Source organism: Oncorhynchus masou, chromosome 10 (genome assembly GCF_036934945.1).
Source record: "Oncorhynchus masou masou isolate Uvic2021 chromosome 10, UVic_Omas_1.1, whole genome shotgun sequence".
NCBI classification, from domain to species: domain Eukaryota; kingdom Metazoa; phylum Chordata; class Actinopteri; order Salmoniformes; family Salmonidae; genus Oncorhynchus; species Oncorhynchus masou.
Genome location: NC_088221.1, coordinates 22,811,099 through 22,878,598, shown reverse-complemented (window position 1 = coordinate 22,878,598; position 67,500 = coordinate 22,811,099). Strand labels below are relative to the sequence as shown.

Below are 67,500 nucleotides of genomic sequence, written 5' to 3'. Positions count from 1 at the left end.
GGGGTCGAGACCCAGGGTCTCGAGCTTGATGACGAGCTTGGAGGGTACTATGGTGTTAAATGCCGAGCTGTAGTCGATGAACAGCTTTCTCACATAGGTATTGCTCTTGTCCAGATGGGTTAGGGCAGTGTGCAGTGTGGTTGAGATTGCATCGTCTGTGGACCTATTTGGGCGGTAAGCAAATTGGAGTGGGTCTAGGGTGTCAGGTAGGGTGGAGGTGATATGGTCCTTGACTAGTCTCTCAAAGCATTTCATGATGACGGAAGTGAGTGCTACGGGGCGGTAGTCCTTTAGCTCAGTTACCTTAGCTTTCTTCGGAACAGGAACAATGGTGGCCCTCTTGAAGCATGTGGGAACAGCAGACTGAGATAGGGATTGATTGAATATGTCCGTAAACACACCAGCAAGCTGGTCTGCGCATGCTCTGAGGGCGCGGCTGGGGATGCCGTCTGGGCCTGCAGCCTTGCGAGGGTTAACACGTTTAAATGTTTTACTCACCTCGGCTGCAGTGAAGGAGAGTCTGCATATTTTGGTTGCAGGCCGTGTCAGTGGCACTGTATTGTCCTCAAAGCGGGCAGAAAAGTTATTTAGTCTGCCTGGGAGCAAGACATCCTGGTCCGTGACGGGGCTGGTTTTCTTTTTGTAATCCGTGATTGACTGTAGACCCTGCCACATACCTCTTGTGTCTGAGCCGTTGAATTGAGATTCTACTTTGTCTCTATACTGACGATTAGCTTGTTTGATTGCTTGCGGAGGGAATAGCTACACTGTTTGTATTCGGTCATGTTTTCCGGTCACCTTGCCCTGATTAAAAGCAGTGGTTCGCGCTTTCAGTTTCACGCGAATGCTGCCATCAATCCACGGTTTCTGGTTTGGGAATGTTTTAATCGTTGCTATGGGAACGACATCTTCAACGCACCTTCTAATGAACTCGCACACCGAATCAGCGTATTCGTCAATGTTGTTGTCTGACGCAATACAAAACATATCCCAGTCCACGTGATGGAAGCAGTCTTGGAGTGTGGAATCAGATTGGTCGGACCAGCGTTGGACAGACCTCAGCGTGGGAGCTTCTTGTTTTAGTTTCTGTCTGTAGGCAGGGATCAACAAAATGGAGTCGTGGTCAGCTTTTCCGAAAGGAGGGTGGGGCAGGGCCTTATATGTTTCGCGGAAGTTAGAATAGCAATGATCCAAGGTTTTGTCAGCCCTGGTTGCGCAATCGATATGCTGATACAATTTAGGGAGTCTTGTTTTCAGATTAGCCTTGTTAAAATCCCCAGCTACAATGATTGCAGCCTCAGGATGTATGGATTCCAGTTTGCAAAGAGTCAAATAAAGTTTGTTCAGAGCCATCGATGTGTCTGCTTGAGGGGGAATATGTACGGCTGTGATTATAATCGAAGAGAATTCCCGTGGTAGATAATGCGGTCAACATTTGATTGTGAGGAATTCTAAATCAGGTGAACAGAAGGACTTGAGTTCCTGTATGTTTTTGTGAACACACCACGTCTCGTTAGCCATAAGGCTTACGCACCCGTCCTTCTTCTTACCAGAAAGATGTTTGTTTCTGTCGGCGCGATGCGTGGAGAAACCAGCTGGCTGCACTGACTCCGATAGCGTCTCTCCAGTGAGCCATGTTTCCGTGAAGCAAAGAACGTTACAGTCTCTGATGTCCCCCTCTGGAATGCTACCCTTGCTCGGATTTCATCAACCTTGTTGTCAAGAGACTGGACATTGGCGAGAAGTATACTAGGGAGTGGTGCACGATGTGCCCGTCTTCGGAGTCTGACCAGAAGACCGCTTCGTTTCCCTCTTTTACGAAGTCGTTTTTTTGGGTCGCCAGCTGGGATCCATTCCGTTGTCCTGGGTGAAAGGCAAAACACAGGATCCGCTTTGCGAAAGTCATATTCTTGGTCGTACTGATGGTGAGTTGACGCTGCTCTTATATTCAGTAGTTCTTCTCGACTGTATGTAATGAAACCTAAGATGGCCTGGGGTACTAATGTAAGAAATAACACGTAAAAAATCAAAAGACTGCATAGTTTCCGAGGAATGCGAAGCAGGGCGGCCATCTCTGTCGGCGCCGGAAGTCACTACTACTACAGTGAAATCAACAACATCAACAGAATCAACAACTACTACTAAAGTGACATCAACAACTACTACTACTGTGACATCAACATCAACAACTACCACTAAAGTAATGTCAACAAATACTACAGTGACATCAACATCAACTACTACTACTACAATGACATCAACAACAACTACTACTACTACAGTAACATCAACAACATCTACTACTATAGTGACATCAACATCAACAACTACTACTACAGTGACATCAACATCAACTACTACTAGTACAGTGACATCAACAACTACTACTACAGTGACATCAACAACTGCTACTACAGTGACATCAACATCAACAACTACTACTACAGTGACATCAAAATCAACAACTACTACTACGGTGACATCAACATCAAAAACTACTTCAGTGACATCAACAAATATCAACAACTAACACTACTGTGACATCAACAACAACTACTACTACCACTACAGTGACATCAACAAAATCAACAACTACCACTACAGTGACATCAACAACATAAACAATTACTACAGTGACATCAACAACATCAACCACTGCTACTACAGTGACATCAACAACTACTACAGTGACATCAACTACTACTACAGTGACATAAACATCAACAACAACTACTACAGTGACATAAACATCAACAACTACTACAGTGACATAAACATCAACAACTACTACTACTACTACAGTGACATAAACATCAACAATTACTACTATTACTACAGTGACATAAACATCAACAACTACTACTACTACTACAGTGACATAAACATCAACAACTAGTACTACTACTACAGTGACATAAACATCAACAACAACTACTACTACTACATTTACATAAACATCACTAATTATTACTATTACTACAGTGACATAAACATCAACAACTACTACTACTACTACAGTGACATAAACATCAACAACTAGTACTACTACTACAGTGACATAAACATCAACAATTACTACTATTACTACAGTGACATAAACATCAACAACTACTACTACTACTACAGTGACATAAAACAACTACTACTACTACTACTACTACAGTGACATAAACATCAACAATTACTACTATTACTACAGTGACATAAACATCAACAACTACTACTACTACTACAGTGACATAAACATCAACAACTACTACTACTACTACAGTGACATAAACATCAACAACTAGTACTACTACTACAGTGACATAAACATCAACAACTACTACTACTACTACAGTGACATAAACATCAACAATTACTACTATTACTACAGTGACATAAACATCAACAACTACTACTACTACTACAGTGACATAAACATCAACAACTAGTACTACTACGACAGTGACATCAACTACTACTACAGTGACATCAACAATCAACAACATAAACAACTACTACAGTGACATCAACAACATCAACCACTGCTACTACAGTAACATCAACAACATCTACTACTATAGTGGCATCAACATCAACAACTACTACTACAGTGACATCAACATCAACTACTACTAGTACAGTGACATCAACAACTACTACTAAAGTGACATCAACAACTACTACTACTGTGACATCAACATCAACAACTACCACTAAAGTAATGTCAACAAATACTACAGTGACATCAACATCAACTACTACTACTACAATGACATCAACAACTACTACTACAGTAACATCAACAACAACTACTACTACTACAGTAACATCAACAACATCTACTACTATAGTGACATCAACATCAACAACTACTACTACAGTGACATCAACATCAACTACTACTAGTACAGTGACATCAACAACTACTACTACAGTGACATCAACAACTGCTACTACAGTGACATCAACATCAACAACTACTACTACAGTGACATCAAAATCAACAACTACTACTACGGTGACATCAACATCAAAAACTACTTCAGTGACATCAACAAATATCAACAACTAACACTACTGTGACATCAACAACAACTACTACTACCACTACAGTGACATCAACAAAATCAACAACTACCACTACAGTGACATCAACAACATACACAATTACTACAGTGACATCAACAACATCAACCACTGCTACTACAGTGACATCAACAACTACTACAGTGACATCAACTACTACTACAGTGACATAAACATCAACAACAACTACTACAGTGACATAAACATCAACAACTACTACAGTGACATAAACATCAACAACTACTACTACTACTACAGTGACATAAACATCAACAATTACTACTATTACTACAGTGACATAAACATCAACAACTACTACTACTACTACAGTGACATAAACATCAACAACTAGTACTACTACTACAGTGACATAAACATCAACAACAACTACTACTACTACATTTACATAAACATCACTAATTATTACTATTACTACAGTGACATAAACATCAACAACTACTACTACTACTACAGTGACATAAACATCAACAACTAGTACTACTACTACAGTGACATAAACATCAACAATTACTACTATTACTACAGTGACATAAACATCAACAACTACTACTACTACTACAGTGACATAAACATCAACAACTACTACTACTACTACAGTGACATAAACATCAACAATTACTACTATTACTACAGTGACATAAACATCAACAACTACTACTACTACTACAGTGACATAAACATCAACAACTACTACTACTACTACAGTGACATAAACATCAACAACTAGTACTACTACTACAGTGACATAAACATCAACAACTACTACTACTACTACAGTGACATAAACATCAACAATTACTACTATTACTACAGTGACATAAACATCAACAACTACTACTACTACTACAGTGACATAAACATCAACAACTAGTACTACTACTACAGTGACATAAACATAAACAACTACTACTACTACTACAGTGACATAAACATCAACAACTACTACTACTACTACAGTGACATAAACATAAACAACTAGTACTACTACTACAGTGACATAAACATCAACAACTACTACTACTACTACAGTGACATAAACATCAACAAATAGCACTACTACTACTACTACAGTGACATAAACATCAACAACTACTACTACTACTACAGTGACATAAACATCAACAACTAGTACTGCTACTACAGTGACATAAACATCAACAACTACTACTATTACTACAGTGACATAAACATCCACAACTAGCACTACTACTACAGTGACATAAACATCAAGAACTACTACTACTACTACAGTGACATCAACAACTACTACTACAGTGACATCAACATCAACAATTACTACGACAGTGACATCAACTACTACTACAGTGACATCAACAATCAACAACATAAACAACTACTACAGTGACATCAACAACATCAACCACTGCTACTACAGTAACATCAACAACATCTACTACTATAGTGACATCAAGATCAACAACTACTACTACAGTGACATCAACATCAACTACTACTAGTACAGTGACATCAACAACTACTACTAAAGTGACATCAACAACTACTACTACTGTGACATCAACATCAACAACTACCACTAAAGTAATGTCAACAAATACTACAGTGACATCAACATCAACTACTACTACTACAATGACATCAACAACTACTACTACAGTAACATCAACAACAACTACTACTACTACAGTAACATCAACAACATCTACTACTATAGTGACATCAACATCAACAACTACTACTACAGTGACATCAACATCAACTACTACTAGTACAGTGACATCAACAACTACTACTACAGTGACATCAACAACTGCTACTACAGTGACATCAACATCAACAACTACTACTACAGTGACATCAAAATCAACAACTACTACTACGGTGACATCAACATCAAAAACTACTTCAGTGACATCAACAAATATCAACAACTAACACTACTGTGACATCAACAACAACTACTACTACCACTACAGTGACATCAACAAAATCAACAACTACCACTAAAGTGACATCAACAACATACACAATTACTACAGTGACATCAACAACATCAACCACTGCTACTACAGTGACATCAACAACTACTACAGTGACATCAACTACTACTACAGTGACATAAACATCAACAACAACTACTACAGTGACATAAACATCAACAACTACTACAGTGACATAAACATCAACAACTACTACTACTACTACAGTGACATAAACATCAACAATTACTACTATTACTACAGTGACATAAACATCAACAACTACTACTACTACTACAGTGACATAAACATCAACAACTAGTACTACTACTACAGTGACATAAACATCAACAACAATACTAGTACTACATTTACATAAACATCACTAATTATTACTATTACTACAGTGACATAAACATCAACAACTACTACTACTACTACAGTGACATAAACATCAACAACTAGTACTACTACTACAGTGACATAAACATCAACAATTACTACTATTACTACAGTGACATAAACATCAAAAACTACTACTACTACTACAGTGACATAAACATCAACAACTACTACTACTACTACAGTGACATAAACATCAACAATTACTACTATTACTACAGTGACATAAACATCAACAACTACTACTACTACTACAGTGACATAAACATCAACAACTACTACTACTACTACAGTGACATAAACATCAACAACTAGTACTACTACTACAGTGACATAAACATCAACAACTACTACTACTACTACAGTGACATAAACATCAACAATTACTACTATTACTACAGTGACATAAACATCAACAACTACTACTACTACTACAGTGACATAAACATCAACAACTAGTACTACTACTACAGTGACATAAACATAAACAACTACTACTACTACTACAGTGACATAAACATCAACAACTACTACTACTACTACAGTGACATAAACATAAACAACTAGTACTACTACTACAGTGACATAAACATCAACAACTACTACTACTACTACAGTGACATAAACATCAACAACTAGCACTACTACTACTACTACAGTGACATAAACATCAACAACTACTACTACTACTACTACAGTGACATAAACATCAACAACTAGTCCTACTACTACAGTGACATAAACATCAACAACTACTACTACTACTACAGTGACATAAACATCAACAATTACTACTATTACTACAGTGACATAAACATCAACAACTACTACTACTACTACAGTGACATAAACATCAACAACTACTACTACTACTACAGTGACATAAACATCAACAACTACTACTACTACTACAGTGACATAAACATCAACAACTACTACTACTACTACAGTGACATAAACATCAACAACTACTACTACTACTACAGTGACATAAACATCAACAACTAGTACTACTACTACAGTGACATAAACATCAACAACTACTACTACTACTACAGTGACATAAACATCCACAACTAGCACTACTACTACAGTGACATAAACATCAAGAACTACTACTACTACTACAGTGACATCAACAACTACTACTACAGTGACATCAACATCAACAATTACTACGACAGTGACATCAACTACTACTACAGTGACATCAACAATCAACAACATAAACAACTACTACAGTGACATCAACAACATCAACCACTGCTACTACAGTAACATCAACAACATCTACTACTATAGTGACATCAACATCAACAACTACTACTACAGTGACATCAACATCAACTACTACTAGTACAGTGACATCAACAACTGCTACTACAGTGACATCAACATCAACAACTACTACTACAGTGACATCAAAATCAACAACTACTACTACGGTGACATCAACATCAAAAAATACTTCAGTGACATCAACAAATATCAACAACTAACACTACTGTGACATCAACAACAACTACTACTACCACTACAGTGACATCAACAAAATCAACAACTACCACTACAGTGACATCAACAACATCTACATCTAATACTACAGTGACATCAACAACATAAACAATTACTACAGTGACATCAACAACATCAACCACTGCTACTACAGTGACATCAACAACTACTACAGTGACATCAACTACTACTACAGTGACATAAACATCAACAACAACTACTACAGTGACATAAACATCAACAACTACTACAGTGACATAAACATCAACAACTACTACTACTACTACAGTGACATAAACATCAACAACTACTACTACTACTACAGTGACATAAACATCAACAACTAGTACTACTACTACAGTGACATAAACATCAACAATTACTACTACTACTACAGTGACATAAACATCAACAACAACTACTACTACTACAGTGACATAAACATCAACAATTACTACTATTACTACAGTGACATAAACATCAACAACTACTACTACTACTACAGTGACATAAACATCAACAACTACTACTACTACTACAGTGACATAAACATCAACAATTACTACTATTACTACAGTGACATAAACATCAACAACTACTACTACTACTACAGTGACATAAACATCAACAACTACTACTACTACTACAGTGACATAAACATCAACAACTAGTACTACTACTACAGTGACATAAACAAACATCACTACACAGTGACTACAACAATTACTACTATTACTACAGTGACATAAACATCAACAACTACTACTACTACTACAGTGACATAAACATCAACAACTAGTACTACTACTACAGTGACATAAACATCAACAACTACTACTACTACTACAGTGACATAAACATCAACAACTACTACTACTACTACAGTGACATAAACATCAACAACTACTACTACTACTACAGTGACATAAACATCAACAACTACTACTACTACTACAGTGACATAAACATCAACAACTACTACTACTACTACAGTGACATAAACATCAACAACTACTACTACTACTACTACAGTGACATAAACATCAAAACATCAACAACTACATACTAGTACTACTACTACAGTGACATAAACATCAACAACTACTACTACTACTACAGTGACATAAACATAAACATCAGTGACATAAACATCAACAACTACTACTACTACAGTGACATAAACATCAACAACTACTACTACTACTACAGTGACATAAACATCAACAACTACTACTACTACTACAGTACATAAACATCAACAACTACTACTACTACTACAGTGACATAAACATCAACAACTACTACTACTACTACAGTGACATAAACATCAACAACTAGTACTACTACTACAGTGACATAAACATCAACAACTACTACTACTACTACAGTGACATAAACATCCACAACTAGCACTACTACTACAGTGACATAAACATCAAGAACTACTACTACTACTACAGTGACATCAACAACTACTACTACAGTGACATCAACATCAACAATTACTACGACAGTGACATCAACTACTACTACAGTGACATCAACAATCAACAACATAAACAACTACTACAGTGACATCAACAACATCAACCACTGCTACTACAGTAACATCAACAACATCTACTACTATAGTGACATCAACATCAACAACTACTACTACAGTGACATCAACATCAACTACTACTAGTACAGTGACATCAACAACTGCTACTACAGTGACATCAACATCAACAACTACTACTAAGTGACATCAAAATCAACAACTACTACTACGGTGACATCAACATCAAAAAATACTTCAGTGACATCAACAAATATCAACAACTAAACTACTGTGACATCAACAACAACTACTACTACCACTACAGTGACATCAACAAAATCAACAACTACCACTACAGTGACATCAACAACATCTACATCTAATACTAAAGTGACATCAACAACATAAACAATTACTACAGTGACATCAACAACATCAACCACTGCTACTACAGTGACATCAACAACTACTACAGTGACATCAACTACTACTACAGTGACATAAACATCAACAACAACTACTACAGTGACATAAACATCAACAACTACTACAGTGACATAAACATCAACAACTACTACTACTACTACAGTGACATAAACATCAACAACTACTACTACTACTACAGTGACATAAACATCAACAACTAGTACTACTACTACAGTGACATAAACATCAACAATTACTACTACTACTACAGTGACATAAACATCAACAACAACTACTACTACTACAGTGACATAAACATCAACAATTACTACTATTACTACAGTGACATAAACATCAACAACTACTACTACTACTACAGTGACATAAACATCAACAACTAGTACTACTACTACAGTGACATAAACATCAACAACTACTACTACTACTACAGTGACATAAACATCAACAATTACTACTATTACTACAGTGACATAAACATCAACAACTACTACTACTACTACAGTGACATAAACATCAACAACTAGTACTACTACTACAGTGACATAAACATCAACAACTACTACTACTACTACTACAGTGACATAAACATCAACAAACTACTACTACTACTACAGTGACATAAACATCAACAACTAGTACTACTACTACAGTGACATAAACATCAACAACTACTACTACTACTACAGTGACATAAACATCAACAACTAGCACTACTACTACTACTACAGTGACATAAACATCAACAACTACTACTACTACTACAGTGACATCAGCATCAACAATTACTACTACAGTGACATCAACTACTACTACAGTGACATCAACAACATAAACAACTACTACAGTGACATCAACAACATCAACCACTGCTACTACAGTGACATCAACAACTACTACAGTGACATCAACTACTACTACAGTGACATAAACATCAACAACAACTACTACAGTGACATAAACATCAACAACTACTACAGTGACATAAACATCAACAACTACTACTACTACTACAGTGACATAAACATCAACAATTACTACTATTACTACAGTGACATAAACATCAACAACTACTACTACTACTACAGTGACATAAACATCAACAACTAGTACTACTACTACAGTGACATAAACATCAACAATTACTACTACTACTACAGTGACATAAACATCAACAACTAGTACTGCTACTACAGTGACATAAACATCAACAACTACTACTACTACTACAGTGACATAAACATCCACAACTAGCACTACTACTACAGTGACATAAACATCAAGAACTACTACTACTACTACAGTGACATCAACAACTACTACTACAGTGACATCAACATCAACAATTACTACGACAGTGACATCAACTACTACTACAGTGACATCAACAATCAACAACATAAACAACTACTACAGTGACATCAACAACATCAACCACTGCTACTACAGTAACATCAACAACATCTACTACTATAGTGACATCAAGATCAACAACTACTACTACAGTGACATCAACATCAACTACTACTAGTACAGTGACATCAACAACTACTACTAAAGTGACATCAACAACTACTACTACTGTGACATCAACATCAACAACTACCACTAAAGTAATGTCAACAAATACTACAGTGACATCAACATCAACTACTACTACTACAATGACATCAACAACTACTACTACAGTAACATCAACAACAACTACTACTACTACAGTAACATCAACAACATCTACTACTATAGTGACATCAACATCAACAACTACTACTACAGTGACATCAACATCAACTACTACTAGTACAGTGACATCAACAACTACTACTACAGTGACATCAACAACTGCTACTACAGTGACATCAACATCAACAACTACTACTACAGTGACATCAAAATCAACAACTACTACTACGGTGACATCAACATCAAAAACTACTTCAGTGACATCAACAAATATCAACAACTAACACTACTGTGACATCAACAACAACTACTACTACCACTACAGTGACATCAACAAAATCAACAACTACCACTACAGTGACATCAACAACATACACAATTACTACAGTGACATCAACAACATCAACCACTGCTACTACAGTGACATCAACAACTACTACAGTGACATCAACTACTACTACAGTGACATAAACATCAACAACAACTACTACAGTGACATAAACATCAACAACTACTACAGTGACATAAACATCAACAACTACTACTACTACTACAGTGACATAAACATCAACAATTACTACTATTACTACAGTGACATAAACATCAACAACTACTACTACTACTACAGTGACATAAACATCAACAACTAGTACTACTACTACAGTGACATAAACATCAACAACAACTACTAGTACTACATTTACATAAACATCACTAATTATTACTATTACTACAGTGACATAAACATCAACAACTACTACTACTACTACAGTGACATAAACATCAACAACTAGTACTACTACTACAGTGACATAAACATCAACAATTACTACTATTACTACAGTGACATAAACATCAAAAACTACTACTACTACTACAGTGACATAAACATCAACAACTACTACTACTACTACAGTGACATAAACATCAACAATTACTACTATTACTACAGTGACATAAACATCAACAACTACTACTACTACTACAGTGACATAAACATCAACAACTACTACTACTACTACAGTGACATAAACATCAACAACTAGTACTACTACTACAGTGACATAAACATCAACAACTACTACTACTACTACAGTGACATAAACATCAACAATTACTACTATTACTACAGTGACATAAACATCAACAACTACTACTACTACTACAGTGACATAAACATCAACAACTAGTACTACTACTACAGTGACATAAACATAAACAACTACTACTACTACTACAGTGACATAAACATCAACAACTACTACTACTACTACAGTGACATAAACATAAACAACTAGTACTACTACTACAGTGACATAAACATCAACAACTACTACTACTACTACAGTGACATAAACATCAACAACTAGCACTACTACTACTACTACAGTGACATAAACATCAACAACTACTACTACTACTACTACAGTGACATAAACATCAACAACTAGTACTACTACTACAGTGACATAAACATCAACAACTACTACTACTACTACAGTGACATAAACATCAACAATTACTACTATTACTACAGTGACATAAACATCAACAACTACTACTACTACTACAGTGACATAAACATCAACAACTACTACTACTACTACAGTGACATAAACATCAACAACTACTACTACTACTACAGTGACATAAACATCAACAACTACTACTACTACTACAGTGACATAAACATCAACAACTACTACTACTACTACAGTGACATAAACATCAACAACTAGTACTACTACTACAGTGACATAAACATCAACAACTACTACTACTACTACAGTGACATAAACATCCACAACTAGCACTACTACTACAGTGACATAAACATCAAGAACTACTACTACTACTACAGTGACATCAACAACTACTACTACAGTGACATCAACATCAACAATTACTACGACAGTGACATCAACTACTACTACAGTGACATCAACAATCAACAACATAAACAACTACTACAGTGACATCAACAACATCAACCACTGCTACTACAGTAACATCAACAACATCTACTACTATAGTGACATCAACATCAACAACTACTACTACAGTGACATCAACATCAACTACTACTAGTACAGTGACATCAACAACTGCTACTACAGTGACATCAACATCAACAACTACTACTACAGTGACATCAAAATCAACAACTACTACTACGGTGACATCAACATCAAAAAATACTTCAGTGACATCAACAAATATCAACAACTAACACTACTGTGACATCAACAACAACTACTACTACCACTACAGTGACATCAACAAAATCAACAACTACCACTACAGTGACATCAACAACATCTACATCTAATACTACAGTGACATCAACAACATAAACAATTACTACAGTGACATCAACAACATCAACCACTGCTACTACAGTGACATCAACAACTACTACAGTGACATCAACTACTACTACAGTGACATAAACATCAACAACAACTACTACAGTGACATAAACATCAACAACTACTACAGTGACATAAACATCAACAACTACTACTACTACTACAGTGACATAAACATCAACAACTACTACTACTACTACAGTGACATAAACATCAACAACTAGTACTACTACTACAGTGACATAAACATCAACAATTACTACTACTACTACAGTGACATAAACATCAACAACAACTACTACTACTACAGTGACATAAACATCAACAATTACTACTATTACTACAGTGACATAAACATCAACAACTACTACTACTACTACAGTGACATAAACATCAACAACTACTACTACTACTACAGTGACATAAACATCAACAATTACTACTATTACTACAGTGACATAAACATCAACAACTACTACTACTACTACAGTGACATAAACATCAACAACTACTACTACTACTACAGTGACATAAACATCAACAACTAGTACTACTACTACAGTGACATAAACATAAACAACTACTACTACTACTACAGTGACATAAACATCAACAATTACTACTATTACTACAGTGACATAAACATCAACAACTACTACTACTACTACAGTGACATAAACATCAACAACTAGTACTACTACTACAGTGACATAAACATAAACAACTACTACTACTACTACAGTGACATAAACATCAACAACTACTACTACTACTACAGTGACATAAACATAAACAACTAGTACTACTACTACAGTGACATAAACATCAACAACTACTACTACTACTACAGTGACATAAACATCAACAACTAGCACTACTACTACTACTACAGTGACATAAACATCAACAACTACTACTACTACTACTACAGTGACATAAACATCAACAACTAGTACTACTACTACAGTGACATAAACATCAACAACTACTACTACTACTACAGTGACATAAACATCAACAATTACTACTATTACTACAGTGACATAAACATCAACAACTACTACTACTACTACAGTGACATAAACATCAACAACTACTACTACTACTACAGTGACATAAACATCAACAACTACTACTACTACTACAGTGACATAAACATCAACAACTACTACTACTACTACAGTGACATAAACATCAACAACTACTACTACTACTACAGTGACATAAACATCAACAACTAGTACTACTACTACAGTGACATAAACATCAACAACTACTACTACTACTACAGTGACATAAACATCCACAACTAGCACTACTACTACAGTGACATAAACATCAAGAACTACTACTACTACTACAGTGACATCAACAACTACTACTACAGTGACATCAACATCAACAATTACTACGACAGTGACATCAACTACTACTACAGTGACATCAACAATCAACAACATAAACAACTACTACAGTGACATCAACAACATCAACCACTGCTACTACAGTAACATCAACAACATCTACTACTATAGTGACATCAACATCAACAACTACTACTACAGTGACATCAACATCAACTACTACTAGTACAGTGACATCAACAACTGCTACTACAGTGACATCAACATCAACAACTACTACTACAGTGACATCAAAATCAACAACTACTACTACGGTGACATCAACATCAAAAAATACTTCAGTGACATCAACAAATATCAACAACTAACACTACTGTGACATCAACAACAACTACTACTACCACTACAGTGACATCAACAAAATCAACAACTACCACTACAGTGACATCAACAACATCTACATCTAATACTAAAGTGACATCAACAACATAAACAATTACTACAGTGACATCAACAACATCAACCACTGCTACTACAGTGACATCAACAACTACTACAGTGACATCAACTACTACTACAGTGACATAAACATCAACAACAACTACTACAGTGACATAAACATCAACAACTACTACAGTGACATAAACATCAACAACTACTACTACTACTACAGTGACATAAACATCAACAACTACTACTACTACTACAGTGACATAAACATCAACAACTAGTACTACTACTACAGTGACATAAACATCAACAATTACTACTACTACTACAGTGACATAAACATCAACAACAACTACTACTACTACAGTGACATAAACATCAACAATTACTACTATTACTACAGTGACATAAACATCAACAACTACTACTACTACTACAGTGACATAAACATCAACAACTAGTACTACTACTACAGTGACATAAACATCAACAACTACTACTACTACTACAGTGACATAAACATCAACAATTACTACTATTACTACAGTGACATAAACATCAACAACTACTACTACTACTACAGTGACATAAACATCAACAACTAGTACTACTACTACAGTGACATAAACATCAACAACTACTACTACTACTACTACAGTGACATAAACATCAACAACTACTACTACTACTACTACAGTGACATAAACATCAACAACTAGTACTACTACTACAGTGACATAAACATCAACAACTACTACTACTACTACAGTGACATAAACATCAACAACTAGCACTACTACTACTACTACAGTGACATAAACATCAACAACTACTACTACTACTACAGTGACATCAGCATCAACAATTACTACTACAGTGACATCAACTACTACTACAGTGACATCAACAACATAAACAACTACTACAGTGACATCAACAACATCAACCACTGCTACTACAGTGACATCAACAACTACTACAGTGACATCAACTACTACTACAGTGACATAAACATCAACAACAACTACTACAGTGACATAAACATCAACAACTACTACAGTGACATAAACATCAACAACTACTACTACTACTACAGTGACATAAACATCAACAATTACTACTATTACTACAGTGACATAAACATCAACAACTACTACTACTACTACAGTGACATAAACATCAACAACTAGTACTACTACTACAGTGACATAAACATCAACAATTACTACTACTACTACAGTGACATAAACATCAACAACTAGTACTACTACTACAGTGACATAAACATCAACAACTACTACTACTACTACAGTGACATAAACATCAACAATTACTACTATTACTACAGTGACATAAACATCAACAACTAGTACTACTACTACAGTGACATAAACATCAACAACTAGTACTACTACTACAGTGACATAAACATCAACAACTACTACTACTACTACAGTGACATAAACATCAACAACTAGCACTACTACTACTACTACAGTGACATAAACATCAACAACTACTACTACTACTACAGTGACATCAACAACTACTACTACAGTGACATCAGCATCAACAATTACTACTACAGTGACATCAACTACTACTACAGTGACATCAACAACATAAACAACTACTACAGTGACATCAACAACATCAACCACTGCTACTACAGTGACATCAACAACTACTACAGTGACATCAACTACTACTACAGTGACATAAACATCAACAACAACTACTACAGTGACATAAACATCAACAACTACTACTACTACTACAGTGACATAAACATCAACAATTAGTACTACTACTACAGTGACATAAACATCAACAATTACTACTACTACTACAGTGACATAAACATCAACAACTACTACTACTACTACAGTGACATAAACATCAACAATTACTACTATTACTACAGTGACATAAACATCAACAACTACTACTACTACTACAGTGACATAAACATCAACAACTAGTACTACTACTACAGTGACATAAACATCAACAACTACTACTACTACTACAGTGACATAAACATCAACAATTACTACTATTACTACAGTGACATAAACATCAACAACTACTACTACTACTACAGTGACATAAACATCAACAACTAGTACTACTACTACAGTGACATAAACATCAACAACTACTACTACTACTACTACAGTGACATAAACATCAACAACTACTACTACTACTACTACAGTGACATAAACATCAACAACTAGTACTACTACTACAGTGACATAAACATCAACAACTACTACTACTACTACAGTGACATAAACATCAACAACTAGCACTACTACTACTACTACAGTGACATAAACATCAACAACTATTACTACTACTACAGTGACATCAGCATCAACAATTACTACTACAGTGACATCAACTACTACTACAGTGACATCAACAACATAAACAACTACTACAGTGACATCAACAACATCAACCACTGCTACTACAGTGACATCAACAACTACTACAGTGACATCAACTACTACTACAGTGACATAAACATCAACAACAACTACTACAGTGACATAAACATCAACAACTACTACAGTGACATAAACATCAACAACTACTACTACTACTACAGTGACATAAACATCAACAATTACTACTATTACTACAGTGACATAAACATCAACAACTACTACTACTACTACAGTGACATAAACATCAACAACTAGTACTACTACTACAGTGACATAAACATCAACAATTACTACTACTACTACAGTGACATAAACATCAACAACTAGTACTACTACTACAGTGACATAAACATCAACAACTACTACTACTACTACAGTGACATAAACATCAACAATTACTACTATTACTACAGTGACATAAACATCAACAACTAGTACTACTACTACAGTGACATAAACATCAACAACTAGTACTACTACTACAGTGACATAAACATCAACAACTACTACTACTACTACAGTGACATAAACATCAACAACTAGCACTACTACTACTACTACAGTGACATAAACATCAACAACTACTACTACTACTACAGTGACATCAACAACTACTACTACAGTGACATCAGCATCAACAATTACTACTACAGTGACATCAACTACTACTACAGTGACATCAACAACATAAACAACTACTACAGTGACATCAACAACATCAACCACTGCTACTACAGTGACATCAACAACTACTACTACAGTGACATCAGCATCAACAATTACTACTACAGTGACATCAACTACTACTACAGTGGCATAAACATCAACAACAACTACTACAGTGACATAAACATCAACAACTACTACTACTACTACAGTGACATAAACATCAACAACTACTACTATTACTACTACAGTGACATAAACACCAACAACTAGTACTACTACTACAGTGACATAAACATCAACAACTACTACTACAGTGACATCAACAACTACTACTACAGTGACATCAACATCAACAATTACTACTACAGTGACATCAACTACTCTACAGTGACATCAACTACTACTACAGTGACATCAATAACATCAACAAGGACTACTAGGGTGACATCAACATCTACTACTTCAGTAACATGAACAACAACTACTACTTCAGTGACATCAACATCAACAACTACTACTACAGTGACATCAACAGCTACTACTACAGTGACATCAACATCAACAACTACTACTGCAGTGACATCAACAGCTACTACTACAGTGACATCAACAACTACTACTACAGTGACATCAACATCAACAACTACTACTACAGTGACATCAACATCAACAACTACTACTACAGTGACATCAACATCAAAAACTACTACTACAGTGACATCAACAACATCAACAACTGCTACTACAGTGACATAAACTACTACTGCAGTGACATCAATTACTACTACAGTGACATCAACTACTACTACAGTGACATCAACATCAACAACTACTACTACTGTCATGAATCCCGCTTCCTGAATCTGTGTTTGCCTGTGTTTCTGTCCTGGAGTGTGTTTCCTGTGTCCTGGAACGCACCCTGTCTGGTTGCCGGGCGAATTAGCTTGTAGGGAGATCAATGTTCACCCGCACCTGTATCCCATCTGTAATCTGCACACCTGTCCTGATCATCACCTCTCCCCTTTAAAAGCTCTGACCTGACATCCATTCCCTGCCGGATCGTTAGCCATGAACAGTATGTTGTGCCCACGAACCAGCCTCCAGTTCAAAGAGTTGTTTTGTTTTGTTTTATTTGTTTTGTAAGTCTTGCTTGCTTTTAACTTACCGCCGTTTGTTTTGTCTACAGCCATTCACCCGGAACCCATACCCCATCCCTGTCTGCTCGTCGCCAGTGTGTTGTTATCCATTGGATCTGCCTATCCACTCCCATCAACCCACCTCCGCTGCCCGCTCCTCCACCCGGAACTATCTACCTCCACGTTCTCATTGATTAATAAATACTCACCATCTTTATACTCACCTTGTCCTGGTCTGCTTCTGGGTCCAATTCTGGTTAACCCTGACAGAACGATCCGGCCAGTGATGAACCCAGCGGACCTGGACTCCGTTTGCCATACAATTACCCAGCAGGAAAAGATGTTGGGACAACCCAACACGGCGCTACACAAGATAGTGGGTTCAATACGGAACTTATCGGATAGATTAACGAGTATCCAGGATCAGCTCAGGTTGCCGGCGGATCATCCACCACCTGTTTCACCCATATCACCTGCCGATTCGGGAGCGGGTTCCTTCCGTGAGCTCAAGGTTCCGACACCGGATAAGTACGAGGGAGATCTGGGAGGATGCCGTTCATTTCTTTTACAGTGTGGGTTAGTTTTTGATCTGCAGCCCTACTCTTACGCCACAGATAAGGCTAGGATAGCTTTTGTTATTGAGCTGCTGCGTGGTAGAGCTCTGGAATGGGCTTCAGCTGTTTGGGAACGACGGGACACATGCATGACGTCATACCAGGGTTTCACGGCAGAGATGAGAAAGCTTTTTGACCATCCAGTCCGAGGTAAGGACGCAGCTAAACGTTTGTTCTCTCTTCGCCAAGGAGCTCGCAGTGTGGCAGACTTTGTGATAGAATTCAGGACATTGGCTGTGGAGAGTGGTTGGAATGAGGAATCACTACAAGCGTTTTTTTACCAGGGGTTGTCGGAGCAACTCAAGGACGGGCTGATCTCCTATCCAGAGCCTAGTGACCTAGATAGTTTGGTCACCTTAGCTATTCGGGTAGATAATAGAGTCTGAGAGAGAAGGAGGGAGAAGCAGTGGGGTCCATCTAATCAATCTGAGACTCGGTTACCATTCGGGTCAGGAAGTGGACCAGAACGGGTTGATCATTTTCCCTCACACGGGATTAGTGGAGGAGTCCTGCCGCCAGATCCTGAACCTATGCAAGTGGGGCGGCACGGGTTAACTAAGGACGAGCGCCAACGTAGAGGTGAGACCAACAGCTGCCTCTACTGTGGTAGCTCGGGACATTACATCTCCGTTTGTCCTCAGCGCCCGTTAAACTGCTCGGCTCGTTAAGTTTGGGAGGTTTGTTAGCGAGCCAGTTTCAACCTCTCAAGAGCCCTGTCAGACCTCGTTTTCCTGCTACCCTCATAAATAAGAATCAGAGTTTAGCGATTAACGCTTTCATCGATTCAGGTGCCGATGACAGCTTCATTGATGCCGACTTAGTGGAACAGCTGGGGCTTTCCAAGGAGCAATTACCGGAAGCCATTGAAGCAACCACTCTGAACGGCAGTAGTCTGGCACGGATCACTATGAGGACTGAACCGGTTAAGATGTTGTTGTCGGGGAATCATTCAGAGGTTATTTCTTTTTTCATTTTTCCTTCCCCCCATGTTCCTCTGGTTCTTGGATACCCCTGGCTAAGAGAACACAATCCTTTGTTCGATTGGGTGATTGGTAAGGTAACTAGTTGGAGCATTGATTGCCATGCGAACTGCCTCAGGACTGTCTGATCTCATGCTGTCCCCAGTCGGGTCAGTGAGTCTGCTCCTCCTGATTTGTCCCTGGTTCCTGAAACATATCATGAGTTGGGTGAGGTGTTCAGTAAGCAGAAAGCTCAGTCACTTCCTCCCCACCGACCTTATGATTGTACAATTAAGCTGTTCCCTGGAGCTGCCTTTCCCAAGGGACGGTTATACAGTATTTCTCGACCTGAGCGAGAAGCCCTGGAGACCTACATAAAGGAGTCTCTTGCTGCAGGTCTCATTCGTCCCTCGTCATCACCCCTGGGAGCTGGATTTTTTTTGTGAGTAAGAAGGATGGCTCTCTTCGACCGTGTATTGATTATCGGAGGTTGAATGATATTACAGTCAAGAACAAGTACCCCTTGCCCTTGATGAGCTCCGCTTTTGATTCTTTACAGGGTGCTACTGTGTTTACGAAGCTTGATCTACGCAATGCGTATCATCTGGTTCAGATCAAAGAGGGGGACGAGTGGTTGACTGGATTCAATACACCTATGGGACATTTTGAGTACCAGGTGATGCCGTATTTCCAACGCTCCAGCAGTGTTCCAAAGTTTGGTGAATGACGTGCTGAGGGATATGATCGGTCTGTTTGTGTTCGTTTACCTGGATGACATCCTGATTTTCTCCAAGGAGCTTTCCAGCCACATCCAGCATGTTAAGCAGGTCCTGCAGCGGTTATTGGAGAACCGTCTGTTTGTGAAGGCAGAGAAGTGTGATTTTCACGCCCACACTACATCCTTCCTCGTGTACATCATCTCCAGGGGTGAGATCAAGATGGACCGAGAGAAGGTTCGGGCGGTTCGGGATTGGGCCCGGCCCGGTACGAGATTGCAGCTCCAGAGATTCCTGGGATTTGCGAACTTCTATCAGAGGTTTATCCGTGATTACAGCCGGGTGGCCGCCCCTTTAACTGCTCTGACGTCTTGCACCAGAATTTTCTGTTGGACTCCTGAGGCAGACCGAGCATTTCTGAACTTGAAGAGCCGATTCACCAACGCGCCGATTCTCTCTCAACCTGACACTTCCCGTCAGTTTGTTGTTGAGGTGGACGCGTCTGATGTGGGGGTGGGCGCCATCCTGTCCCAGCGTAGCTCCACTGACGGTAAACTCCATCCCTGCGCCTTCTACTCTTGTCGTCTTTCACCAGCTGAGAGAAACTACGATGTGGGTAACCGGGAGCTTCTCGCTGTGAAGCTTGCCTTGGAGGAGTGGCGTCACTGGTTGGAGGGAGCGGAGCAACCGTTTGTGGTCTGGACTGACCACAAGAATCTGGCTTACGTGCAATCGGCTAAATGTCTCAACTCCGGTCAGGCCAGGTGGGCTTTGTTTTTTGGACGCTTCAATTTTTCCTGACATTCCGACCTGGGTCGAAGAACGGCAAAGCGGACGCCTTGTCCCGGATGTTCTCCAAGACGGATGAGAGTGGGGCCAAGACTGAGACAATTCTTCCCCAGAACCTTGTCGTGGGAGCCGTTACATGGAGGATTGAGGAGGATGTGATGGCGGCCCTTCGGACGCAGCCCGTCCCCGGTAACGGTCCACCCGGTCGGTTGTTCGTGCCTGAGTCGGTCCATTCTGCTGTTCTTCAGTGGTCCCACGCCAGCAAGATAGCTTGTCACCCTGGCGTTGCTCGGACTATGGCGCTACTGCGCAGACGATTTTGGCGGCCTGCCATGGGAGAAGATACCCGGAGGTTTGTTGCCGCATGTCCTGTTTGTGCTCAGAACAAAAGTACCAATCGGCCCAACTCTGGGCTTCTTCACCCCCTACCTATTCCTCGGCGACCTTGGTCGCATCTGGCCCTGGATTTTGTCATGGGATTGCCCCCTTCTGTTGGGAACACGGTCATTCTGACCATTGTGGACAGATTCAGCAAGTTTGCTCATTTTGTCCCCCTCTCCAAGCTTCTATCTGCCACGGAGACGTCCGAGATCCTGGTTAGGGAGGTTTTCAGGGTCCACGGATTGCCCAGTGACATTGTTTCTGACCGTAGTCCTCAGTTTACCTCTGCTGTCTGGAGATCCTTCTGTTTGGCCATTGGAGCTACAGTCAGTCTCACTTCTGGATTTCACCCACAATCTAATGGTCAGGCGGAGAGAGACAACCAGAAGATGGAGTCCACGCTGCGTTGTCTTGTCTCCTCTGATCCCACCTCTTGGTCATCTCAATTACCCTGGGTCGAGTATGCCCATAATACCCTTCCTTCATCTGCCACTGGGATGTCCCCCTTCCAATGCCTGTACGGATACCAACCTCCCTTGTTTCCTTCTCAGGAGAGGGATCTTTCGGTTCCTTCTGTCCAGGCCCACATTCGTCGTTGCCACCGGACCTGGCATCGGGCCAGGAAGGTCCTCCTTAGAGTTTCTGACCGGTATCAGATCCAGGCAAATCGTCGCCATATTCCTGCTCCCGCTTATACCATCGGAGATAAGGTTTGGTTGGCTACACGGGATCTTCTTCTACGGACTGAGTCGAGGAAACTGTCACCAAAGTTCATTGGTCCGTTTGTGGTGGAGAGAATCATTAACCCTGTTGTGGTCCGACTCAAATTGCCGGCAACGCTTCGAGTACACCCCACCTTTCATGTCTCCTGCCTCAAGCCGGTTCTCCTCAGTCCTCTGTTGCCCCCTCCTCCTTGTCCTCCTCGGATGATTGGAGGTGGTCCTGCCTACACGGTGCGCCGCATAATGGATCCAGACGGCGGGGTCGAGGTTTCCAATATCTCGTGGCTTGGTAAGGATATGGTCCAGAGGAGAGGAGTTGGATTCCTCGGCGTCAGATTCTTGATGACGACCTGCTTCGTGACTTCTACCGCCTCCACCCTGGCGCTCCAGGTAGTCCGCCCGGTGGCGTTCGTCAGAGGGGGGGTACTGTCACGAATCCCGCTTCCTGAGTCTGTGTTTGCCTGTGTTTCTGTCCTGGAGTGTGTTTCCGGTGTCCTGGAACGCACCCTGTCTGGTTGCCGGGCGAATTAGCTTGTTGGGAGAACGAAGTTCACCCGCACGCATCTGCACACCTGTCCTGATCATCACCTCTCCCCTTTAAAAGCTCTGACCTGACATCCATTCCCTGCCGGATCGTTAGCCATGAACAGTATGTTGTGCCCACGAACCAGACTCCAGTTCAAAGAGTTGTTTTGTTTTATTTGTTTTGTACGTTTTGCTTGCCTTTAACTTACCTCCGTTTGTTTTGTCGACAGCCATTCACCCAGAACCCATACCCCATAACTGTCTGCTCGTCGCCAGTGTGTTGTTATCCATTGGATCTGCCTATCCACTCCCATCAACCCACCTCCGCTGCCCGCTCCTCCACCCGGAACTATCTACCTCCGTTCTCATTGATTAATAAATACTCACCATCTTTATACTCACCTTGTCCTGGTCTGCTTCTGGGTCCAATTATGGTTAACCCTGACAACTACAGTGACATCAACAACTACTACTACAGTGACATCAACATCAACAACTACTACTACAGTGACATCAACATCAACAACTACTACTACAGTGACATCAACATAAAAAACTACTTCAGTGACATCAACAAATATCAACAACTACTACTACAGTGACATCAACAACTACTACTACAGTGACATCAACAACTACTACTACAGTGACATCAACATCAAAAACTACTACTACAATGACATCAACAACATCAACAACTACCATTACATTGACATCAACAACATTAACATCTACTACTACAGTGACCACAATAACATCAACATCTAATCAAATCAAATTAAATCAAATGTATTTATATACCCCTTCGTACATCAGCTGATATCTCAAAGTGCTGTACAGAGACCCAGCCTAAAACCCCAGACAGCAAGCAATGCAGGTGTTGAAGCACGTTGGCTAGGAAAAACTCCCTTGAAAGGACAAAACCTGGGAAGAAACCTAGAGAGGAACCAGGCTATGAGGGGTGGCCAGTCCTCTTCTGGCTGTGCCGGGTGGAGATTATAACAGAACATGGCCAAGATGGCATGGTCCTATGGCTCAGGTCCTCTGAGAGAGAGAAAGAAAGAGAAAAAGAGAGAATTAGAGAGAGCATACTTAAATTCACACTGGACACCGGATAAGACAGGAGAAGAACTCCAGATATAACAAACTGACACTAGCCCCCCGACACATAAACTACTGCAGCATAAATACTGGAGGCTGAGACAGGAGGGGTCAGGAGACACTGTAGCTCCATTCGATGATACCCCCAGACAGAGCCAAACAGGAAGGATATAACCCCACCCACTTTGCCAAAGCACAGCCCCCACACCATTAGAGGGATATCTTCAACCACCAACTTACCATCCTGAGACATGGCCGAGTATAGCCCACAAAGATCTCCGCCACGGCACAACCCAAGGGGGGCGCCAAACCAGACAGGTAGATCACATCAGTGACTCAACCCACTCAAGTGACGCACCCCTCATAGGGACGGCATGAAAGAGCACCAGTAAGCCAGTGACTCAGCCCCTGTAATAGGGTTAGAGGCAGAGAATCCCAGTGGAAAGAGGGGAACCGGCCAGGCAGAGACAGCAAGGGCGGTTCGTTGCTCCAGAGCCTTTCCGTTCACCGTCACACTCCTGGGCCAGACTGCACTCAATCATATGACCCACTGAAGAGATGAGTCTTCAGTAAAGACTTAAAGGTTGAGACCGAGTTTGCGTCTCTCACATGGGTAGGCAGACCATTCCATAAAAATTGAGCTCTATAGAAAAAATCCCTGCCTCCAGCTGTTTGCTTAGAAATTCTAGGGACAATTAGGAGGCCTGCATCTTGTGACCGTAGCGTACGTGTAGGTATGTATGGCAGGACCAAATCAGAGAGATAGGTAGGAGCAAGCCAATGTAATGCTTTGTAGGTTAGCAGTAAAACATTGAAATCAGCCCTTGCCTTGACAGGAAGCCTAGGCCTTGACAGGAGTAGGGAGGCTAGCACTGGAGTAATATGATTTTTTTTCAATTGGTTCTAGTCAGGATTCTAGCAGCCGTATTTAGCACTAACTGAAGTGTATTTAGTGCTTTATTCGGGTAGCCGGAAGGTAGAGCATTGCAGTAGTCTAACCTTGAAGTAACAAAAGCATGGATTATTTTTTCTGCATCATTTTTGGACAGAAAGTTTCTGATTTTTGCAATGTTACGTAGATGGAAAAATCTGTCCTTGAAACAGTCAAAAGAGAGATCAGAGTCCAGAGTAACGCCGAGGTCCTTCACAGTTTTATTTAAGACGACTGTACAACCATTAAGAGTAATTGTCAGATTCACAGAAGATCTCTTTGTTTCTTAGGACCTAGAACAAGCATCTCTGTTTTGTCCGAGTTTAAAAGTAGAAAGTTTGCAGCCACCCACTTCCATATGTCTGAAACACAGGCTTCTAGAGAGGGCAATTTTGGGGCTTCACCATGTTTCATTGAAATGTGTGTCATCCACATAGCAGTGAAAGTTAACCTTATGTTTTCGAATGACATCCCCAAGAGGTAAAATATATAGTGAAAACAATACTGGTCCTAAAACGGAACCTTGGGGAACACCGGAATTTACTGTTGATTTGTCAGAGGACAAACCATTCACAGAGACAAACTGTTATCTTTTTGACAGATAACATCTAAACCAGGCCAGAACTTGTCCGTGTAAACCAATTTGGGTTTCCAATCTCTCCAAAAGAATGTGGTGATCGTTGGTATCAAAAGCACCACTAAGGTCTTGGAGCACGAGGACAGATGCAGAGCCTCGGTCTGATGCCATTAAAAGGTCATTTACCACCTTCACAAGTGCAGTGCCAGTGCTATTATGGGGTCTAAAACCAGACTGAAGCATTTAGTATACATTTTTTGTCTTCAGGAAGGCAGTGAGTTGCTGTGCAACAGCCTTTTCTAAAAATGTTGAGAGGAATGGAAGACTCGATATAGGCCGATAGTTTTTTATATTTTCTGGTTCAAGGTTTGGCTTTTTCAAGAGAGGCTTTATTACTGCCACTTTTAGTGAGTTTGGTACACATCCGGTGGATAGAGAGCCGTTTATTATGTTCAACATAGGATGGCCAAGCACAGGAAGCAGCTCTTTCAGTAGTTTAGTTGGAATAGGGTCCAGTATGCAGCTTGAAGGTTTAGAAGCCATGATTATTTTCATCATTGTGTCAAGAGATATAGTACTAAAACACTTGAGTGTCTATCTTAATCCTAGGTCCTGGCAGAGTTGTGCAGACTCAGGACAACTGAGCTTTGAAGGAATACGCAGATTTAAAGAGGAGTCCGTAATTTGCTTTCTAATGATCATGATCTTTTCCACAAAGATGTTCATGAATTTATTACTGCTGAAGTGAAAGTCATCCTCTCTTGGGGAACGCTGCTTTTTAGTTAGCTTTGAGACAGTATCAAAAATAAATTTCTGATTGTTCTTATTTTCCTCAATTAAGTTGGGAAAAATAGGATGATCGAGCAGCAGTGAGGGCTCTTCGATACTGCACGGTATTGTCTTTCCAAGCTAGTCGGAAGACTTACAGTTTGGTGTGGCGCCATTTCCGTTCCAATTTTCTGGAAGCTTGCTTCAGAGCTCGGGTATTTTCTGTATACCAGGGAGCTAGTTTCTTATGAGAAATGTTTTTAGTTTTTAGGGGTGCAACTGCATCTAGGGTATTGCGCAAGGTTAAGTTAGGTGGTTAACTGATTTTTGTCCTCTGACGTCCTTGGGGAGGCAGAGGGAGTCTGGAAGGGCATCAAGGAATCTTTGTGTTGTCTGTGAATTTATAGCACGACTTTTGATGCTCCTTGGTTGGGGTCTGAGCAGATTATTTGTTGCAATTGCAAACGTGATAAAATGGTGGTCCGATAGTCCAGGATTATGAGGAAAAACATTAAGATCCACAACATTTATTCCATGGGACAAAACTAGATCCAGAGTATGACTGTGACAGTGAGTAGGTCCAGAGACATATTGGACAAGAACCCACTGAGTCGATGATGGCTCCGAAAGCCTTTTGGAGTGGGTCTGTGTACTTTTCCATGTGAATATTAAAGTCACCAAAAATTAGAATATTATCTGCTATGACTACAAGGTCCGATAGGAATTCAGGGAACTCAATGAGGAACGCTGTATATGGCCCAGGAGGCCTGTAAACAGTAGCTATAAAAAGTGATTGAGTCGGCTGCATAGATTTCATGACTAGAAGGTCAAAAGACGAAAACGTAGTTTGTTGTTTTTGTAAATTGAAATTTGCTGTCGTAAATGTTAGCAACACCTCCGCCTTTGCGGGATGCGCGGGGTTATGGTCACTAGTGTAACCAGGAGGTGAGGCCTCATTTACCATAGTAAATTCATCAGGCTTAAGCCATGTTTCAGTCAGTCCAATCACATCAAGATTATGAACGCTGATTAGTTAATTGACTATAATTGCCTTTGAAGTAAGGGATCTAACATTAAGTAGCCCAATTTTGATATGTGAGGTATCACAATCTCTTTCAATAATGACAGGAATGGAGGAGCTCTTTATCCTAGTGAGATTGCTAAGGCGAACACCGCCATGTTTAGTTTTGCCCAACCCAGGTCGAGGCACAGACACGGTCTCAATGAGGATAGCTGAGCTGACTACACTGACTGCTAGTGGCAGACTCCACTAAGCTGGCAGGCTGGCTAACAGCCTGCTGCCTGGCCTGCACCCTATTTCATTGTGGAGCTAGAGGATATACCCAACATTAACAACTATTACTACTCCAGTGACATCAACTACTACTCCAGTGACATCAACTACTACTACAGTGACATCAACTTCTACTACAGTGACATCAACTTCTACTACAGTGACATCAACTTCTACTACAGTGACATAAACATCAACAACAACTACTACAGTGACATCAACATCAACAACTACTACTACTACTACTACAGTGACATCAACTTCTACTACAGTTACATAAACATCAACAACAACTACTACAGTGACATCAACATCAACAACTACTACTACTACTACTACTACAGTGACATGAACAACATCAACAACTACTACTACAGTGACATCAACTACTACTACAGTGACATGAACAACATCAACAACATCAACAACTACTACTACAGTGACATCAACTACTACTACAGTGACATCAACTACTAATACAGTGACATCAACTACTACTTCAGTGACATCAATAACATCAACAACTACTACTACAGTGACATCAACAACTACTGCAGTGAAATCATCATCAACAACTACTACTACCGTGACATCAACTACTACTAAAGTGACATCAACTACTGCTACAGTGACATCAGCAAAATCAACAACATCAACAACTACTACTACAGTGACATCAACAGCAACCATGACAACAACTACAAAACTGGAAACAACAAAATCATCAACAACTAATATTTGATAACTATTTGATAACATGATACATTAATATCATCATAGTTTTGTTGGTAAGTATAGAACCCACAACTATGGTTTTGCCATTGCCATGGCACAACCATGAGGGCCTCTCTATGGGAATGGGGCTGGCATGAGAAGTAGGCCATGCTATTGTGGTTTGTCTCACGAATTGCCCTTTGGGGATAATAAAGATGCTATTGAAATAGTACACCACAGTCACATGATCAAGGGTTGTGGAAATATACAGCACTTCAAGATATACTGAGTTTATGCCTCTCTCCAGTCCAGGCTAATAAGTTATCAAAATCTACGATATTCTGTATTCGTATGAGTCACTTCACATGTAATTGGTTTTTAATCACATAAAACTCCAAATGGATTGACAGGATCAGAGTAGGTCCCTGAGGTATTTCTGAACGACTTGGTAATTAGTAAACGTTCAGATTCCTCATGGCTTCTCTCTGCCGATGCTACTCCACACAGAGAAGGAAGAGAGAGTGAGGGAGAGAGAGAGAGAGCGAGAGAGAGGGTGAAGAAGTATGAAAGAGAAGAAAATAAGAGGGAGACAGAGAGAGAGAGAGGAGAGGAAAAGTGTCACCAATTACACTCAGCGATACGTAAACCCGAGACGCAGAGCACCAGTTCGCTTCAGGCACCATCAGTATGACCAGAGCAGTACTGCTGTTTGAAGTCATGACAGAGGAGAGACTAAAGAGCTTGGAACTGAACTGTCACCTTGTGGGAATGGGGGAGAGAGAGAGAGATCTAAACAGAGGGTGGAGTAGAGCGAAGAGGAGCAGAAAAGGGGAGAGACCGTCCTCTCTCCAGTATCAGTGTGAAAGTGTAAACTGCCTCCTTTTGGTCAAGTATTGCTTGGATTCAAATGCCAAAAGCGTTCCTCTCCTTATTTCCTTCCCTCTCTCCTTTCTTCCCCCAGTCATCTCTTCTACCTCTTTACCTCTCTCAAGTCATCATGTTTACACAAGCTGTTATGACCGTTTCCCTGTTGTCCTTTTTCACATTTTCTTCCTCCTTCCCCTCTTTCTTTGTCTTTTTCTTGCTGGTAGGAAATCTGCAAGGCTTGCTCATCGACGCCAGCCAACATTAGTTAATCCTCTTCCAAAGCACCTTAGCAATGCTGGGAATTTAGAGATGGTAAAAAACACACAATTGACAACAACGACAACAACTGTTCTTAACACTGGGCTCACTCTTGGCAAGAGTGGCCACATCTTGAGATGTGTGTTTTCCATAAGTAGTTCAGAACAATCTGCAGGGGTGTGATAACCAAGGATCTCTCCGGAATATGTGTGTGTGTGTGTGTGTGTGTGTGTGTGTGTGTGTGTGTGTGTGTGTGTGTGTGTGTGTGTGTGTGTGTGTGTGTGTGTGTGTGTGTGTGTGTGTGTGTGTGTGTGTGTGTGTGTGTGTGTGTGTGTGTGTGTGTGTGTGTGTGTGTGCAAAGGGAGAGGAACAGTGCCTAGTTGGACAGTAACATGCTGGTAATGACTTTGTATAGTCACTGGAGTTGCCTATTATCCTGTTCCTGTACAGTCTGTCTGGGTCAGAAGAACACACCTGCATATTAACATCCCACATAGTAAGACACCATGGACCTAACTACCAACATCAAACTGTTGCTAAGAGCCTTCAATTCCTGTGTGTGTGCGTGTGTGTGTGTGTTTCCAATCGTTTTTAATTACAGGTTGGTACCACGTTGATGCACATAATACATGAGTATGTGTTTATGTGTCTGTTTGGGTACACGTACACACAACAGGGTGTTGGGACACACAAAAAACAGATAACTCTTTATTTTGCATTGCATTTTATTTCTAATGCAAGGGACAGGTTTTCAGTCAATCCTCAAAATGTACAGAAGCAAAAATCATTTCGATTTCAACTTGATACGTTGATATAAAATCAATAATACAAGACCATAAAGACGAATGCTTGATTAAGTCAATGTTGATGTACATTGAATGCTTCATTGATTTACCCATTAATTTCTTAGATTGCCTCATTCATAACTTCTGCCCAGTTTTGCCATACCACAGATCTAACCCTCTCTCCCGCTGCTTCAAGCAGCTTCTAGATCAATGGCAGGAATTTTAAAAATCCCAGGCTGGAGGAACAGAATTCAAATAAATAAAAAACTATTTCAATGAGTGATTATATGTATTATAGTTAGATTGTGGTCTGGCAGAAGGTTTTCCTCACCTTTCCTCCTTGTACTCTACAATTACCCTTCCTTTTAATTTCCTATGTAATGAAACTGAGATTTTCTCCTGTGTCGCCAATGAGAGGAAGCCATTTTAATGTGTTTATTTCGTTTTGTGGTATCATTCAAGGCAGCAGAGCTCTGCATAGCACCAACATGGACATGACACTGTGTCTGGGCCCGGAGAGGAGAAGGATGACTGGCAAGACTTTACTAGAGAGATACCTTGGAACAGATTTCCTAAACGTTTGCACTGTGTGTACGTTTGCAGAAGAAAAAAAACACTTAAAGAAAGAGAAAGTAATTACTGAAACCTTTTTCACTTACACATGATCTCAATGTCATATTCCTTCTATTTTCTCCTTATCTTACTAGGTGCCAACTAGACCGGGGGTCAGTCAGTTTGCCAGGCATTGGCTGGTCTTGTTGTCAGTGTCCTGCCAAACTGCAGTAAACTGCTGTAATATGTGTGAGGCACTTACTCTGGTCAGGGTGCCTGTCAGAGTGCCAGTCTGTCTCAGAACTGGCCACACGTGATGTTCTAGCTAGCTGTCTGGCATGCAGGGCAGACTGGCTGTTCACATAGACTGAAGGCAAGAAAATACCTCTTTCTCACAATTTGAGGAATTTTGAAATGTTAACATGCAGAGTGCTGCTGGGCAATAGGCCAATAGAGTGAGACAGGGTATTAATATAGGAGGCTGGCTGAGGTGCATGGCGGGTGACGGGGGTGACGGGGGGGGGGTGACGGGTGGATGTGTGGGGCGGATGACGCACATAAGGAGTGAGGTACTGTGGTGGTTGGATGAGGTGTGAGGCTGTTGGGTGATACATAGGGGTTGGGGTGAAATATGTGAGGGATGGGTGAGCCATGTGGGGGTTTGGGTGAGGCGTGTTGAGTTGTTGGACGAAGTATACAGGGGTAGAGTGCTTTGTGTGCATGTGGTTTGTAAATGAGTGTAGATGAAGTATGTGAAGCTGTGTTGATGGTACCGAGGGTCTGGATGATGAGCATGGGCATTAGCTGACATTAGGTGAGGTACTTGGGGGAGGGGAGGAAGTCTGTCTGGGGCTCTGATGGTCGTTGACATTTCCCGTGCGGTCCTGTCGCCAGCATAGCAAATCTGCTCCTGCTCATCGTAATGACGGCCTGCCAGCCAGCCAGACGGGGGCTAGTGCCTGTCTGTCAATCACAGGTCTCCACGGTGATCCATGGACAGTCCACCATGGCAGTCATCATACTGGACACCCTGGGGAGGGAGGGGGGGATAGGGAGAGAGAGGGGGAAAGAGAGAGAGAGAGAGACGATGGACTTAGTGAGACAGACATCTAAAGGTCAGCAGTCAGTCAGTTCAGACACCACAACAATATTTATCTCTTCTGATCACACAGATATGGAGCTTTCTTGGAAACTGGCAGACTAGGGGGAAAGAACAGGTAGGTCCTAGACCACATCCACATGGAGTCTGGTCTCCAACCATACAGTATGATCTTTATTTTTCTTATCCATGATTGACCAGGTAGAGTTATTATTTACAGTAATTGTACCACAGGAGGCTGGTGAGGGGAGGACATGGTAACCATGTGTTTGATATCATTCCATTGTTTATATTCCAGCAATTACTATGAGCCTGTCCTCCAGCCACCTGTGAATTGTACCTACCATGCTTAAAACTAACATGCACACACACACACACACACGCACACACACACACACACACACACACACACACACACACACACACACACACACACACACACACACACACACACACACACACACACACACACACACACACACACACACACACACATGATGTAAATGTAGGCCAAAAGGTGAATTTCCTTAAGACCAGTAAGGTTATCAGCACACTTATAAATGAATCAAATTAATCCCATTTCACCTAGCTCTGCTAAATTGTCTGATAGCTTATAACAATCTAATGGCCTTGGAAACAATTAGAGTAGCGTTATCATAATCATTAAAGGCAATTTACACCTCCTCCACTGAGGGATTGGTGTGAAGTGCACATCCCTTACAGGCTATAATCTGACCCCATCTAAACGACCACGGTTGTTGATCACTTGACCTCACAAAGGTCAGAGGTCAGGGAGTTCAAACAGCTATCAGCGTGGTGCAGGGCTGCAGCATCAGGAAATAAAAACAATGTTTCTTAGCCCGACTCGTTGAGCTCACATTAACCCCTTCCACGCCACTTTGGAAATAATCACCTGGCACTGAGCTATCAGAAATCCTTTACAGCCTGGTGTGTGTTTGTGTGTGTGTGACTGTAAGATAGAGAATTGTGAGAGAACACTTTAGTGTGTGTGTGTGTGTGTGTGTGTGTGTGTGTGTGTGTGTGTGTGTGTGTGTGTGTGTGTGTGTGTGTGTGTGTGTGTGTGTGTGTGTGTGTGTGTGTGTGTGTGTGTGTGTGTGTGTGTGTGTGTGTGTGTGTGATTATACAGCAGTGCACTAAAAGGATTAGCTGTCTTGGCAGCAGTGAGCACTGTGCTTCATACTGTTAGCGACAGCAGTCTCTTCACTGATGTTAATGTGAATGTTAAAGATGTGGAGGAGAACACATGGAGGACAGCTGAGTCAACTGGACCTGAGACAAAGCCCTCGGACCAGCAAGACACCTTTGCTCTAAACCACATCTGTTGATGTAAAAAGGGTTTCAAACATACATCTGATTGATTTATTGATTGATCACTATTATCACAATCCATAGACTGATTATTACAGTGTCATGGTGACATAACTCATTTATGACCTTATAGTCCTACGTAAGCATTCATAGAGATACATAGAAATTAAAGGAAAACTTCAACAAAATATAATGATCTCTCTCTCTCTCGCTCTCTCTTCAAAAATTCAAAAAGAAAGATCTTGCGGATGCGGCTCTATGAAGGGAGTAGATGGTGGGGAGGAAGGGGTGAGCATGCTGGGGAGACAGACTGACAAGCTCAGAGCACTATGCCACCACCAAACTCTAATTTCACAGCGACATGGTCTTTAAGTAATAACGAGCTGTAGGGGGTGTCATTACCGCCAAACTACCCTGCTCCCTCTGCCACCATTTCCTCGCGTCTCCAGGCATGAACACCGGATCACATGCTGTCATCGACCGTCCAAGCGAAAGGGAATTGTGCGCGCTCCCGCGGCCGCGCCAACCCTCCTAGCAGTCCCCCAACCCCCGCTGTCTGTTTACAATGAGCCAGTCATCAAAATAACAAACAAACCGCTTCAAAGACCCGCGCAAGATCAATGAGCGATCCATAAACATCAAGTATTTTCGTTCTCTTCTCTCTCCTGTTATTGTCAGCTCGTAGATGATAGCTTTGGACTGAAGCGGCTCAGACTCAATCAGCGGTATAAGTTCGCCCCTACACAAAACAGCAAGCAACCATTGGAGGGAAAACAAAAACAATTCCAGGCGGTGTTTTGTCCTTTCACAGGGTGTTGTTGTTTGGTTGACTCCGGGAGAGGGGTCAAATATAGGCTGTGAAGTACAGTACCAATCAAAAGTTTGGACACACCTACTTATTCAAGATTTTTTCTTTACTTTTACTATTTTTTACATTGTAGAATAATAGTGAAGACATCAAAACTATGAAATAACATCATGTAGTAAGCAAAAAAGTGTTAAACAAATCAGAATATATTTTCGATTTTCGATTCTTCAATGTAGCCTCCCTTTGCCTTGATGACAGTTTTGCACACTCTTGGGATTCTCTCAACCAGCTTCACGAGGTAGTCACCTGGAATGAATTTCAATAAACAGGTGGCCTTGTTAAAAGTTAATTGTGGAAATGATTTCCTTCTTAATGAGTTTGAGCCAATCAGTTGTGTTGTGACAAGGTAGGGGTTGGTATACAGAATATACCCCTATTTGGCAAAAGACCAAGTCCATAAAAGACCAACTCCACAATCACCTGACCTGAACCCAATTGAGATGGTTTGGGATGAGTTGGACCGCAGAGTGAAGGTGTCACGCCTGCGCCCGCTCCCCCTCTCTGGCCCTTGAGGGCGCCAGGTTGCCCATCATTACACACACCTGTCACCATTGTTACATGCACCAGCGCTTCATTTGACTCACCTGGACTCCATCACATATTGATTACCTCACCTATATTTGTTTATTCCTCAGTTTCATCCCAGTGTCTGCATTAATGTTGTTTTGTTTCCCCTGCTATCCATATTCTGTTTCATGTCCGTTATTTATTAAATGTTCACTCCCTGTACTTGCTTCTCGTTTCCCAGCATTTGTCCTTACAGAAGGAAAGCAGCCAACAAGTGCTTAGCATATGTGGGAACTCCTTCAAGACTGTTGGAAAAGCATTCCTCATGAATCTGGTTGAAAGAATGCATGAGTTTGCAAAGCTGTCATCAACACAAAGGGTGGATACTTTGAAGAACATGATTCCATATGTGTTATGCCATAGTTTTGATGTCTTCGCTATTATTTTATAATGTAGAAAGTAGCAAAAATAAAGAAAAACCCTTGAATGAGTAGGTGTGTCCAAACTTTTGACTGGTACTGTAAGTCTGGAATTTAGGTAACCCATTGCGTTTTCAAGCGTACAACTTGTGGAAATGATTCACCACATATAGAATTTGCCTACAGTCGTGTTATTAATTTATTCTATTGTCCCTCAATTTGATTGAATTCAATCAACTTTAGTATAGGAGATCATGCACTCCTCTTCTTCAGTTGCCTACATTTGACATTTTTGTAATTTAGCAGATGCTCTTATCCAGAGCGTCTTACAGAAGTAGTTAGTGTTAAGTGCCTTGCTCATGTCGGTTACTGGCCCAACGCTCTTAAAGGCAAGGCTTCCTGCCACCCTGATAAATCATCCAGTTTGGCCTAATCCAATAGCCTATATTTTTTTACAATGCATTTTTCAGCAGTTAGTCTACACACTGTTGGCTTTTTCACGCACGTCTCGAGGTGGTGCTGAAATGACGTGATTTCAGTCGCTGTCATTTCAGCACTGGACAGCTCTCGTCCGGGTAGAATGGTATAAAGTGAAGCACGCAGGAATAATGACCAACGTTTCTAATCTTGTAGCATTTGACAGTGCTTTACACAGGCTACAGCAGGGGCAGATAGAAAGAGAGGCATTGGATCATATTAACGATATAGAATAACGTTCAAGTTATAGACAGAAGCCCTTTCAGCTTTGCCTGAAGTTAGGCACAACTCCCTTTCTGAACGTGGTCAAACTGCAGGTATACATACTTTAAATTGGCGATTACAGAGTATACTCTGGCCGTGTCATGCATTGGCTTGGATCTGAACATCTCGCAGCATTGCTAGCATTGCTTTGCAGCTGTGTATTTCGTGAGATCATGAACAATCGGAATCTCTGTTCGCCCCCCTTTGCCTCTCTGGGTCAGGAACATTAGCATAGTCCGCTCTGCTTGACTGACCACCGCTGCCGGTGCGGGGGACCGCTTTTGTCCCCCACTCACCCCTGTGGGTAGCACTCAGGTGAGGGCAGGGAAGAGCGGAGTAGTCCGATTACACAAGACCCCCATGGCGTCCACGCATGGAAATTAGAGGCACGCACGCACACACACCAAAAAGGTGAAAATGTTGTGCACCTACTTACAAAATTCCCTTTCCATAGGCCTATAATAAGGAAACTCTTCCAAAGATGCTACAAACGAGGTGTTCATAACAAACAAAAAGTAAGTTTCGTTTTTGTAAATTTAATTCACAGCCTCTAGCTGTTGAGTGTCACAGAGGAATGAATACTGTGTCTTGTATTTGGTCGCCAAACAGTGAGTGACAGTTATTTTTCTGCGCTGGGCTGATTCTCATGCGGTCCTGCGCGCCTCCATTATGTTGCAGTGGTGGGAAATGAGAGGTCCGCGAGCTGCTGGCGTGCTGATTACCGCTCCTTAGGGATCCTCTGTTTCTCCTCGGTAACTGATAGTTAGGCGCTGCTCTAATCAAATATACCGTCTGTCTCCGCGATACAGACAGACCTATAGCCAGCCAAAAACACACGCTTGGGCGCATTGCAACGCAGTTAACCTCTGTGCACCATTTATTCTGCTACCAATCGAGGAAGAATTAGAGGAGATTTTTTCTTGCAGACTACTTTTCGCTTTTTTATATATTTTTTTGTTGTTGTACGTGTCCTTTCAATTATTTGGTCAAATATCGATATTTCGGCTAAGCCGAAATAAGTATATTATTTTCAAATCAACAATCAGGGCATTGCTAACTTGAAAATGTGTCTAAGAAATGTGTTTCTCTCACTAAATTGGACGATTTATCTTCCTTTCATTCACTGGGCAGACAGACAAGCCTGTTCTAAAGCACCCCAAAACGTTATCCTCATCAAACTTATTATTTTCATTCTACCCCCGACCCCTTTAAAAAAAGTCCCTGCTACCCGCGGTGCGTTAGGTTTTGTGTGGTCCCGGCACTGTCCCGTTTTTGACACTTCTCTGACGGGTTCCCCCGGTTCCCTCGCACCTGCGTCGCTACCGGGTCCCTTCAGGAATGCACTGGGGCTTGTAATCGCCTTTGTTGGGGCATTGAGTTGTACGGCTGAGTGAAACTTCCCAACCTCACAGTGCGCCGGTCGCTGAATGGGGCTCAGCGTGGGGCGGCTCTCCAAACCGCGGCCGCTGCCAAATTCCAACAGTGGCGCTCACAATCACTCCCACACAGGCCCCGCTACCACCAAGCAGGAGGGATGGAGGGAGAGGAGGGAAGTTAAGGGGGGGGGGGTGAAGGAGGAAAGAGGAGAGAGGGGAAAAGAGTCCAAAACGAACTCTAAACAAATGGTCAAGGCTAAATATTTCTCACCATCACTCTTCGCGATGGACGGTGAAATATGGTTTAGGCCTGAATCAATTACATTTTATTTTGCTTGGCAAGCTAGTTAAGAACAAATTATTATTTACAATGACGGCCTACACCGGCCCAACACGAACGATGATGGGTCAATTGTGCGCCGAATCACGGCCGGTTGTGATACAGCCTGGATTCGAACCAGGGTGTCTGTAGTGACGCCTCTAGCACTGACATGCAGTGCCATTAAACCGCTGCTACACCACCGAGCCCTATATTCCCGACATTATCAACCATTTTCACAGGGTCCCCGTTCATAGGTTAAAAGTCCTCAAATAAAACCATACTACAGAGAAGTATTCAAAATGTGGATGATTAAACTTCAAAGTTTAATCCTCATCAAACTTATTATTTTCATTCAACTTCAAAGTTTAATCGTCAATAGAATAATTTCCCCGGCTGATTGCTTAGACACTGTCTAAGTGAAAATCTTCTGACAAACAGTTCAGAAGGATTGGCTACAGAACATCATCCTCAAAATTGCTCGTGTTGTGAGGAAACAGCATTGCAAGAGAGCAAGAAACAACAAGAGTAAAAGTTTGCAAATGTGTGAAAAAATAATAAACTTTCCCTGTGTGTGTGTCAGCAGGCTGTGTGCCACCACGTGTCGGTGCATTGGGGCCTGTTCTCCAGTGTATGGTGCTGGACAGAGCAGCAGCAACAGCAGCATCGCAGCGCTCCTGGAAGAGCGCGGGATTAAGAGGCAGCAAGATTGTTAAACATGTCAACGTGTAATTGCACGATAAGGCCCTCGCGAGGAATTCATTGGCCCAGTTGCTTTCTCTATTCCCCGCTAATCTTGCCTGGCACATTCGTTCTGTGCAATCTGTCTCCGTAATCTTCTGTGACAGAGCGGGCACCGAGAGCAGGCAAGCTCGGCTGGGTTTTTTTGGGGAGGGGGGCGTTGGGGATGGAGGGAAACCGGAGAAAATATGCAGAGGCGTGATAAAGTGACGCTAATTATCCCCATTTAGGACAGCGAGTGCAAGGGATCGGGGCTTTACCAGCGCCGAGTGTGCGCCAGCGCTGATGGCTTCCTAGCGTGGAATATATCGGTGGCTACAAGATAAGAGTATCGCATGCTGGAGAGATTTATTGGTCAGAGATTTACTGCTGCTGTTCCCCTCCCTCTTCCTCTCTTCCATTCCCCAACCTCCACATCGCCACCTTTGCCCCAATCCCCGTTCCCCATCACTTCCCCTCCCTTCCACTTTCCCCTCTGTGGTCGAGTAGTAAATTATTCGGGTTCAATTTACCAGAACACTCCTCTTTTAACCTAGCGATGTGCCGTGACGCGCCCCGCCTCTCTGTTTTTTCAGTGTTAATCTGTGTCGCTTTACATCTGCAGATAAAATACAAATAAACTCCAAGCGGGCCATGCTATGTGCCCCTCCGCTGCGTAGGAGGGGAGCTCTGCAGACGCCATATCACTGTCTGTTTAGGATCCACACCAAACTCAGTTTTCAGCAGTTTGTTTTATTGAATTCAGCAGTTTGTTTTATTGAATTCAATGGTCTCCACCTGTATCTTGGGGAAGCGGCTCTCTGACAGGTGCTGTAGGCGGCCGTAGGTGCGGTATGGTCCTCTGAACTTCTAAAGTTGGTACCAGTGGAGGCTGGTGGGAGGAGCTATTGGAGGACGGGCTAGTTGTTACGTCTGGGATGGGATAAATGGAAACCACATGTTCGACTCCATTCCATGGATTACATTACAGCCATTACAATGAGCCTGTCCTCATATCGCTCATCCCACCAGCCTCCACTGGTATACACCATAGTTAACCAATTTTAAATAAGTGCAGTACACCTACCTATGCAGATAGATGTGTATAGGCCTACAGTACAAGATGTATCATCAGTTTTCTAAATGGTGGAACAGTTTGATATTCCTGATTGGGGCAAAACTGGTGGTGAAAGTTTCTATATTCCTATATTTCTATATTTCTTGCATTGTTACATGTGAAAACTGAAAGAAGAAAGACAGTGATTTTCTTTCAGAAGACTGAAATAAAAGGTAGGATCATGTGGACAACACTATTAGGAAAGCAAATCCACTATGAATTATTCATACCTTACATTTCAGAAAAATAGATGCACGATTTACTTTTGTAAAATGTTCAGTGCAAATTAAGTTTGATTTTAGTTGAATGATGATATAATGATTGGAAAGTTTTAGGATATTATTTGTGGAGAAAAATATGATGGATCTAGTGATGACAGCTCTTTAAAATGATTTTTGTGGTAGTTGAAGAAATAGGTAGAATATGTTCACATGTAGACCTACTGATAGCTACCTGTAGTTCGATCTAATAAATTAATGATTTAGGCTAACAGCATAGCTGCGGGAAGTAGGGGTGCTGAGGGTGCTGCTGCACCACCTAAAAAATAAGAATAAAAATAATAAGAATAAAAAATGTAAATCATATTTTTTCAGTGGACCGATATAGCGGTCTGCAGCACGGGTGAAGCATTTTTTCCAGCAAACTAAATGAAATAAGTTATAGTAGTGGTAGTGTCTGCAGTAGTAATGGTGGTGACTGGTTGTAGTTGAAAAAGTAGTTAGATTAAAATATTGATTGATTTGTTGGGTAATTGTTAGGAAATTATGGGGTATGATGGCCTGAACATGTGAAAGTTGGTTTGGTGTCTGTAGCTTGAACAGTTCAATGGTTACAATTATTGTTGGTGGGTATCATATGCTAATTTATTCACATTTAAGTAGTTATAATTTATAGTGCAGACCAGAGCTAGACCAGAGCAAGTGCAAACCTTAGCTAGCTTGATACACCCAGGACCAGAGCTGGACCAGAGCTAGTGCCGACCTGAGCAGTAGTTGTGGTCAGTAGTTGTGTGGTGCGGCATTTTTTTGGTCAGTAGTTGTGTGGTTCAGTATGTTTGCGGTCAGTCGTTGTGGTCAGTGGTTCTGGTCAGTAGTTGTGTGGTTGTGGTCAGTAGTGGTGGACAGTAGTTGTGGTCAGGAGTTGCGTGGTTCATTTTTGTCATCATTAGTTGTGCTCAGTAGTTGTGCTCAGTAGCGGTCAGTAGTTTTGGTAAGTAGTTGTGTGGTTCATTAGTTGTGTGGTTGTGGTCAGTAATTGTGATCAGTAGTTGTTTTCAGTAGTGGTCAGTAGTTTTGGTCAGTAGTTTTGGTAAGTAGTTGTGTGGTTCAGCAGTTGTGGTCAGGAATTGTGTTGTTGTGGACATTAGTTGTGTGGTCCAGAAGTTTTGTGGTCAGTAGTTGTGGTTAGTAGTTTTGTGGTTGTGTTAGTCGTTTTGGTTTAGTCGTTGTGGTCAGTAGTTGCGTTGCTTTGGTCAGAAGCTGTGGTTAGTAGTTGTGGTCAGTAGTTGTTGTCGGTAGTTGTGTGGTTGTTTACAATATTTGTGGTTCAGTAGAAGTTGGCCAGTAGTTGTGTGGTTATGGTCAGTAGGTTGTGGTCAGTAGTTCTGGTCGGTATCTAAACGACAATTGTTGCGTGAAAACTGAAAGGTGTGCGATGAGAAGTGATCGGGTTAAATATGAAAGGAGTGAATGGAGACAGCTTCGCTCTATCCAATCAGTAGTGCTGAGCGATTAACTGAAATGTCAGTTATTTTTCATTTATTAATCAACTAATTGACCAACGTCATATAAATGATTTTAATTCCATTTTGTTCTTTATTTCTGTGAGCTCAACGCACACATTGGAAAGTTTCTCTAGAGATAAATCAGATCAAACCTGAACTGTGCAATGTCGTAGGAAGTTGTAGTATATATTTCTACATGGTTTAGTGCATAAAACATGGTAATTAATTCCAATGACCATAATCAATTGCACTTCTACTTGTCTGGTCTGTGTTTTTTTTAAACTTTGAAGAACTACTAAAATAGTGATTTTGTCATACAGCATAGGCAGCAGCTCTATGAGATGATTACTTCGGATTAAACTAAATTAAATGCATGATTAATGTCATCAAATAAAACCAATGTAATATACACAACTGAACTATATTATTAAAGTAAAGTATGTGAATAAATGATGGATAAGCAGTAAGGGGCTGTCACTACCATCATGGGACTTTTATTCATTGTTTTATTCGGTGTTGTTAAAGCATTCAACCCACATAATGCATAGTGCACTTAATGTTAAATAAAATAATCAAAATCGACATCGAAAACCATTATTATTTTTTAATAATCGTACCGAAACCAAACCGGTCTGAAAAAGCATTAATGCTCAGCACTACCAATCAGAGCAGCGGGATCAGCAGTTGAGTTATTTAGAGCACGAGGCTCGATCCTAAGGAGGACGATGCGATGTTGCATTGTCTGCCTCATTGTCGCTACTTTCTTAGTGTACACAATGGTTCTAAATTCAATCACCCCATTCACACTACTCGTAATTTTTGCTTGTGCGACTCTACGTCTGTGAGTATCGATAGCAACGGCTCTGTTTGGGCTTCTCAATGATGAGACATGAGAGAGCTGTTAGCTGACGTTAGCTAGTTACTTTTTGTATTATAAGGCTTTTTGGGGCCTGATTTGGACTAACTGTGGACACACTAGCCTGAAACCGGATGTAACTGTCCCCATAAGTAACAACAGAAAATACCATCTCTTACTTTTTCTCAATGCACCAAAGATGTTTTCTCCAAGCTCTATGAGGCACAGAAAGGCTCCGAAAGGTCTTGAAATGTGTCATGCAACCCCCATAGAGGGAATGGACTACAAAGGGAACTCCCTCTGCTCTAACCCATGCTTACTCCCATACTGTTCCACCCATAAGAGGGATAGAGCAAGTGCCCACTTTGGGGAGAAGGTTGTGGAATCATAGCACAGCATGAGAGAGAAGTTCCCTTAGGTCAGAGGTCATGTCACTTGTTGCTGCGTACAGGTTTAGCAATGACTATAGGGCGGGGAGTTTCTCCTCTCCGTGTTCCCTGACCAAAACCTCCTGCCCCAGCAATGATATTGCATTGGAGTATTTGAACAGGAGATAAATCACTGTCAATTCAATACGCATGCGCATCATTATTTGTTGTGCTCTTATGGATTGTTCATAACACCATATTTTTATTACATTTTTTATTTTATTTTACTAGGCAAGTCAGTTAAGAACAAATTCTTATTTACAATGACGGCCTACTCAGATGACATATGAGTCTCTCCATTTTGATAAAGTAATTTCTAACTAACTGTCCAGTTGAAACTGAAAGACACAAGAGATCCCCATATCCTACTTCTGTCACAGTATTAATAAGACTGCGAGTCTTCGCATCTAAATTGTGTGTAATTGTTTATTTCATCAAGTTAGCCATGCCTATGTGTTTCAGTGTCTGTGACTGCCATGTGGGTATTACAACACTTCCACTTGAAACAGCTAGTGAACAGCTCACACTTCCTTGTTTCCTAATGTCTACAGATGATCTGCTCTGATTCAAAACGAGTCACAAAAAAACTGTCACACACACTTATCACCCTCTTCAACACATGTTAGATCTCCCGCTCCAGCACGGTGATTTCATCTAGTCTCCATCCATCATGGCACAGAGGAAAGGAATATAACATCCCATACACAGTAACCATCATCTCAGAATCTCCAAATGGTAAAACTTCCAATACACACAGTGGTAATAAGATCAAATGAGTTGAAGGTACTATGTCGTCTGTAATACAACCATGGCTTAAATAAAGAACTTGATCTACTTGGATGATACTGCCATCCGGAATCTATTCCCTGGAAGTGCAATATGTATTCAACCATTATTGGGGGGAAATCTAAGTTCAATAGAAAAGTGGTTCTTGATCATTAAAATCCAAGTGCCTGTCACACACTATAGGGCCAAACCGAGCCAAGTCAAGCGAGCCAAGCCGAGTTGTACTGAATTGTCCCTATATTGTGAATCAGGCACATTGTTCTGGCATTGCAGCCTTCATAAGTATACTTGCTGTAGTAGGCCTATGGCAGGGATGCAGAGTGTGTCAATCACTGACTAATGTGGTTTCTTTGTATCCATACTGCTTCCTATTCAGGGGTACAGGCTTTGTTAAGGGATCAAGGAAACAGCCTGAACTTTGACCCCTACTCACATAACAAGAAAACAGCAAAGTTTCCACTTTTCTCCCAAATAGACCATTAAAAAGCCTTCAGCTCATACTTATCAGGATTATCTACTCACAGTGTAGTCAATGTATTCAATACTGGGAGATAGTCAGTCACAAGTAAAATGTGAGATGAGGTCAATTCAATACTAAACTATTCTAAAGTAATCAAATTAAGTTTGCTACGTATGTATACAACCTAATTCTGGTTTATACAACTCATTATCTGAATTATAATACGTCTATAATAATTTAAGTGGAATAATTTAGGACAATATGCTATGAAGTAAAATAATATTAGGCTAACTTACTGAAAGCAGTAGGCCTATTATACTGTTCATGACAACAATAAAACGGGTAGGCCTAAATTCGCCAATAACAAAAACGTCAAACATCCTACACATTTCTTAGGTTTAAAAACACAATTTTAGTTATAAAATATAGCATAGGATATTTGAGTGAGCCTGAATAATCGTTCTACATTTACTAGTTGCATTTGGTGATCGCCATTTGCAATCATAGCGTTATTGTCCAAATAGGCCTGCATGGTTCATCCCTTCAGCGCTTGCAAGGAAAATATGTCTTTCAAAAATCCACAAAAGTCACCCAACTCGAGATAGCTTTGCTCTTGTTTTCTATGGGCTATAGGATATATTAATGTATTTTTTTGCCAAGTTACTACAGAAATATATCATATTATGCTATTTGAATAATCTATTGTACATTATAACAACATAAAATCAAGTTATTACGTGCTATAAGCCTATTGTATAATCAATACCTGCGGAACAGGTCTAGTCTAAGTTTGTCAGTAATCAAAATAAAACAAACCATAGGCCTAATGCATGTTGCCTAATTGCGTTCAGATTATCATGGAAAAGAAAAACCATGAAAAGATTCAAAATACAACTTATAAATCGAATCAAGAACAAAAAGAGCATAATTAATTATAAAAATATATTGCAAGTGAGACGTTGCACGCATATATCCGAAATGTAGGCTATATTCTGAAGGACGAATGTGAATACTGTGCTTCTCTCTGTTCTATCGTGACAACTTGCTAGTAACGTTAAGTTTACATAAATGTTTACAGACCCATAAGGGTAAACCCTGAGAATAGTTTGGGTGTACTTAATCCAATGGCCAAAAAATAAGTTTACTTATATTAAATATTACGCATTGTAACTATTTGTTTCATGTTACGGGTTTGCCAGAGACACTCTGCCATTTAAAAAAATGTTTTTGCCGTATAGGTAGCTTTACCTCAGACTCAAAGTTTCGTGGCCTTCAAATGAAATATAACTCATTACCATTTGCAACTGAAGATAGTGAACAATAATCAAGCTAACACTTTCTTTGTAGAATCAGAGCAACATATGTGTGAAATTTATTTAAATTGTAATTCAGCCCAATATCAGAACCTCTCTCTAGCAGAAATGCATTTCGTAAATTATACAATAGCAGTTGCGCGTCAGTCTTTTAAAATATTCAAATTATTCACAATTTACAATAATTATTACAATAAGAAGAGATAATTATGATCATGAATAGACAGTGTAAACGGAAATGTTTACAATCTCTTGGGGAATTATTAAATGGGGAAAATATCAATCTTTATAACCATCTTTCATGATTATGGAAAACATGTTCTTATTTTTCAATAACTTACAGTGAACCAAAAATAATTCGATTATAGTTTCAGCAAATGTGTTCATTAATTTGGTTGGCATCGCCCTCAACCACAAGTGTGGTTAATAAAAAATTTACAAAATGATAACACAACAACCAGTATCTGAACTCATATCCTGTTCGTAAGAGAGTGTATACTCCAAAAGGGGAAAGGATAGGCTAATTTACTTTGAATTTACAAGAACACCATAAACATTCTGAACAAAATGCAGGTAGTTCAGTGATCATTTAAAAAATAAGTAAATATTTGGTTATGGGTTTTTGTATTCTGTCTGCAGTTTCCATAGTCATATAAATAATCTATATATGCGTTAATGGAACCGTTCCGTTCACCCCAGCCGTCGCACTCTGGTAATGCTGCGGCAATGCGTGGAGTCTACTTTGCACCGACGGGTCCCCGGGCTCTCCGGTCGGTAAATACATGCTTATCATCTCTCTCAAGTCTCCGGGGCAAGGGCCCCTGGAGTGAGTGCTAACGGGAGGGCTTACGCTCGGCTCTGACTTCACCAGCGACCCTAACGTGCCCATGGCAGCCGAGGAGGAGACGCCAGAGCTCTGGTGCTGCGTGTAGGTGATCCCGCCATAGCCGGACGGAGATGCGCTCATGTAGCCCTCAGAGTTCGAGATGGGGCTGTACTGGAGTGCCGACATGTCGTAGCGGTGCATGGGCTGAGGGTTGTGCGGGTGGTGGTGGTGGTGTGAGTGGTGGTGATGCCCGCTGCCCGGGTGCTGGGTGTAAGCAAGCTGCGCCTCTTGCATCATCGCCGCCGCCGCAGCAGCTGCAGCCATCTGCCCCGAGTACGCACCGTTCGCCCAGCCATTCATGTGAGCGTAGCCTGAGCTGGCGGAGCCCCCGTGGCCCCCGGTGCTCTCTAACCTCTGGCCGACGCCGGATGAACCCATCCCGACACCCAGACCCATTCCACCGCCGCCGGCCCCAGAGAGCAGGCCACCGGCCAGAGAGTACTTGTCCTTTTTCAGCAGCGTCTTGGTCTTCCGTCTCGGTCTGTACTTGTAATCCGGGTGTTCCTTCATGTGCATTGCTCGTAACCGCTTCGCTTCGTCGATGAAGGGTCTCTTCTCCGCCTCGGACATGACCTTCCACTCGGCACCCAGCCGCTTGCTGATCTCAGAGTTGTGCATCTTGGGGTTTTCCTGGGCCATCTTTCTCCGCTGCCCGCGGGACCACACCATGAACGCGTTCATCGGACGCTTCACCCGGTCCTGATTCGCTTTGGACCCACTGTTCGGCCCCGTTTGCCCCAAATGTGTGTTCGTTTGGGGTCCAGGGGACTGGAGGTCCGTCTCCATCATCATGCTATACATTCACCTTGTTTTCAAACTTTCAACCAACAGATGAAACAAAGTCTGGTTCAGTCGGCGCGCGAGTCCGGCAGAGCAGGTGCACACGAGGGAACGACAATCCTACACCACAAAAATAATTAAATGCAAACTTAATTAATAATCCAATACGTAGAGTGTCAGAGAAATGTTCTCCCCGTGGATGTTTTATCTCCTCTTCGGTTGTTGGTTCACATCCACGCTGACAGAAGGCGCATTTGAGCTACTTTCCCTGTTGGAGTTGAGAAGTTAGTTAAAGCGGACGCCATATGAAGCGCCTTGACAGCGGTTAAATGAGCAACGAGCGGCCAATAGCGTTCTAGAAGCAAAGCGATTTGCATGGCGCTCAGTCAGGTGACGCAGAACCAGTGAAAGAGGAACACTGGCAGGGGGTGAGAGGTGGGTCACCCTCGCTAAGTTACATGGTGACTAAAATTGCGGGGAATTACATATAAATCCGTTTGCCACTTTCAAGACTAGACTTCTAGCCTAAAAGTTATTCAACCACATAGTCATTGAGCATTTGAAACAAGCTTTCACAGTCTCACTGCAGAATTAGACATTCATCCAATTTCGAGTGTTTTTGTTGCTCCTGCTGCTCTGTATCGTTCCATTTCTTCAAACGTCAAATTTCAAAGTTATGGGTTAAGTTTAGGCACTCGGTTCGAATGATTAAGGTAAGGATTATGGTTTGGGATAGGGTACAAAATAAAATAGCAATAAAATGTGTCCACTATGTCTTCAGGACATGGATAGGCATTCCATTTCGACTTCAGTCTTGAACGACCTGTCTAGGACTATATTTTTTCAAAATGACATACATTATAACATTATAAGCTACTTCTGTTGAATACATTTTGAGTAAAATAGTGAGTATAGTATATTATCAGACTATACTCACTATTTTACTCAGATTTGTATGTAACGGTTATGGTAGTAATTTATTTAACTTTGTCTCCTCGGTAAGAAAAGCACCACTTATTTTTAAAATTAGGAATCCAATGTGCCAATTGTTTATTTGTGTGTTTACGTGACTAATGTTACTACTTTTTGGAAAATGTGTTGTATATATAAAGGAACCAAATAGACTATTACAGATTGTTGGCCTGTTGAAGATGTTGTAAGTCGCTCTGGATAAGAGCGTCTGCTAAATGACTTAAATGTAAATGTAAATGTTGGCCACGCATAGGCCTATACACACACACACGCTCGCACGCACCACACTGTTTTGCGTCACTAACCACAACCTAGCCGTGCGTCAAAGTGTGGCATTATCAGATGTCATATTTCTACAAACAAGCTAATGGGGTTTTGGACCGCGGGAAGACATGTTACTTATTCCAATCAGCTGTTAAGGAGGCTGTTATAATGTAGTCACTGGGGCAGACTTGAGATAGACTGTCATCGCCGTCTGCTGGAGGGGAACAGCATGGGAGCGTGCCTTGCGTGCGCCATGGTGTTCCCATTGGCGTTTGTGTTGCCATAAGAACCTATAGCATACACTTCACAGCTGGTTATTACGCTACCCAAAGTCAAAAACATTTTGTAAACAGATGCGGGTATCAAAGTGAATAATTATGTGACACAATTTATAGGCTTAATGATAGAAAGTAAACCAAAATTCTATATATTTTTTTAAGATGCGGAAAAACCACGCATGCTATTCCAATGCTGTCTTTTAACCAATAACAACGTGGGGTTAATATATTTAGGTCTATGCCTATCCACCCAGAAAATAAAACAAATGCATTTCATTTTAAACTGGCAAGGCTGAGTGTTAGGGTGTCAGATCTCAACTGGCACATGATCGCGCGCACGTGCATCAAATTTCACAGCTGACCTCCCTTGAAAAACCCAATCAGCGGCTAATTGAAAGGCAAAAAAACATATTCCTTCCCCGCCGCGAGGCTAACGATTTAATCATTGTATCATGGTTTGTTGCTTTTAATTAGGCTCATATATCCTTCAATACGGGAGCTGGAGGAGCATTCAGGCGTAGGCCTATCTATCGCTCTGCGACCGGTAGAGTTAAGGGTTCTCACAATGGTCAATAACATCCTCGTAACCCACGTCTCGTGGTTTATGGCTCGAGGATTAGATATTTTTTTGGGTTGTGACACACCGAGAATGGGCTACTGACACACTTGCGTGCGCAAACCTCCGAGAGAGAGCGCACTGATACCACTCTTCCCAGATCAAATCGCAATAAATATGAGCCCCTTTTTTGACTTCACATCACAACTGTTGCCCACTACAACTAGATTATTACTAGGCCGACTATAATAGGACAATTGTAATAATAACAAGTAAGTAACATCATAATAATAGGCCTATATTATAGTCTATAATAACACAATATCACAGGCCCATGTTATTATACTACTGTAGGTCTATATATAATGTCGATTAATAAGAAAATCACACAATCCACAATATGTTTCAGAGAGAGCCTTGTCATTATAGCATCATCTTTAAATTGTGATTACACAAACAAGCCATTGAAATACTGTAACTTCAAAGGCCTATAAGCTAATAGCTTTAAATTATTATTGTAATTTAAAATATTCTGAAAGTATGAAAATATTTTTGGAAAAATGTGTATTTTGACTGGAAGTTGGTTTTGCGATCCATTAAAATAGCCAACAATAAGGAACAAATGTGCTCGAGTCGAATTTTTTTGGGGGGGGTCTAAGGTGTGTGAACATATCCTGTTTTTGAACAGCATATTTGAACATATTAGTGCCTTTAATAATAACTAAAGATAAAGGTTTTCTAGGGCATATCGTTATGAAATTGCATCAAATGGTTTTGAGTGTTCAAAGTGGATAATGGCTGATGACCTAGGCCTATATAATTATTATTAATATCGACAAATGTTTCTGGAACATGTAGGCCTACTAAAATGTTTATTTCATGTAGGCTAATTTCGATGATTTCTGATTCCTTTATTTAGCCATATGCAGCTAACTTTGTATTTCATTAGGGAGATTGTTTGCTAAATTGTGATGATGAGGGTGATCATTATGAAGGAAATTATTGGTATTATAATAATTAGACTTGTATTTCAGATTATTCTCATAATTATTAAATATTACAAAATTATAGGCTAATAATTTTATCCTCTTTAACATAATCTCAAAATGCCTATATTTTCAACAACAAAAAATCTGACACAATTCAAACAGCCTGAAACCAAAGTGGAACCGGTGTTGAACGTCATCAGCGAGGAATTAGCTTTTGCAAACGCACTGCAACCAATCTTGGGCCATATTTACTTTCCCTGTCATTCTCGATCACTCGCCTCAAGCTTAGAATTCTCCCCGCTTCTTTGTGCGCAGTCTGCGAAACGCTGCACACGCGTTGCTGCAGGTGCACGCGCGGGGGCAAGGGTCACACCACTTATCCAGCCCCCTCAACCAGCCTAGAACAATATTCGTTATTTTTATTTTTTTTATTTTTGGGGGGTTTAAATTTAATTTTGATTAACGAGTGGTTTTAGCGGACCATCAGCCATTGAATTTAGACTAAACTACCACCTTTACCCAAGGAAATTAACCAAAATTAGGCCTACCTATTAGGCCGCTCTATCATGCGTTTGACATAAATGCCCCTGAATTTTCAATTGAAGCCATCGAGGTTGAAGGACAGAGCCGTTTCCAGCGGTCCCTAGAGCAGGGTCATTACTTTCATCCCCTTCCACGTTATTATAGTTATTTTCTGGCGCTCTGGCACTACTTTATATGCAGATTTCAACGGGGGAAATGCCTTAATCCGGAGGATGCAGGTTGGAAATGGTAATCATAGGGATCCGAAAGATTTGACATTTTTACCGTGTGAACATTAAAATGTTATTTTTTTCATATATCCTCGGGGCTTAATTCGTTTCTATAATTTGATAGTAATCAATCAAAACAAAATTGGGCTTCAGGTCAGGCTACTTGCATGTTTAAAACAGTTCATTTGGCGCCACTCAAACTCGTTTCTCCCAAGTGTGTGTGTGTGTGTGTGTGTGTGTGTGTGTGTGTGTGTGTGTGTGTGTGTGTGTGTGTGTGTGTGTGTGTGTGTGTGTGTGTGTGTGTGTGTGTGTGTCTGTGTGTGTGTGTGTGTGTGGATGGGATGGAGGAAAGGTAAGAAGGCATAGTGTAACATTGTGATGATAACCCTGCACAACATTTTGAACCAGCCTGCACACAAATTAATTTATCGACTATAGTCTGTCTCTATGCTGCTTTGTGATAAATATGTAGACCTATAGGCTAAATGTCAATAGCCTATACAGAAATAGCTATTTATAGCCACACTACGCACACATACACAAAAACAATCTTGTACAGCTAACCTTCTATGGACACACAATTCAGTCCCATTCAAAATCCTATTTTCCCTAACAGTAACCCTAACCCGTACCCTTACCTTAACCCTAGCTCCTAACCCTAAACCTAATTCCAACCCTATTATAACATTGACCCTAAATCCCTTAGAAATAGCATTTGACCTTGTGAGGACCAACAAAATGTCCCCAGCTGGTGGCCCCACAAGAATAATTAAACATGTCCACACACACACACACACACACACACACACACACACACACACACACACACACACACACACACACACACACACACACACACACACACACACACACACACACACACACACACACACACACACACACACACACACACACACACACACACACACACACACTCTCTCTCTCTCTCTGGCCAGGTCACCTGTGATACAAGTCCATATTCGACATCCATCCATGTCTGTGAAAGTGGAAACCGGCCACTAGGAGCAACAGTGAGTGCTGTTACCTTTAAGTAGGTTTCGGTTGTAAGTACTTTATCTGCCTCTGAGTTCAAAGATTGCAAGTTTGAATACTGGATAGAAAATAGTTTTTGATATTTATGTTTTAAGCTTATTGGAAACATTAACCCTTACCTGCAGAGGTTCACACATGCTGCTACTCTGGTTGTTATCTATTCTGATACTCTTCACACAAGCTGCTACTCTGTTTATTATCTATTCTGATATTCTTCACACATGCTGCTACTCTGGTTGTTATCTCTTCTGATACCCTTCACACATGCTGCTACTCTGTTAGTTATCTATTCTGATACTCTTCACACATGCTGCTACTCTGTTAATTATCTATTCTGATACTCTTCACACATGCTGCTACTCTGGTTGTTATCTATTCTGATACCCTTCACACATGTTGCTACTCTGGTTGTTATCTATTCTGATTGCCTAGTCACTTTTACCTTTAGGTGAAAAAGTGACAAGGCAATCAGGATAGATAATAAACAGAGTAGTATCAGCAGCATGTGTGAAGAGTATCAGGATAGATAATGAACAGAGTAGTATCAGCAGCATGTGTGAAGAGTATCAGGATAGATAATGAACAGAGTAGTATCAGCAGCATGTGTGGAGAGTATCAGGATAGATAATGAACAGAGTAGCATCAGCAGCATGTGTGGAGAGTATCAGGATAGATAATGAACAGAGTAGCAGCATGTGTGAAGAGTATCAGGATAGATAATGAACAGAGTAGCATCAGCAGCATGTGTGAAGCATATCAGGATAGATAATGAACAGAGTAGTATCAGCAGCATGTGTGAAGCATATCAGGATAGATAATGAACAGAGTAGTATCAGCAGCATGTGTGAAGCATATCAGGATAGATAATGAACAGAGTAGTATCAGCAGCATGTGTGAAGCATATCAGGATAGATAATGAACAGAGTAGTATCAGCAGCATGTGTGGAGAGTATCAGGATAGATAATGAACAGAGTAGTATCAGCAGCATGTGTGGAGAGTATCAGGATAGATAATGAACAGAGTAGCATCAGCAGCATGTGTGGAGAGTATCAGGATAGATAATGAACAGAGTAGTATCAGCAGCATGTGTGAAGCATATCAGGATAGATAATGAACAGAGTAGCATCAGCAGCATGTGTGAAGCATATCAGGATAGATAATGAACAGAGTAGCAGCATGTGTGAAAAGTATCAGAATAGATAATGAACAGAGTAGCAGCTGATGTGAAGAGTATCAGAATAGATAATGAACAGAGTAGTATCAGCAGCATGTGTGAAGCATATCAGGATAGATAATGAACAGAGTAGCAGCTGATGTGTGTGAAGAGTATCAGAATAGATAATGAACAGAGTAGTATCAGCAGCATGTGTGAAGCATATCAGAATAGATAATGAACAGAGTAGCAGCTGATGTGTGTGAAGAGTATCAGAATAGATAATGAACAGAGTAGCAGCTGATGTGTGTGAAGAGTATCAGAATAGATAATGAACAGAGTAGCAGCTGATGTGTGTGAAGAGTATCAGAATAGATAATGAACAGAGTAGCAGCTGATGTGTGTGAAGAGTATCAGAATAGATAATGAACAGAGTAGCAGCTGATGTGTGTGAAGAGTATCAGGATGTTTTACTTTTTAACTCTGCATTGTTGGGAAACGGCTCATAAGTAAGCGTTTTACGGTAAAGTCTACACCTGTTGTTTTCGCGCAAGTGACAATAAAAAAAAATGATTTGATATCGCCTATGTGCTATATATGGTTGTTTATCGGGCATGACATGGTCATCAATAGTCTGTTTTTGTCTTTATAGCCCAGTTAAAGGCAATGGCTCCACTGGCACAAAAATAAGATCTTTAAAGTCACGACTTGGACGAGTCAATTAATTGACCCGGATATCATAGGAAAACGACAGCGACAGAGATCAGGCAAGCTGCTCTGTCTGTTGACCTGCCTCCCTCCGTGGAGGGAAGTCAACAAAGTCTAAACGGGATCCCTGGGACGTCCCAAATCTGTCCTCTTCGTCGTTGAATTTTAAAAGGGGGTAAGACAAGGGTTTGGGTAAGGGTAGGGGTTAGGGTTTAGGGTATGGACGTCCCAAGGAGCCGTATGGCACTAACCTGCCCTCCCTCCACTGCATGTTGATGGTCAGCGTGCACTCACTGTGCGTTCAAGGAACGAATCTGCATCCGGTGCCCGGCAAAACAACCACATCAACGTCCATAAATAGGCTAGTCGCTAGTGCGTTTTTTCCATTCAGCTAAAAAAATATATAATACAAAAAGAGGGACATTATGAGAAAGGGAGTAATGGGGGGGAATATTTGTCTAAAATGAATTGTTGGCATAGCCTAATTGTTAAATTGTTTATAAGGTAACACGACAATTACACGTTTCAATCAACATAAGCTATCTCTTTATTGAATAACATAGGCACAATACAGTTAGCAGTAATTCAACAAATAGCATGTAGTTCAAAATTGCAGAGGTGATAGCGCGTAGCATATGCGTTATTGTGGTAGATGTTTATTACGCACTCTGATTCCAAGACTCGCCAAAGCATTGAGACTAGCATTTGCGTCCAATTCAATTGAACTATTCACACAATACAATGTATTATAGTTTATCTGCGTTGAATTAAGGGACGACGGAGCACATGCACTGATGAACCAAAAGTTGCCATTTATTCTATTTAACTATCGCAACGTGTCATAAAAACTCTTGTTACACACCCACTAATAGTTTTCAAACATAAATTATTTCAGTTCTGCATAATATATCTAACATCTATTACAACAACAGCCACCAGAAAATAAAGACGTGACAAGGGAAAGATAGACTAACCAACCTCCTTGTGCATAAAATAGCTGAGGTTATGCAAACTTACGCACGTCTCCCTGATCCTCTATCGTAGTCAGTGAAGTAGGAATAGATTTTCTCCCCATCCTCCTCCTAAAGCCGTCCTAAACACACCAAAGCTTCCTGTAAGACCGCCATCGCCCCTAAACTCTAACCGCGGTGTGTGCCATCCGTGCCCGGTGCCCAAACCCACCATTCAACACACACTGAGGGGAGAGACAAGAAGAAATGTCATTTATTATACACTCTAAAAGACAATTTCAAGTTATTGTTTCTCTCAGTGAAAGGGGTTTGCTTCTTACATAATGAAGCGTCTGTTGTGTGTCGCTGAACAATACAAAACAAGTATTCTAATAAATAGCCACTTTTTGTTTGCTCTCAGGATGAAGGGGCTCGAGCGGTTGGGTTCTGAAAAGCAGCTGTGTCATATTCAGTGGAGAGTGGGGCGGGGACTTGGCTGTGCGCCGCCTGCGGCTTCCCTCATGGATATGGCCTCACATTGATCACAAAAGCTGGTCCCGAAGCACGCGCAAACAGAAAGAACAGGTAGAGAGAGAGAGGAGAAGGAGAGAGAGGAGAGCAGAGGAGGAGAGGACATAGGAGTTGGGAGAGAAGAGTGGAGGAGAGGACAGAATAGAGAAAGAGAGAATTGAGGAGTGGAGAGCAGAGGCTTACATTTTGGTACCCTTTATTTTATGATATAATTAAGAGTCCCCACATCAGAAGTGCACAGTGCACTTATAGAGTTTAGTGTCTACAAGTGTATTAGCAGACCTATATGGAGTGAGATGTGTTTCTTTATTTACAGAATATAGAGACAAATCTCTCTCAGTAGACCTAAACAGCTTCCTTCCCCATCAAGTTTCAAGGATTAATGTCATGGGCACAAGTACAGTGAAATGCCTTTCTTGCAAACTCCAAACCCCACAATGCAGTAATCAGTATCAATGTGGCACTAAAAATATCATAAGGTACAACCAGAACACATAATACATTTTAAATGAGAAATAAGAAGAATACTAGGAAGTAAGAAGCTGTACAGTGCAATCGGAAGGTATTCACACGCCTTGACACTTTGCACATTTTGTTACGTTACAGCCTTATTCTAAAAATGGATTCAATATTTTTTTTCCCTTATCAATCTTCACACAATACCCAATAATGACAAAGTGAAAAAAGGTTTTTAGAATATTTGCTAATTTATTTAAAAAAATCATAACCTTATGTATGTAAGTATTCAGATCCTTTGCTATGATACTCGAAATTGAGCTCAGGTGCATCCTGCTTCCATTAATCATCCTTGAGATGTTTCAACAACTTGATTGGAGACAACCTGTAGTAAATTAAATTCATTGGACATGATTTGGAAATGCACACACCTGTCTATATAAGGTCCCACAGTTAACAGTTCATGCCAGAGCAAAAACCAAGCCATGAGGTTGAAGGAATTGTCCGAAGTGTTCCGAGACAGAATCATGTCGAGGCACAGATCTGGGGAAGGGTACCAAAAAAATGTTTGCAGCATTGAAGGTCCAGTGGCCTCCATCATTCTTAAACAGAAGACGTTTGGAAGCATCAAGACTCTTCCTAGAGCTGGCTGCCTGGCTAAACTGAGCAAACGGGGAAGAAGGGCTTTGGTCAGGGAGGTGACCAAGAACCAGATGGTCACTCTGACTGACCTCCAGAGTTCCTCTGTGGAGATGGGAGAACCTTCCAGAAGGACAACCATCTCTACAGTACTCCACCAATCAGGCTTGTATGGTAAAGGCACATGGCAGCCCGCTTGGAGTTTGCCAAAAAGCACCAAAAGGACTCTCAGACCATGATAAATAAGATTCTCTGGTCTGATGAAACCAAGATTGGATGCCAAGCATCACGTCTGTAGGAAACCAGGCACCGGTCATCACCTGGCCAATACCATCCCTACAGTGAAGCATGGGAGTGGCAGTATCATGCTGTGGGGATGTTTTTCAGCCACAGGGACTGGGAGACTAGTCAGAATCGAGGGAAAGATGATCCAGTGAAAGAGTACAGAGATCCTTGATGAAAACCTGCTCCAGAGCGCTCAGGACCTCAGACTGGGGCAAAGGTTCACCTTCCAACAGGACAACGACCCTAAGCACACAGCCAAGACAACGCAGGAGTGGCTTCAGGACAAGTCTCTGAATGTCCTTTAGTGGCCCAGCCAGAGCCTGAACTTGAACCCGATTGAACATCTCTGGAGAGACCTGAAAATAGCTGTGCAGCAACACTCCCCACCCAACCTGACAGAGCTTGAGAGGATTTCAGATAAGAATAGGAGAAAAGCCCCAAATGCAGGTGTGCCAAGCTTGTAGCATCATACACAAGAAGACTTGTGACTGTAATCGCTGCCAAAGGTGCTTCAATAAAGTACAAACAAAAAGTAATGTACAACAAAAAGTATTGGGTCTGAATACATGTAAATGTGATATTTCAGTTTTTTATTTGTAATAAATTGGCAAAAATGGTATAACTTCTTTTTGCTTTGTCATTATGAGGTATTGTGATGTCATTATGGGTTATTGTGATGTCATTATGGCATTTGGGGCGGCAGGGTAGCCTAGTGGTTAGAGTATTGGACGAGTAACCGGAAGGTTGCAAGTACAAACCCCCGAGCTGACAAGGTACAAATCTGTCGTTCTGCCCCTGAACAGGCAGTTAATCCACTGTTCCTAGGCCGTCATTGAAAATAAGAATTTGTTCTTAACTGACTTGCCTAGTTAAAAAATGGGGTAATGTGATGTCATTATGGGGTATTGTGATGTCTTTATGGGGTATTGTGTGTAGATTGATGAGGGGGGAAAACATTTAATAAATTTTAGAATAAGGCTGTAACGTAACTAAATGTGAAAAACGTCAAGGGGTCTGACTACTTTCTCACTGCACTGTATACAGGGTCAGTTCCAGTACCATATTTACAATGTGCAGGGATACTGCAATGACAGAGGTAGATATGTATAGGGGTAAGGAGACGAGGCATCAGGATATATGAAAAACAGAGTAGGAGCAGCATAAAGTATGATTGTATGTGAGTGTGTGTATTTGTGTGTTGGATTCAGTATAAATATGTGTGCATGTTATGCGTGTTGCAGTGTCATTGTGAGCGTGTAGAGTCCTGTAAGTGTGCAAAGTGACAGTGAAAAAAGAAAAATTAAAATACAAGGATCAACTCAGGTAGTCCTTGTGGCCATTCTGTTAGCTATTTGCAGTCTTATGGTTTGGGGATAGAAGCTGTTCAGGAGCCTGTTGGTGTCAGACTTGATGCACCGGTACCACTTGCTGAGCTGACCCAGAAAGGACAGCCTATGGCTTGGGTGGCTGGAGTTTTTAACAATTTTCCAGGCCTTCCTTTCACTCCGCCTGATATAGAGGTCCTGGAAAGCAGGGAACTTGGCCACAATGATGTACTGGACTGTCCACACTGCCCTCTGTAGCGCCATGCGATAGAGGGCAGTGGTGTTGCCATACCAAGCAGTGATGCAGCCAGTCAAGATACTCACAATGGTGCAGCTGTAGAACCTTTTGAGGATTTGAGGGCTCATGCCAATTCTTTTCACATGGCTCTGACAGGCAGGCTGTAACTCCTAGCATCATGATAGAGACTGGCACACATGTGCACGCACACACACGCACGCACACACACACACACACGCACGCACGCACGCACGCACGTATGCACACACACACACGCACGCACACACACACACACACGCACGCACGCACGTATGCACACACACACACACACGCACACACAAAATCTCAATTAAGTAGTGAGGATTCAGAGAGGCAAGTACATTTAAGGCTCTGGGATTCCCCTTCTTTATTAGCTTGTAATTCCAGCCCTGCAGGCAGGTGTGGGCCCTGTCTCTGATGTTTATTAACAGGCCAATCTATCTGCCAAATCTGTCTGTGTGAAGGCAACATGAAGCTCATATGGTGCTGACTCCCAGCTGACTCCCAGCGGACTCCCAGCTGACTCCCAGCGGACTCCCATCTGACTCCCAGCTGACTCCCAGCGGACTCCCAGCTGACTCCCAGCGGACTCCCAGCTGACTCCCAGCGGACACCCAGCGGACTCCCAGCGGACTCCCAGCGGACTCCCAGCGGACTCCCAGCTGACTCCCAGCGGACTCCCAGCGGACTCCCAGCGGACTCCCAGCGGACTCCCAGCTGACTCCCAGCGGACACCCAGCTGACTCCCAGCTGACTCCCAGCGGACTCCCAGCGGACTCCCAGCGGACTCCCAGCGGACTCCCAGCTGACTCCCAGCTGACTCCCAGCTGACTCCCAGCTCCCATCGTCACCAGTCGATAACAATGCCTTTAAATGGCTGCATAGCCAGAAAGGTGCAATCGGATTTAGTCTCAGTGTACCAGGGCCAATAGGCGTGGAGCATGGTGGCACCAACAGGCCAACTGCTCTGTTATTCATTCTGTTCGACACCTCTATAAAATGTTGAATACACCAGACATTCTCATCTTTTCCAAAGCACCCTTTTCAGAGGCAGTTGGGATGCAGATTGTCCTTTCTAACTCTCTGATTTGTGTGTGTCTACAGTGGTGTCTAGAACACCCCATTGGGTCAAGTGATTGCCTTCATGAGAATACCTTGGACTTCTTCGTATTTGTTGTGATCGCTATGGGAAGTTTTTACTATCGAACTCCACAAAGTGGCGTCCTTGCAAGAGCAGTCAGTACAGCAAAACTGAATCAGGCCACCTTCGCCCCAGTCTGAGGTCCTGAGCGCTCTGAAGGAGGTTTTCATCAAGGATCTCTCTGTACATTTCTCCATTCATCTTTCCCTGGATCCTGACTAGTCTCCCAGCGGCAGGGGCTGAAAAACATTCCCACAGCATGATGTTGCCATCACCATACTTCACCGTAGGGATGTTATTGGCCAGGTGATGACTGGTGCCTGGTTTCCTCCAGACGTGACGCTTGACATTCAGGCCAAATAGTTCCACTTTGGTTTCATCAGACCAGATAATCTTGAGTCCTTTTGGTGCCTTTTGGAAAACACCAAGTGGCCTGTCAAGTGCCTTTTACTGAGGAGTGGCTTCCGTCTGGCCACTCTACTATAAAGGCCTGATTGGTAGAGTGCTGCAGAGATGGTTGTTCCTCTGGAAGGTTCTCCCATCTCCACAGAGGAACTCTAGAGCTCAGTCAGAGTGACCATCAGGTTCTTGGCCACCTCCCTGACCAAGGCCCAACTACCCCAATTTTCTTCAGTTTGGCCAGGCGCCAGCAGTTCCAAACTTCTTCCATGTAAGAATGATGGAGGCCACTGTGTTCTTGGGGACTTTCGTTGCTGCAGAAATGTTTTGGTACCCTTCCCCAGATCTGTGCTTTGACACAATCCGGACAATTCCTTTGACCTCATGGCTTGGTTATTGCTCTGACATGCACTGTCAACTGTGGGACCTGATAAAGACCGGTGTGTGCTTTTCCAAATCATGTCCAATCAACTGAATTTACCACAGGTGGACTCCAATCAAGTTGTAGAAACACCTCAAGGATGATCAATGGAAACAGGATGCACCTGAGCTCAATTTTGTCTCATAGCAAAGGGTCTGAATACTTATGTAAATAAGGTATTTCTGTATTTGTATATTCAGCTCAAACCACTGAGGAGTTCTAGGTCAGAGGTCCTTTGTGCCTTAAGAAGAATATAGCCACTAAATCAGAGCCTGATCACATTTACCATGACTTACCATATACAGTGGGGAGAACAAGTATTTAATACACTGCCGATTTTGCAGGTTTTCCTACTTACAAAGCATGTAGAGGTCTGTCATTTTTATCATAGAGTCACGACTTCTGCCGAAGTCGTTGCCTCTCCTTGTTCGGGCGGTGCTCGGCGTTCGACGTCACCGGTCTTCTAGCCATCATTGATCCTTTTTTCATTTTCCATTGGTTTTGTCTTGTCTTCCCACACACCTGTTTTCTATCCCATTCATTACCTGTTGTGTATTTAACCCTCTGTTTCCCCTCATGTATTTGTCAGAGATTGTTTTATTGTCAGTATAGTGTGATTGTTGTATAGGTGCGCGTCGGGTCCTCGTACCCATGTTTGGTTTGTTTGTACATTTATTGTTATGGAGCATACTCTTGGAACTTTATTAAAATACTCCATTTTACACTCAGTTTGACTCTCCTGCGCCTGACTTCCCTGCCACCTATTACACCTATGCATGACACATAGGTACACTTCAACTGTGAGAGACGGAATCTAAAACAAAAATCCAGAAAATCATATTGTATGATTTTTAATTAATTCATTAGCATTTTATTGCATGACATAAGTATTTGATCACCTACCAACCAGTAAGAATTCCGGCTCTCACAGACCTGTTCGTTTTTCTTTAAGAATCCCTCCTGTTCTCCACTAATTACATGTATTAACTGCACCTGTTTGAACTCGTTACCTGTATAAAAGACACCTGTCCACACGCTCAATCAAACAGACTCCAACCTCTCCACAATGGCCAAGACCAGAGAGATGTGTAAGGACATCAGGGTTAAATTGGAGACCTGCACAAGGCTGGGATGGGCTACAGGACAATAGGCAAGCAGCTTGGTGAGAAGGCAACAACTGTTGGCGCAATTATTAGAAAATGGAAGAAGTTCAAGATGACGGTCAATCACCCTCGGTCTGGGGCTCCATGCAAGATCTCAACTCGTGGGGCATCAATGATCATGAGGAAGGTGTGGGATCAGCCCAGAACTACACGGCAGGACCTGGTCAATGACATGAAGAGAGCTGGGACCACAGTCTCAAAGAAAAGCATTAGTAACACATTACGTCGTCATGGATTAAAATCCTGCAGCGCACGCAAGGTTCCCCTGCTCAAGCCAGGGCATGTTCAGGCCAGTCTGAAGTTTGCCAATGACCATCTGGATGATCCAGAGGAGGAATGGGAGAAGGTCATGTGGTCTGATGAGACAAAAATAGAGCTTTTTGGTCTAAACTCCACTCGCCGTGTTTGGAGGAAGAAGAAGGATGAGTACAACCCCAGGAACACCATCCCAACCGTGAAGCATGGAGGTGGAAACATCATTATTTGGGGATGCTTTTCTGCAAAGGGGACAGGACAACTGTACCGTATTGAGGGGAGGATGGATGGGGCCATGTATCGCGAGATCTTGGCCAACAACCTCCTTCCCTCAGTAAGAGCATTGAAAATGGGTTGTGGCTGGGTCTTCCAGCATGACAACGACCCGAAACACACAGCCAGGGCAACCAAGGAGTGGCTCCGTAAGAAGCATCTCAAGGTCCTGGAGTGGCCTAGCCAGTCTCCAGACCTGAACCCAATAGAAATTCTTTGGAGGGAGCTGAAAGTCTGTATTGCCCAGCGACAGCCCCGAAACCTAAAGGATCTGGAGAAGGTCTGTTTGGAGGAGTGGGCCAAAATCCCTGCTGCAGTGTGTGCAAACCTGGTCAAGAACTACAGGAAACATATGATCTCTGTAATTGCAAACAAAGGTTTCTGTACCAAATATTAAGTTCTGCTTTTCTGATGTATCAAATACTTATGTCATGCAATAAAATGCAAATGAATTACTTAAAAATCATATAATGTGATTTTCTGGATTTTAGTTTCAGATTCCGTCTCTCACAGTTGAAGTGTACCTATGATAAAAAATTACAGACCTCTACATGCTTTGTAAGTAGGAAAACCTGCAAAATCGGCAACGTATCAAATACTTGTTCTCCCCACTGTACCCAACGTCGATTGTCTGTTTTTTTTAAAAGACAAAAAACTGAGAGAAGAACAAACAGAGAAGTAGAAAAGGCACAAGGAAAAAAAAGAGTTGACAGCCCTGACAGGACAAAACGACAAAAAGAGGGACAGAAAGTGGTCATGAGGAAGGGGAGTAAAAAAGGGGATTGTAGTAGGATGAGTAGAGAGGGGCCAGAAAGAGAAAAGGGTTAAGAGAGAAAGAGATGGAGTACGTGGAAAGTAGTAGGGTCTAAAAGACTGAAGAGAGGAGATAGGAAATGATGTAAAAGCAGAGAAGGGTCTGTCTCCATTCACACAGGTCAGGTCTCTGACTGACAGAAATACCCACAGGCAACCAACCCCTTCACTAGAGACACAGTTCACAGAGAGAGGGGGGCTTAACATCTAAAACACACACGCAAGCACGACACTCAACTCCCATCGCATCCCATCCCATCAGACGACATTGTAAGAGTGGTGCTCTTAGATCTTATATGAAACACAGGGTGTATAGATAACTAACACCATGCATGTGGTGGCTATGATGAGTTGTGATCGTATGATTGGTCCTGTTTTCTTCACTTTCCTTGAGGGTTTGTGTGGAGGAAAGATTGTCAAATCCCATATATCAGCAAAAAGTGAGACTGCACAGGATTTCAAAAAATATCTCTATATATTTTTGAACAAATGTGAGCATATAGCAATATGCAGAGTCGTCACTTTTGCTAGGGAACAACATTTACAGCAATATCAAGCTTACCTTATTCATAGAGCGAGAAAAAGAGAGATAGAGAGTGAAAGAGAGTGTGGGAGAGAGAGAGAGAGAGCGAGGCCCATGGAGGCCTATGTCAATCTCATAGCCAACAGCGGAGGATAAGCTTTGGTCTTTGGGGGAAACAGTGTGTCCATAATGCTATTACCCTGGATTACCTAGTACCTTTACCTCTTCCAACAGAGAGAGTCTTCACACTGTGTCCCACACAGGCCTTCCAGATCATCTCATCCTCTTATCATACATGACAGATTATTACCATACAGGAGTCAGGTTTCTTCTTCTTCTATTTCCTTTTTCTTTTTCAGTCCAGGAGCAATTATAGAGCAAGATTTTCCTGGGCATTGTTGGGCTTTATCAATTAGCCGTAACACCTTCCCCTCTGATTGGCCTGTAATGAGTGGAATGGTTTTAACAGTCGGCAGACGGAACACTTAGAGCGCCTGTGCTAATGGTGTCGCCACGATGATGGGATTCACAGAAACGGCTCCACGGTGTGACTTGAGAAGGGGTAGGAGGGGGAGAGGCGGGGGGAGGGCGACGGGAGGAGGTACAGTAAAGCTCTAACTCTCTAACACATCTCTAATTAAGGCTCACAGTCAGTCATTACTGCAGTAATAAAGGTGTAGCGCTAATGGCTATCAGACATACTCCACAAACACAGGGGGAGAGGCAGAGAGAGAGGCAGAGGGAGAGGGAGATAGAGAGGCAGAGGGAGAGAGAGAGGGAGAGGCAGAGAGAAGGAGATAGAGAGAAGCAAATAGAGAGAGAAAAAGGAGGGAGAGATATATGGAGAGGTGAGAGATGGACGTAATGGAATAGAGGTGGAGTGACAAGGAAGAAGAGAGAGAAAGAGGAAGGTGGAGTGACACACAGGAAGGAGGATAGGGGGAGGGAGATGGTTTCCTAGTTAACCACTTTGGCACTTAGGCCTTGTTAGCAATGATGCACTTTGCAGCCCTTATCATTAGAGCTGTTTGCCTTGCTATAGCTCCCAACACTGTAGGCCTACTGTACCACCAAGGGTGACAAGATAGACAGGAGGAAAAAGGGATAGAATGAGATAGGGAAAGAAAGGAAGATAGGGAAGGAGAGAAAAGGGAGGAGTACAAGCATGAACTTAGAATGTAGAGTATGAGGACAGAGAGGAAAGAGAAGCAGAAGCGAGAGAAGACAGAAATGTACAGTGCCAAGAAAAAGTATGTGAACCCTTTGGAATTACCTGGATTTCTGCATAAATCGGTCCTAAAATGTGATCTGATCTTCATCTAAGTCACAACAGTAGACAAACACAGTGTGCTTAAACTAATAACAAACAAATTATTGTATTTAAAAAAATATATTAAATACATCATTTAAACATTTACAGTGTAGGTCTGAAAAAGCATGTGAACCCCATAGGCTAATGACTTCTCCAAAAGCTAATTGGAGTCAGGAGTCAGCCAACCTGGAGTCCAATCAATCAGATGTTGGTTAGAGCTGCCTTGCCCTATAAAAAACACTCTCAAAATTTGAGTTTGCTATTCACAAGAGGCATTGCCTGATGTGAACCATGCCTCGAACAAAAGAGATCTCAGAAGACCTAATATTAAGAATTGTTGACTTGCATAAAGCTGGAAAGGGTTACAAAAGTATCTCTAAAAGCCTTGATGTTCACCAGTTCACGGTAAGACAAATTGTCTATAAATGGAGAAAGTTCAGTACTGTTACTACTCTCCCTGAGTGGCTGTCCTGCAAAGATGACTGCAAGAGCACAGTGCAGCATGCTCAATGAGGTTAAGAAGACTCCTAGAGTGTCAGCTAAAGACTTACAGAAATCTCTGGAACATGCTAACATCTGAGCCAACTCAGCGTAGTACTGGTCACTCACCGTGTTATGCGGTGAAGTGCAAGGTGTTGCCAGTGCGCGCTCATAGCCCGGAGTGCGATAGGCCAGCCCCCCGCAAGTGCCATGCGAGAGTAGACATCCAGCCATGGCGGATTGTGCCAGCCCAGCGTGTTTGGTCTCCGGTGCCCCTTTCGGCCCAGGGTATCCTGTGCCGGCTCTGCGTACCGTGTCTCCGGGGCGCTGGGAGGGTGCTGTTCGTCTTATGCCTGCGCTCCGCACTTTGGAGGGGCCAGGCTAAAGTGGGCATTCAGCCTGGCGGAGTGGTGCCAAGGCTGCGCACCAGAGCTCCAGTGCTCCCCCACAGCCAGTTTATCCTGTGCCTCCTCTACGTACCAGGCCCCCTGTAGGTCTCCCCAGCCTGGTGGGCCCTGTGGCAGTCCAACTCACCAGGCTGTCTCTGCGTCTTCTCCTTCCAGAGTCTCCCTCCAGTCCGGACCCTCCAGAGTCTTCCTCCTGTCCGGCGCCGCCAGAGCCGCCGTCAGTCTGGAGCCGCCAGAGTCTCCCGCCTGTCCGGAGCCGCCAGAGTCTCCCGCCTGTCCGGCGCCACCAGAGTCTCCCTCCTGTCATGCGCCGCCAGAGTCGCCCTCCTATTCGGGGCCCACACCCCAGTCCGGGGTCGGCGCCACCTAAGTGGGCCAAGACTAAGGTGGAGTGGGGTCCACGTCCCGCGCCAGAGCCGCCACCGAGGATAGATGCCCACCCAGACCCCCTGGGGGGGGGGGTACTGTCACGCCCTTACATTAGTTCCTTTATTAAATGTCTCATTTCTGGTTTGGTCGGGGCGTGAGTTGGGGTGGGCATTCTATGTTGTTTTTCTATGTTTTCTATGTGTTTGGCCTGGTATGGTTCCCAATCAGAGGCAGCTGTCTATCGTTGTCTCTGATTGAGAACCATACTTAGGTAGCCTGTTCCAACCTGGTGTTTGTGGGTAGTTGCTTCCTGTTTTGTGTTGTGTCACCTTTCAGGACTGTTTCGATTTTCGTTGTTTCACTTGGTTATTTTGTATTTCGTATTCAGTTA

At 41.7% G+C, this 67,500-nt stretch overlaps 1 protein-coding gene across 3 annotated transcripts; it reads right to left on the bottom strand.

The window, feature by feature from the left end:
- Nucleotides 1-32,013: 32,013 nt before the first annotated feature.
- Nucleotides 32,014-56,487, bottom strand: LOC135547352 (transcription factor Sox-1a-like). 3 transcript variants are annotated; one of them, XR_010456691.1, is made up of 3 exons: nt 56,382-56,487; nt 56,108-56,285; nt 32,014-33,667 (listed from the first exon to the last, which is right to left on the bottom strand). XR_010456691.1 is itself a non-coding variant. In XM_064976298.1 (2 exons), the coding sequence occupies exons 1-2, from the start codon at nt 48,383-48,385 to the stop codon at nt 33,608-33,610; spliced, it is 897 nt and encodes a 298-aa protein (XP_064832370.1). In that variant the 5' UTR covers nt 48,386-48,674; the 3' UTR covers nt 32,014-33,607. The 3 variants fall into 3 exon arrangements, 1 of the variants encoding a protein (XP_064832370.1); XR_010456692.1 differs by having other exon boundaries at nt 56,112-56,285; XM_064976298.1 differs by lacking the exons at nt 56,108-56,285; nt 56,382-56,487 and adding an exon at nt 47,549-48,674.
- Between the last annotated feature and the right edge of the window lie 11,013 nt (nt 56,488-67,500).

Coding starts and splice junctions, on each gene's coding strand:
- LOC135547352 (XM_064976298.1), bottom strand. CDS start 48,385: ATGTATAGCATGATGATGGAGACGGACCTCCAGTCCCCTGGACCCCAA. Junction 33,668..47,548: donor TGGTGAAGTCAGAGCCGAGC/GTAAGCCCTCCC, acceptor CTCCCTCCCCAG/GGTGTCCAGTATGATGACTG.